The following is a 72,089-nucleotide window of genomic DNA, read 5'->3' as shown; positions in this document are numbered from 1 at the left end:
GATTACAACTAGCCAAGCAGAAGCTGCCTCAGTGGTGGAGACTCTTGGAGATGTCACAGATGTGAGTAGGAAGATACTGACGCAGGGGAGAAGATAAGAGGTATGTAAGGACAAGTAGAGGTTGAAACAATAGGTCCATCAGTTTGGAGACGTTGGGGATGGAGAGGAGTGGAGAGGAGTATGGAGTCAAAGACACGATGGCTGGAAGCTGCAGAGGGAAGTCCTACAGTAACTGTGAGTGAGATCAGTGTCTACCTGGGAGACAGTGGCCTGATGTTCACAGGTGGGGTCATGGTCTGGGACAGGGATGGTGAACCTTTTTGTGAGTGTATGCCCAATTTGGCAATAAACTTCTTAAAAAAAATTCTCGCGTGGCATGGTAATATTGAACAGAGATTATCATTGAGTAGCAAATTAGTAACAATAATATTAGAATTTTATAAGGAAAAAGAATGTGTCCTGTTGTTTATTTACATGTATTCATTATTCTACTACTGTATTTATATAAGTGTGTTGGCGCATGGCCAAGTGGTTAAGGCGTTCGACTACTGATCTGAAGGTCGCTAGCTTGACCCTTGGCTGAGGCAGCGAGTTGTGTCCTTGAGCAAGGCACTTAACTGCACATTGCTCTGCGATGACACCAGTGCCACGCTGTATGGGTCCTAATGCCCCTCTCTTGGACAACATCGGTGGCATGGAGAGGGGAGACGCAGCATGGGCAACTGCCAGTCTTCCATACAACCTTGCTCAGGCCTGCGCCCTGGAAACCTCCCAAGGCGCAAATCCATGGTCTCAGGAGACTAATGGATGCCTATATATATATATATATATTTATATAAGTATAATAGAAATAAATGAAGCATATTCGAATGCCTCATTAAAAATTATTAATATTAATCTTTTAAAAGGATAATTAAAATATCCATGGAGCACTAAACTCCATTCAGTAATTACTCGTTTTAACACTGTATATCTAGTGTTCACTCACACAATGACAGAAGTAAAAATATAAGCAGAGTGAAGCCAATGCCAACTGCATCCATTATCAAGGATCCTGCTATTTAGGCTCCGCACTCTTCTCACTACTACCATCAGGTAGGAGGTACAGAAGCCTAAAATCACACACCAACAGGTTCAAGAACAGTTATAGGCATTTAACCGTCAGGCTCCTGAACCAGTATGGGTAACTTCACTTACCTCAACACTGACCTGATTCCACGACCTATGGTCTCACTTTCAAGGGCTCTACAACTCATGTTCTCAGTATTATTTACCAATGTTTTTTCTTTTTTGTATTTGCACAGTTTGTCTCATTTTGCACATTGATTGTTTGTCAGTCTTTATGTGTAGTTTTTATTGATTCTATTGTATTTCCTTGTTTTACTATGAATGCCCACAAGAAAATGAATCGCGGGGTAGTATATAGTGGCATATACATACTTTGATAATAAATTCCTGAAATAGTGTGGATAACTTAATTAAATTTTGATAATAAATAGAATACAAAATTCTATTGTATTTCTTTTTAAGTATAAATGCCTACAAGGAAATGAATCTAAGGTAGTATCTGATAACAACCATTTACTATCCAAATACTGATATGTACATCAGCTCTGCAAGGACTTCAAAATATATCATCCAACATCACATGTTCTCACAGTCGGCTAGCTGGTGCCAAGCAGGCTTGAGACATCTCCTCAGAAAACATTTCACTGCTCTTGAGTTGTAAAAAAAATCATTCACTGCTTCATTTGGTAGTAAAGATAGTTTTTTTATTATGAGTGGGGTTGAAAGAGTCGAGAGGTGGCACTGCATGCCATATGCCTGCCAACCTTTTCACATGCTATTTTGGGCATGTGTGCCACAGGTTTGCCATCCCTGGGACAAGATGCAGGGAGATATCCAGGGAATGAGGTTCACCTTCTCAAAGTGGACACCATAACAGCACTGCCCTAATCAGCGGGCTTGATGAGTTGGTTCACAATTCGGCGGGGATTAGTTTAGATTGAGTAAGGGGAAAGGAAAAATTTGACGTGTTGACAATTAGCTGTCAATACATGCAAGGAGGGGCGAGAAGTTGGGGGGATGGGCCCAGATGGAGACTCGGGTGAAGACAGTGGCCAAATGAATGGGTTGGGGAAGAACGTATCAGAGGAAGATTTCATTAAGATGGTTTCATCAAGATGCTTGTAAAAGTACATAAATGGCATATGTTATTACCCCTCACGTGATACTTGCACATCTAGTTTAAAGTAAAAAAAAATGTTAGATTCACATTTCAGGCTCTCTTTTTCTTTACATTAGTCTTATGTTTCAGAGTTACAAAACATGACAGTGGAAGTTTTAAATGGATCCGAGATGCCTGCCTGCCTGTTGTAGCGCAACAAGATATTTGTGTAACAAAGAAGTGCAGCAAGAAATGATCAAGTAAAAAAAGACAGCACAGCACATGCTGCTTGGCAAAGGGAAAAGACATTTGAGTTTAAAAGAAGGCACAAAATGGACAAGTTCATGGGTTCATAAATAGTAAGTTCCAGGTGATATAATCATAAAAAAAAGAGCAGAAATGACTGGCCACATCGGAAAGATTGACGTGCTTGATTATGCCCCCAGCGTGTCCAATCCCTTAATAATCTTATATGTTTCAATCAGATCCCCTCTCATCCCTCTAAATTCCAGTGTATACAAGCCCAGTCGCCCCAATCTTTCAGCATATGACAGTCCCACCATCCCGGGAATTAATCTTGTGAACCTACGCTGCACTCCCTCAATAGCACTCCCACTGTAACTTGTACAACCAGCAAATAGCTCCTTTAGAGAAGCAGTTGGTCAGTGGCACACTCACTGTGCACTTGGAAGAGTTCTGAGTGGGGCAGTAGTTGAGTTCTTACCAAGAACAGGCAAGCCACAATGGAGCTAATAGCCTCTTTCAGAGGTGGCTATTGATATTCATTGTAAGACCTCATAATTCATGCTTTGCAAGCACGACCAGCAGTAGCTGTTTGTGAAATATTAAATTATCAAACTTAATATGTAAGCCTGCAATTACAAATTGCATAAATAACTTCGGGGATTAGAATCGTCTCCTTCTTGCCAGATTGTTTTTCTGTTTTGAGTCTACGGAGGCTGATGTTGTGTTGGTGGATTATCCAGCGGCAGGGTTTTCCCATTTCATGTTCATTGATGTTGCACTGTTCTGCACGGCTGTGTTTTCACACTGTACCAATAATAACACACAGCCCCGCATGGTACTAGTCAAGCAGCTGGAAAATACACCAGGGTCACTTATTTCCAACCTGGATCATTTATTCTGGCACTGAATACTTAGTTATCTTATTCACCTTCCATGCTCTCTCATTCTTTCACTCTATTTATCATTCTTTTTATCAGCCCCCACCATTCTCACTCCTTTTTTCCTCTTTTTCTCAACTTCTCTTCACTCTTTCTCTTATTCCCACCTTCTTTTATTCACGCTCTTTTTCTCTTTCATGGAGTCACAGGTCTCCTCTGATCATCAACCGGTTATTTCACTCTTGTCAATTTTCCTCCATTTGCTCCCACCTCTCTCTGGTACTCTTTTTAAAAAAAATTGCTGTCAAAGGCCCAAAATTCAAGATGGCCATTGAGGGCCATCCTCAGGAAACGTATCCTCACAGAGGATGCAGTGGGAATCTGAGAACTTTCTCCCCATTATGTTTCCAGGGGTTCCCAAGCTTTTCTATGTCATGGACCTTCACCATTAACTGAGGAGTCTGAGGACTCCAGGTTGGGAACCCCTGTAACAGACTAGGATTTAATTGACAATTTCAGATGCAGAGCAGCCCGTTACTGCCGCTCACTGGATGTTATTGGTTTTTTGCACCATTCTCTGTAAACTCTAGAGACTGTTTTGCATGAAAATCCCAGGAGTTCAGTAGTTTCTGAGATACTCAAACCACCCTACCAGGCAAGAAAATCATTCCATGGTCAAAGTCATCTCGATCACAATTCTTCCTCCTATTGAACAACAAATGAACCTCTTGACCATGTCTGCATGCTTTTATGCATTGAATTGCTGTCACATGATTGGCTGATTATATATTTACATTAATGAGTAGTGTACAAGTGTACCCAATAAAGTGGCCACTGAGTGTAAAATGCATTTCTTTCATTGTTGCTGGGTCAAAACCCTAGATCTTCCCAACAGCATTGTATTTACATCCATATCTCAAGAGGTGGGTCTTCATCACCAACTTTTCAAGAGCATCTAGGGATAAGACCATAAGACCATACGACATAGGAGCAGAATTAGGCCACTTGGCCCATTGTGTCTGCTCCATCATTTCATCATGGTTGAGCCATTTCCCTCTCAGCCCCAGTCTCCTGCCTTCTCCCCATAACCCTTCATGACCCGACTAATCAAGAATCTATCAACCTCTGCCTTAAGTATACCCATTGACTTCTCCTCCACAGCTGCCCGTGGCAATGAATTCCACAGATTTACCACTCTTTGGCTGAAGAAATTCCTTCTCATCTCCATTCTAAATGGATGTCCCTCCATTCTGAGGCTGTGCCCTCTGGTGATAGACTACCCCACCGGAGGAAACGTCCTCTCCACATTCACTCCATCGGGGCCTTTCACCATTCGATAAGTATCACTCCCCCTCATTCTTCTGAATTTCAGGGAGTACAGGAACAGAGCCTTTGATTAGTTCTCATATAGTAACCCTTTCAATCCTGGAATCATTCTCGTGAACTACCTCTGAACCCCCTCTGATGCAAGCACATCTTTTCTTATATAAAGGGCCCAAAGCTGCTCACAATACTCCAAGTGAGACCTTACCAGTGCCTCATAAAGCCTCAACATTATATCCTTGCTTTTATATTCTAGTCCTCTTGAAATGAATGCTAACATTGCATTCGCCTTCCGCACCACCGACTTAATCAGTAAATTAACCTTTACGGAATCCTGCACAAGTACTCCCAAGTCCCTTTCCACTTCAGATTTTTGAATTTTATCTCCATTTAGAAACTAGTCCATTCTTTTATTTCTTCTACCAGAGTACACAAGCAAACACTTCCCAACACTATATTCCATCTGCCACTTCTTTGCCCATTCTTCTAATCTGTCTAAGTCCTTCTGCAGCCTCCCTGCTTCCTCAACACTACCTGCCCCTTCGCCTATCTTCCTATTGTCCGCAAACTTGGCCACATCAATTCCATTTTCCAAGTCATTGACATATACTGTAAAAAGAAGCGGTCCCAATACAGACCCCTGTGGAAAACCACTAGTCACTGGCAGCCAACCAGAAAAGACTCCTTTTATTCCCACTCTTTACATCCAGCCAATCAGCCAATGTTCTATCCATGCTAGTATCTTTCCTGTAATACTATGGGCTCTTATCTTGCTAAGCAGCCTCATGTGTGGCATCTTGTCAAAGGCCTTCTGAAAATCCAAGTACACATCAATCGATTCTCCTTTGTCTATCCTGCTTGTTATTTCTTCAAAGAATTCCAACAGGTATGTGACGCAAGACTTTCCCTTAAGGAAACCATGCTGACTTTGGTCTATTTTATCGTGCGCCTCCAAGTACCCCGAAACCATATCCTTAACAATCAGTTCTAACATCTTCCCAAGTACCCCGAAACAACAAACTCTAATGTCTTCCCAACCACTGAGGTCAGACTAACTGGCCTATAGTTTCCTTTCTTCTGCCTCTCTCCCTTCTTGAAGAATGGAGTGACATTTGCAATTTCCCAGTCTTCCAGAAGCATACCAGAATATATTGGTTCTTGAAAGATCAATTCTCTTGCCTCCACAATCTTTTCAGCCAGCTCTTTCAGAATCCTGGGGTGTAGGCCATCTAGTCCAGATGACTTAACTACCTTCAGACCTTTCAATTTCCCAAACACCTTCTCCTTAGTAAGGGCAACTTCATTCATTTGTGCCCCCTGGCGCTCTCAAATTTCTAGCATACTCCTAGTGTCCTCTACAGTAAAGTCTGATGCAAAATACTTATTCAGTTTGACATTTCCTTGTTCCCCCCATTACTACATCTCCAATGGTCCGATATCTACCCTTGCCCCTCTTTTACTCTTTGTATATCTGAAGAAACTTCCTTAATGTTATTAACTAGTTTACCTTCATAATCCATTTTTTCCGCTCTTTATGACTTTTTAGTTGTCTTCTGTTGGCTAATAAAAGTTTTCCACTCCTCTAAGTTCCAACTTAACTTTGCTCTATTATATACCCTCTCTTTGACATTTTTGTTGGCTTTGTCTTCCTTTGTCAGCCACAGTTGTGACATCCTGCCTTTAGAATACTTCTTCTTCTTTGTGATGTATCTATCTTTCTGAATTGCTCCCGTAAACTCTAGCCATCGCTATTCTGCCCTCATCCCTGCTAGTGTTCCCTTCCAATCAATTTTGACCAGCTCCTTTCTCATGCTTCTTTAATTCCCTTTACTTCACTGTAATATTGATACATCTGACTTTAGCTTCTCCTTCTCAAGTTGCAGGATGAATTCTATCATATTATGTTCACTGGCTCCTAAGGGTTCCTTTACCTTAAGCTCTTTAATAATTTCCAGTTCATTGCACAAAACCCAATCCAAATAGCTCGTCCTCTAGTGGACTCAACAATGAGCTGTTTTAAGAAGCCACCTTGTAGGCATTTTACAATCTCCCCCTCTTGGGATTAAGAACCAGCCTAATTTTCCCAGTCTACCTGCATATTGAAATCCAACATGACTATTGTAACATTGCCCTTTTGACATGTCTTTTCTACTTCCCACAGCTTTGCTACAGTTCAGAAATCTGTATATAATTCCCATTAGTGTCCTTTTACCCTTTCAGTTTCTTAGTTCTACCCACAAGGATTCTACACCTTGCAATCCAATGTTACCTTTTTCTAATGATTTGATTTCACTATTTACCAACAGAGCTACCCCCTCTGCCTACCTACCTGTCCTTCCAATGCAACGTGAATCCTTGGCTGGTAAACTCCCAGCCATAATCTGCTTTCAGCAATGACTCAGTGATGCCCACAATGTCATTCCTGCCAATCTCTAATCCTATTACAAGTTCATCTACTTTATTGTATACACAGCATGCATCAAAGTATAACACCTTCAGTACTGTATTCATCACCTTTTCAATCTTGTTCCCCCTTTACATTGCAACTCATTACGTTGGCTGCAATTTTGCCCTATCATCAGTCAGTCCTTGCTAGCTGTCTCCTTACACACTGCCTCTGTTTATAAACAAACTGCCCCATCCTCAGCCCTATCAGTCTGGTTCCCACCCCACCTCACTAAATTAGATTAAACTGCCCCAAAACAGCTCTAATGAACCTGTCCATATGGATATCGGTCCCCCTCAGTTTCAAGTGTAACCCATCCCTTTTGTACAGGTCATACCTTCTGCAGTAGAAATCCCAATGATTCAGAAATCTGAACCCTTGCCCCATGTCCAGTTCCTCAGCCACGCACTCATCTGCTAAATCATTGTATTTTTACCCTCACAGGTTCATGGCACAGGCAGCAATCCATGTAGGTCCTGCTTTTCCGTTTTCTACCTAGTTCCCTAAAATCTCTCTTCAGGTCCTCCTTGCCTTTCCTCCCTATGTCATTTGGCTAATACATACGAAGACTTCTGGCTGCTCGCCCTCGTCCTTAAGTATGCCGTGGACCCATTCCAAGATATTCCTGACCATGGCACCTGGGAGGCAGCATACCATCCGGGTGTTTCTTTCACGTCCACACAACATCATCCCTATTCCTGTAGCTATGGAATCTCCTATCACTGCTGCAGGCCTCATAACCTCTCTTCTCTTCTGAGCCATAGCACCAAACTCAATGCCGGAGACGTGGTCGCTGTGGCTCCCCCTCAGTAGGCCATTGCCTTCAACAGTATCCAAAATGGTCTACTTACTACTGAGGGAATAGCCAGAGATGCACTCTGTACTGGCTGCTTATTTCCCTTCCTTCTCCTGACTGTCACTTAGTTACCTGCCTCCTGCAACCTAGGGGTGATTATATCCCTGTAGCTCCTATCTATCATTTCCTCAATCTCCTGTATGAGCCAAATATCATTGACCTACAGCTCCAGTTCCTTGACACATTCTCTGAGGAGCTACAGCTTGGATGGGCAATTGAATGCTGGCTCAATTTGAGAATGGATAGTGATAAAAAAAATAAACTGCTGGTGGTTCTACCCAGTGGAAATTCACAAATAAGTATGCAAATAAATCTTCCAGGGGTCGATGCTGTTGAGAAGATTCAGTGGGTGATCTTTCTACCCATTCTGCAGTAAAACCAGACCTGATGGAGGTATACAGGTTTATGAGTTAGGGAGCTAAGCTGCAGCTGTATTAAACTTTGGTTAGGTCACGTTTGGACTCCTGTGAGCAGTTCTGATCATCACATTACAGGAAAGATGTGCAGGTTTTGGAGACAATGCAGATGAGATTCTCCAGGATGTTTCTGGGTTGGAGAGTATTAGCTTTCTGTCACAATGGCGGGCCATTGGCAGCAAGGGTGGACCCAAATGCAAGACACATCTTGTGAGGTTACATAGATTTAGTTTATTGTTCGATACCAGGAGAGCAAGGCAGGAGCAGGAAGTAGCGAACTGGACAAGGACTCAGGACTACGACTAGGCTGGGACCAAGGGTCTGGACTTGGAATTGGAATCGGCTCTCAGAACTAGAGGAGACATGAAGAGGCTAGGGTATGGGCTCCGAGCTCGAGACTGGGCAAGGACCCAGTACCTGGGTCTTGCCTCGGACTTGGACCCCAGAACCAGGCATGGACATGACATGGGCTAGGGAGAGGAGGAACATGGGAACACAGAGCCTCGGTCTTGGGAGAGCAGGTACATAGAACCATGGACACACAGAACACAGAGTCGGGACCCCTCCTTGGGTACAGGACATAGGGCCGGGACTCATGACCCTCTGCGGGGCAACGGCAAGATGGCCTGACTTACCCCACGGAGGTGAGGACAAGACACGACAAGACATGACCCCCCGCGGGGCAACGGCAAGACGGCCTGACTTACCCCACGGAGGCAAGGACAAGACAAGACAAGACACGACTCCCCGTGGGGCAATGGCGAGACGGCCTGACTTACCCCATGGAGGCGAGGACAAGACAAGACAAGACCAACACGAATGAACACCAGACAGTACCTATCTAGCTCCGGTGATGGAACTAAACCGAAGTGCAGGTGGGGGCTGCAGACGAGGGCTAGAGGCGAGAGGGGCAGAGAAGGGATTCAGACAAAGGGGTAGGACAGGAATCACTGACCGCCAGGGCCAGGACTAGACTCAGAACTGGAAGCCGCTAGGGACAGGACTTGACATGGTACTTGAACGCCGCCAGGGCCAGGACTTGATATGGTACTTGAACGCCGCCAGGAGCCAGGACTTGACTTGGAGCCGCTGGGAAGTGGCGAGCTCTCGACTCGGCCCGGGAACAGTAGACAGCGGTTCTTGATTCCCTCCGGCGGGTTAACTGACGGACCCACCTCGGTGAGGAAACTTTGCAGGCTCGCTTTGGCGAGGTAACTTGACAGGGTTGCTCCGGTGAGGAAAGGCGAATTACTGGCACTCGCTTCGGGTGGGGACAAGGCTTGCTCTGGCCAGATGACATCGGCACACCATAACTTGGATGACTTTGCAGACGCTCCCGCACCGAACGGCTGAAAGCCGGAGACTATAAACTACTGGTTCAGCCGAATTAATTGCCTCTAATCACCAAAGTTGAGGGACACTGGAAAACAGGGAATCAATGGTCCGGATCGTAACATAAACAAGCTAAATTTAAAGGGACCCCGATCCGGACCATGTCACTTTCAGGCTTGGTTGTATAAACTCACATTGTTTTTTCTGGAGTGCCAGAGACTGACAGAAGACCTGATAGAGGTCTATAAAGTTCAGAGAGGCACAGATAGAGTCGCCTTTTCTCCTATGATGCAAATGTTAAATGTTGGAGGGCGTGGGATTAAAGTGAGAGGAGGAAAGTTAAAGGAGATTTATGAGTCAAGTGTTTTGTACAGAGAGTGGCAGGTGCCTGGAATGTTCTGTCAGGGGAAGTGGTGGAAACATATCGTAGAAACATTTAAGGAGCATTTAGAAAAGTACATGAACAAGTCAGGAATGTGGGGGGTGGGAGGATATGGATCTCACGGAGGCAGTTGGATGTGGTTTGGATAGGCATCATGGTCAGCACAAACACTTTGGACTGAAAGGCCTGTTCCTGAACTGTACTGTTCCATGTTCTATAGGCAGTGTAGATGGTAGGAAACCTTTCCCCAACACAGAGGTATCTAAAGCCAATAGTCATAGGTATTACGTGATGGACAAGAGATTTGGAGAGGATCTGAGGAGGAACTTCTTCAGCCAGAGGGTGGTTGGAATTTGGAGCACCTGCCTGAGGAGGTGTTGGAGGCAGATTCTCTCACAATATTTAAGAAGTACTTCGATGGGCATCTGAGTCGCCCTCAAGGATAGAAACCATAGAAACCATAGAAACTACAGCACAGAAACAGGCCTTTTGGCCCTTCTTGGCTGTGCTGAACCATTTTCTGCCTAGTCCCACTGACCTGCACACGGATCATATCCCTCCATACACCTCCCATCCATGTATCTGTCCAATTTATTCTTAAATGTTAAAAAAGAACCTGCATTTACCACCTCGTCTGGCAGCTCATTTCATACTCCCACCACTCTCTGTGTGAAGAAGCCCCCCCAATGTTCCCTTTAAACTTTTTCCCCCTCACCCTAAACCCATGTCCTCTGGTTTTTTTCTCCCCTTGCCTCAGTGGAAAAAGCCTGCTTGCATTCACTCTATCTATACCCATCATAATTTTATATACCTCTATCAAATCTCCCCTCATTCTTCTACGCTCCAGGGAATAAAGTCCCAACCTATTCAACCTTTCTCTGTAACTGAGTTTCTCAAGTCCCGGCAACATCCTTGTAAACCTTCTCTGCACTCTTTCAACCTTATTTATATCCTTCCTGTAATTTGGTGAACAAAACTGAACACAATACTCCAGATTCGGCCTCACCAATGCCTTATACAACCTCATCATAACATTCCAGCTCTTATACTCAATACTTTGATTAATAAAGGCCAATGTACCAAAAACTCTCTTTACGACCCTATCTACCTGTGACGCCACTTTTAGGGAATTTTGTATCTGTATTCCCAGATCCCTCTGTTCCACTGCACCCCTCAGTGCCTTACCATTAACCCTGTATGTTCTACCTTGGTTTGTCCTTCCAACGTGCAATACCTCACACTTGTCAGTATTAAGCTCCATCTGCCATTTTTTAGCCCATTTTTCCAGCTGGTCCAAGTCCCTCTGCAGGCTCTGAAAATCTTCCTCACTGTCTACTACACTTCCAATCTTTGTATCATCAGCAAACTTGCTGATCCAATTTACCACATTATCATCCAGATCATTGATATAGATGACAAATAACAATGGACCCAGCACTGATCCCTGTGGCACACCACTAGTCACAGGCCTCCATTCAGAGAAGCAATTCTTTACCACAACTCTCTGGCTTCTTCCAACGAGCCAATGTCTAATCCAATTTACCACCTCTCCATGTATACCTAGCGTTTGAATTTTCCTAACTAACCTCCCATGCGGGACCTTGTCAAAGGCCTTACTGAAGTCCATGTAGACAATATCCACTGCCTTCCCTTCATCCACTTTCCTGGTAACCTCCTCGAAGAACTCCAATAGACTGGTCAAACATGACCTACCACGCACAAAGCCATGTTGACTCTCCCTAATAAGTCCCAGTCTATCCAAATGCTTGTAGATTCTGTCTCTTAGTACTCCCTCCAATAACTTACCTACTACCGACGTTAACCTTACTGGCCTATAATTTCCCAGATTACTTTTCGATCCTTTTTTGAACAACGGAACAACATGAGCCACTCTCCAATCCTCCGGCACCTCACCTGTAGACAGTGACATTTTAAATATTTCAGCCAGGGCCCCTGCAATTTCATCACTAGTCTCCTTCAAGGTCCGAGGGAACACCCTGTCAGGTCCCGGGGATTTATCCACTTTAATTTTCCTCAAGACAGCAAGAACCTCCTCCTTTTCGATCTGTACAGTTTCCATGATCTCACTACTTGTTTCCCTTAATTCCATAGACTTCATGCCAGTTTCCTTAGTAAACCCAGACGCAAAAAACCTATTTAAGATCTCCCCCATTTCCTTTGGTTCCGCACATAGCTGACCACTCTGATCTTCAAGAGGACCAATTTTATCCTCTGATAGATGGATTCTCTGTGGTCAGCATAGATGTGCTAGGCCCTCTTAGTATACCCCTGATTCTATGAAAACGAGGGCCAGACTGCCTGACAGTGTTTGTTTTGTAAATTACTGCTGCTCCATTCCCACTTTTCCCTGGTGGTTCCAGCAGATGGTGCTCTTAGTCTGTCAGAGAATGCGCGCTTGCCGGTTCTCCAACATCCTGCATCTCCTTTCTTCCAATGAAGCATAAATTTAGTTTAAAGTAAAAGATTGTTTCATCCTTCCTATGCAGTACCATTTACATATCTAATAAGCAGCACCACCGAGCTGTACAAAGTTGTGCTTACTAAGTTTTGTGCAATCCTTTTATTTCTTAACTTCATCTTACGGTCAATTCTTGCAGTAATTGGGGCATCTTGAGGAATGAAGTTAAATGAATAATGAATAGCCAGGTGTTTACATATATTTTATTTTTCTCTGCTTCAAAGGTACAGGTGTTATTGATCATAGTTGCATGAGACACATCTGTCTGTTGGCACATGAGATAAGAGAGTAGCTTAACCTCCTACAGCACCATCTTTCACTGTATCTCTGAACTGCCATGTATAATAAATACCTAATTCCATCAATTGCCTCTGCTTCCAAACAGATGCGCAAATCCCGTGGAGAAAATTTCTGCTTATTAATTATTCGTTGAACGATGCAACAAAATATGGATGAGAAGAACTGCAGATGTTCCAATTCTGAAATAAAGAGCGAGACAGAAGATGGTTGATGCAGATGAAATATTGAGCTCTGTCGAGAGTTAAGCTGGTATCTATCAGACAGTAAGACTATGAGACATAGGAATAGAATTAGGGCATTTATCCTATCGAGTCTGCTCGGCATTTTGACCATGGCTGATATATTTTCCCTCCCAACCACATTCTCCTGCTTTCTCCCTGAATACTTTGGCCCCCTTACTCATATAGAACCTGTCAGCTTCCATTTTAAATATACCAAATGACTTGGCCTCTGCAGTCGTCTGTGACAATGAATTCCACAGGTTCACTATCCTCTAGCTAAAGAAATTCCTCCTTATATCTGTTCTAAAGGGATGTCCTTCCATTCTGAAGGGTGCCCTCTGGTCCGAGAATCTCTCACTACTAGAAGTACCCTCTCCACATCCACTCTGTCTAGCCCTTTCAGTATTTGATAGATTTCAATGAGATATCCACCGTTCAATGAGATTCCTTTAAGTTCCAGTGAATATAGACCCAGAGCCATCAAACACTCCTCATATGTTAACCCTTTTGTTTCCAGGATCATTCTCTTAACCATCCTCCGGCCCTTCTCCGATGCCAGCACATTCTTGTAAAGAGTTTCCACCGTGACCACATTGGCTTCCTCCAGGTGCTTTGGTCCAAAGATGCAGAGGTGGGTGTAACTGGGTGGTGAGGGTTCGATGGACTGGAAGAAGGGGCCTGCTGTAACTCTAAAATAAATTAAAAAATAATAAATATGGGGTTCAGATTTATTGATTACACAAGATAGCTAGTGTTGAACAGCAATCTCATTAAAATTATACACATACTGGCAACTTCTTCTCCTCTGTATGATAGTTGGGATCGGGAAGCTAAGGATCCTCACTGAAAGGTCTACAGCAGCATTGACCTGCTGTCAGAGCCACTCTGATGTCGATGCCTTGAGGAAATGACTGACTCATGAAATAAGCCAGAGGCAGCAAACTAGAAGGGGGGCTCTGTCTTCATGGGTTGGGTCTTGTTGTCAAGTATGAATTAGACTAGCGTCTCAGTAACATCTGTGGCGGGGTAAGTGAATGCATCACAAAGCTCTAGCATGGAACCAGTGTTCGATAGTTGTCTGTCCATCCTTAGACGTTCTGGAAGGAGGACATAGGCTCAAACTCTGAAAATCCTGGCGTTCTAAACCTCTTAACCTCATATTCTGTACCTATTTCCTCTGCCTCTAGGCACATCTGCCAAAGGGAAACGTTTCTTTCTATCTACGCCATCCATGCCCCACATAATTCTGTAGGGCGCTATCTAGTCCCCCTTCAGAGAAAGATAAACTGGTACTTCAGGGCAACTGCAACGTCAAGGTCAGAAATGATGGGAAGGGTACAATTGGCAAAGAGGGTGTAGGGACTGTCTGAGACTGAGAAGCTCATGGTCTGGAAGGTAATGCAATGACCAACACTCTGTTCCATGAGGGCGGTAAACAAGAGATCTCCATGGCAATACTGATCAGACAGGTTAGATTATGTGATTGGATGACACCAAAATTGGTGGAATTATAGATAGTGAGGAAAATTGTCAAAGGATACAGCAGTATGTAAATATTTTTAAAAAATGGGTGGAGAAATGGCAGATGGAGTTTACTACAGATAAGTGTGAGGTGTTGCAAATAGTGAGGTCAAATGCAAGAGGGAAGTATACAGTAAACAGCAGCACAGTCTGGAGCATTGATGTACAAAGGGATCTTGAGGTCCATGTCTGTGGCTCAACACGGGGGATAGGATGGTAAAGGATGCATTCAGCAAGCTTGCTTTTATTAGTCAGGGCATTGAATACAAGGGTCATGGTGTCATGTTGCAGCGGTATAAAACTTAGGTTTAGGCCAAATCTGGAATATTGTGTCCAGTTCTGGTTAACACACCGTGGAGAGAATATGGAGGCTTCTGAGAGGATTCAGAAGAGGGTCAGCAGGATGTTGCATGCAAGAAGAGCATCAGCTTTCAGGAGAGATCGGACAAATTGTGTTTGCTTTCTTTGGAGCGTTGCAGGCTTTTGGAAGACCTGATAGAGGTACATAATATCATGAGAGGCATAGATAGGATATAGAGCCAGAATCTTTCCCCCATGGTGGAAATTTCAAATACTAGAGGGCACAGGAATAAGGAGGGAGGGGGAAAGTTTGAAGGAAATTTATGAGGCAAGTATTTTTCTACACAGAAATTGATAGGTATCTGGAACAGTCTTCCAGGAGAAGTGGAGGGAGCAGGTATGATAGAAAGTTCAAAGTACATTTATTATTGAAGTATGTATACCATGCCAGTAAATCTTCAAGGAGTAGTCAGCTGAACACCGATTCACCCTTGCCCCTCGGACTCATCACCTCAATCTTTTTAATCTGGCTCAGTGTTTTAATTAGCTAAACATTAGCTTGCTTTTCACTCTCAGGCCCCGCAACTTCAATCCAGCCCTAAGTCTGCTGCAGCTGTACCAGAATTCTGCATATCCATTTCACCAAATCCTTCAGGACACTGCAAAAATGCCTGGTGAGACAGACAGTTCCAAAGCACAGCTCCCAAAGGGAAAATACAGTGATAGTAGTTCAGAAAAAGTATATTTATTAGAATTGTCGTCAGTTTTGTTAGCTTCCTGCGAAGCTCTCCCGTGTCTCGCCAGCGCCATCTAGGTGGCAACTTGTAAAGGGCATTTAGACAGGCCGATGAGCATTATGGATTAGAAGGATATACAGACAGATAGGATTAATTTAATTTTGCATTACGGTCAGCACATGTATAATGGGCCGTTTCCTGTGATGTATCTTCTGTGGTCTATGTTCTATTACCCGATCAATGGGTCCAAATGGTATCTGTACTGCCCTCACTACGCAGGTAGCTGTGGAAGTTGGATGACAATTCCATTCAGTCTTAATGAAGCTGGTCACAAAATCAGAGCAGCAACAGAAACACTGTGGCAAGAAGTTCAATGTCAAAGGTCTTGAGGCCCCCACAATGACATTTCTGCTCAGACCTTGCCTCACATTCATCCCAGTGACCTCCAACTGAAAGGAGGCACAGAATACCTGCAGTGTCTGGACTGCCCGCTGGTCCAACATAATTTGCACCAGCGGAAGAAGTTCTTGGCTTTTCTGCCAGAAAATCTCAGGACTGGTTTGATGAGAGTGAGCAGGAGGGCCAGGAGATAATTAATTGCCAGTGTGAGCTGCTGGAGGACTGGCTACTCCAGTGAGCCTCGGAGGTAATGGAACAACTCTGCAAGCAGCAGGGAGCTGAACTCCCACAGGATACTCGTGATCTTAGGAATGGACAGTGGGTGAAACGGACTTGGATAATCCCACAGTCAAAAGGATAGCAGCTGATGGAATCATGTGAGGGACAACAGTGCTACGTTTGTGCCTTTTTCTTGCTAAAGTTCACAAATACACAGCTTTAATTTTTCTGACTGCTTCTTTCTTTGCATATATTTTGTTTTATCATGGGTAACATCTATTTTTGAAATAAAAATGAAAGCAGGAAATCCAACAACTCACTGACAGCCGCGGGCTGTGTGGCTTCTGTAGCCACATTAAACTGATAGGGGGCTCATGCTCCCAAGGACCCCACCCTGTTGAAGGCCAGGGAAAGATCATCAAAGGAGAAAGAAGCAGCTAACGCTCACTGGAAGGTATGATTCAAACAGCTCAACTGTGACTCTCTCCTTACTATGTGTGGTCCTGACTTCACTCTGCAGTACAACCACAGTCTAGCCATTACCCTAACCCACCTACTGATTGGAAATGCTATATCTCGAAGAGTCATGGAATCATAGAGCTAGACAGCACTGAAGTAGGCCCTTCAGCCCATCAAATTCATGCTGACCTCCTTGCCCATCTACAATAACCCTATTTGCCCATCCACACTAGTTATTTGTCAACATTAGGTCCATTACCTTCTATGCCTTGCCTATCTGGGAATTGGAATTGGTTTATTACTGTCACATGTACTGAGAGAACAGTGAAGAGATTGTCATGCATTCTGTCTATACAGATCAAATCAATGAGGTAGAACAAGATAAAGCAATAACAATGCAAAATAACTTGTAACAGCTACAGGGAAAGTGCAATGCAGGTAGACAATAAGATGCAAGGTCATCATGACTCTAACTTGTTACATTGAATGTCTATCTTGTCTCTTAAACACCATATAGAGAAGAAAGAGAGACTGCAGATGCTGGAAATCTGCAGCAACACACACAAAAATGCTGGAGGGACTCGGTAGGTCAGGCAGCATCTATGGATAAACAGTCGACGTTCTGGGCCGAGACCCTTCATCAGGACTGGAAAGAGAGGGATAAGATGCCAGAATAAAAAGGTGCAGGGGAAGGGAAGGAGGATAACCAGAAGGTGATAGGTCAAGCCAGGGAAATAAACAGTCAATGCTCCAGTTCGAAACCCTTCAGCAGGACAGTCCTTCCTTATTTCATATTACCTTCCATATTTCCTGCCTGATCTGCTGCGTTCCTCCATTTACATATGCCGCTTTTAAACGTATCTGATCCCACCACCTCCTCAGGTAGCACATTCCAGATACCAACCACTCTGCGGGAGAAATAAAATTGCTCATTGCCATCCCCTTTAAATCGTAAACAATCTGCTGGAGGATCAGTCGGTCAGGCAACATTTGTGGCCGGTGGGGAGGATTGTCAATGCTTTCGATCAAAATCCTGCACCGGAGCCCTGAGTTTCCAGCATAAATCCAATTCCTTTGCCCGCCCCCGCCCCCCCCCCAGTGGATTGTTTGTTGCTCCAGATTCCAGCATCTGCAGTCCCTTGTTTCTCTCTTTAAAAACTCCCCCCTTGCACCTTAGACCTATTCTTTCCTGTTTTCATTCTCCTTCCATGGGGAAATGACTGTCTACCTGATCTACGTTTCTCATAATCGCGTATACTTTTATCAGGTGCTCTGACATTTTAACACAAGAATAAATTGAAACAGCGAACAATTTCCTTGCAATAAACTGGTCAACGCAAATGCATAAGAAGCAGTGGCTGTAGGAAACAAATTAGAGAGGCACTTTGAAGTTTTATTTTATTTCAACATAAAAATACTGAAGCAGCTAGACTGCTGCGATAAATAGCACAAGTTGTGATACTTCATCTTCCAATTTACTCTTTTGACAGTACTGTCTATCAGTAGCTTAGAGAGACTGTAACCGGAAATATAAATGAACACTGTTTTTCAGTCAGGCAGAATGGCAAGTCAGATAAATGAATGTGTTTCATTTCAACAATAATTTGAAACATTAACGATAAATCCAGATGTCAGCTGATGTCTTGTTTATCTGCATGTTGAGTTATTTGGATTCAAATGCTGCAGACACATTTTCTTCCTGAAGAAAATTTAACGCAAGGTTTTGGGTGTGGAGTTTTGACCTGGCTCTGAGTCCCAAATGTAAGGTTGGTAAATCAGCAAACTGATTTATTATTGTCACGTGTACCGAGGTACTGAGTAAAAGCTTGTTTTGCCTGACGTCCATACAGATCATTCATGTCAGCAGTGCATTGAGATATAACAATAGCAGAATGCTGAATGAAGTGTTACAGTTACAGGGAAAGTGCAGTGCAGGCAGAAAATAAGGTGCGAGGCCATAACAAAGTAGATTTTGAGGTCCAAAATCTTATTGTACTAGGGGAACATTCAATAGTCTTTTAATAGTCGGATAGAATCTGTCCCTGAGCATTGTTGTTTGTGATTTCAGGCTTTTGTCTATTTTGCCTGATTGGGCGGGGGTGGGGGGCGTACACAAAGGTAAATGCTGTGGGTTGGGCGGGGGTCGTACACAAAGGTAAATGCTGTGGGTTGGGCGGGGGTGGGGGGCGTACACAAAGGTAAATGCTGTGGGTTGGGCAGGGGTGGGGGGGCGTACACAAAGGTAAATGCTGTGGGTTGCATTCAACTTCAGAAATTTGATTTTATTAAGTCCATCCTCCTGATCTGCACAGTTTCTCCTCAATCCACCCCATCCCCCAATCATGGTGTTTTCCTTCCTCTTCTCTAACCTCTCCATCAATCCATCACCCCCACACTCCCCCCACTTCACCCTCTGCCCACCACAGCTCCATCCTTTGGTTCCATGCTCCACCTTCCTCTCCTGTCAGATTCCACCCTCACACCCTCTGTCACCATTTCCACTCCCCCCCCATCTGCCTATCACGTGACAGCTATTGCTCTACCCCTTATATATATACAGGCTATCTCCCCTCTATCTTTCGGTCCAGATGTGGGCTCTTGACCCAAAATGTCAACCATCCATTTCCTTCCACAGTTGCCGCTGAGATCTTCCAGCATCTTGTTTGTTGCTCCAGGTTCCAGCATCTGCAGTCCCTTGCATCTCCCTTCAGCTGCATGCCATTGCCCCTTGACTCATTCAGTGTCTTCATCTCCCACCTTGCGGAGATATCCTCTCTGTTATCTCCACCCTTTCCCCTTCCCTTGCAGCTCAAGCACATTTTATGCCCAACTTCTTGTTGTTCTGAATAATGGTCATCAACCTGAACTGCGCCTCCATGGATGCTGCCTAGCCTGCTGAGTACTTCCAGCGCACCCTGGGGTTATTATGTTAAGATGCCGAGTCTGTAACTGTGCTTCAAACACAGTGCCTTCAAACACATTCCCTGCATTCAGAATCAGGTTTATTATCACTGATAAAGAGATACGTATGTTGTGAAATTTGCTGTTTTGTGGCCGAGTGCAATACATTAAATTTCCTGTAAATTTTATAGTCCTCAGTCATGTGGAGAGTTGTGTCCATGATGGAGCTGTCTGTCTACAACCCTCTGCAGTCTCTTTCAATCCTGTGCATCGAAGTTTCCATGCAACCAGTCGGAATGCTCTTCACCGTACATTTAGGAGCTGTTCCTAAAGCGCCCAGCGACACACACAAGATGCTGGAGGAACTCAGCAGGTCAGGCAGGGCCTATGGAAAAGAGTAAACAGTCGATGTTTCGGGCCAAGATCCATCATCGAGTCCCGCCTGCTCAGTTCCTCCATCATTCTGTGTGTGTTGCTTTGGATTTCCAGCATCTGCAAATTTTCTTGTGTTTGTGCCTAAAACACTTAGTGTGTGTTTTCAGGCTCCTCTATGTCCTCTTTGATGGGGGTAATGAGAAGAAGGCATGTCATGGGTGGTGGGGACCTTAATGATACTGCTTTTTTGAGGCATCACCTTTTGACGATGTCCTCAGTGGTGGGGAGGGTACTGATGAAGTTAGCTTACTTTCCACCCTCTGCAAAAGATACAGCTTTCACAGATTGCACTGACGTTGAGAACATTTAACGGCTGCATCTGGTGATCCTGGGAAGGAGGCAATAATTCTGATTTGGAACCTCACAAGAACAGCTTCATCAGACGCAGAGATCTCGGCAGCTGAACAACTGAATGGCTTTCCTAGAGCATCCTGAAATATCGGAAGTGCCATGTTGATGTTAACATCTGAAAACTTATTTCATGCACGATGATTTTTCTTTATCAGATGAAAGAAAAGGACACAGTAGTGCAGCCCCAGTGTCCCGGTTTGATCCTGACCCCTGGTGCTGTGTGGTGCTTGTTCTCCCTGCGATGGTGTGAATTCCTCTTGGGTGTTCTGACTTCCACCACATCCCAAAGACATGGGTGTAGGTAGGTTAACTGGCTGCTGTAAATCGGTCCTAGCTTGCACAGGAGTCATAGATACTGCGGATAGTTGTTGCGATGTGAGAAGGATAAAAAATGGGACTTACAGAAATATAGGATTAGTGTGATTGTCAGTGCGGGAGGAGAGAGAGCAGTGCGCCGTGCGTGCGCAGCCTTCCGGTGAAAAATGATGTCGTATCCGTTAAATGGGGACTGTGGACAATTCTGATTTGATGGAGACGGACGTGAAAGCACAGAGGAACATCTGGAGAAATTTCTGAAACGCCAGTTTGCTGCTGTCGTTACTGCGTGGTCGGGAATCTTCCGGAGGGAAGGCCTCAAAAATCCCCGGCTTTGCCTGCTGTTGGCGACCGAGATTGAGGTCGAATCGTTCGGACAGAGATGGCGCTCAGTACTCGGTGTCGGAGAGCTGATTCGGAGGCTTGAAGTTTTCGGATGACTCAGAGATGAATTGTGGTCGGGCATGGCTGGGAGAGTTTTTCTTCTTTCTCTCGCCTGGGTGAGATGTGGGACATTTGAGAGACTTTGAACTTTTTACTGTGCTCATGGACTTCTTCATCAAGTTATGGTATTGTTGCACTGTTGTAGCTATATGTTATAATTATGTGGTTTTGTCAGTTTTTTCAGTCTTGGTCTGTCCTGTGTTTTGTGATATCACACCGGAGGAAATATTGTATCATTTCTTAATGCATGCATTACTAAATGACAATAAAAGAGGACTGCATGTCTTCATAATCATAATCATAATCATATTAGTGAGCTGAAGGGCTTGCTTCCATGCCGTATTTCTCTTGGACTCAATGACTTGATGCTTTAGAAGTTAGACTATGAAGAACAAATATCCGTGGGAGATAAGAAATGAAGCCCCTTCGATGCTGATGTGGGAAGAACCTCTTCAAGGAGTACGCCAGTGTAAGGTGGCACAGTGGCGCAGCTGGTGAAGCTGTTGCCACACAGCTCCAGAGACCAAGGTTCGATCCTGACCTCTGCCACTGTCTGCGTGGAGTTTCCACGCTTTCCTTGTGACCATGTAGGTTTCCTCCAGGTGCTCTGGTTTCCTCCCACATTCCAAAAAGTGAGTGCTTTGGTGGATTAATTGGCCCCTGTAAACTGTCTCTTGTGCAGAGGTGAGGGATAGGATCAGAAAGCATCAGGTGGGGAGAATAGGAGGGAATGGGATTGATGGGAATAAGCTGGCGTAGACTTCAAAAGCTGAAAGGCCTGACTGTACATTGTAATAAGAAATTACATAACAAAATAAATAGAAGTGCAAAATAGAACAAAAAATAGCGAGATGGTGATCATGGGTTTGTGGAAAGTTCAGAAATCTGATGAAGGAGAAGAAGAAGCTGTAGAATATTGAGTGTGAGTTATCAGGCTCCTGTACTTGTTTTTTTTAAATGCATGATTTCTTCAGCAGTGGCCAACCTGAGGTGTTTCCATTTGCACCCTTGTTGCAGATTAATCATTGACAGTGTGAAACAGAGGCCATTCTGTCCATTGCCCATATGCTTGTTCTTTGACAAAGCTTATGACCGTATGATGAGTTGGCCATCAGGTAGTTCTGAAAGAAAACTGTGGAAGTAGAATATAACAATTTCAATGGTGAAGAAAACGGCAGAAACTCTGCAAAGTTGTTCTTCAATCAGCATGCAGAATACTTCCAATATTCCTTGGCACGAGAATTCCACAATCTTTGGGTAAATGTTGGTGATTTGAGCTCTTTAAAGGAAGGCTGAGTAGTCTCGGGGGAGAATATGGTGATGGAGTGTTAACTGTGCATCATTCACCTGCCCATCTCACCTCTCCTCTCTCAGTCCTGATGCAGGGTTTTGACCAAAATGTTGGCAATTTCTTACCTCCCACGGATGCTGCTCGACCAGCTGAGTTCCTACAGCAGATTGTGTGTCATTCCCAATCCTGTTCCTTTGTTGTAAACTTTGTATTATTCTACTATAAAACAGAGAACAGTACAGCACAGGAAAAGGTCCTGTGGCTCAACATGATGCCAATCTATCTCATCCCATCTGCCAGCACCCGGTCCACAACACTCCTTTCCCAGTCTACTTGCATCTCTCTAAATGCCTCTTGAGTGCTGTTACTGTATCTGCTCCCACCACTTCCTTTGGCAGCACGTTCCAAGATCGAAGTAAGCTGCAGAGAGATGTAAAATTAGTAAGCTCCATCATGGGCACTAGTCTCCATAGCATCCAGGACATTCAAGATTCAAAATACTTTATTGTCATTCTAACCATACATCAGCTCTGCAGGGCAGAATGAGACAGCGTTTCCCAGGGGCAGTGCAATCATAACATAACAAACACAACACTAAATAATAAACATAACAATAAATAGTAAAACACAACAGCCACATGTCAGTTAAATCAGTTATAAGTGTCCAGTGCAAGTTAAAAATGTCCAAAGCAGAGTCAGGTGGAGCAGCTTTTTAGCAGTCTGACTGCCTGTGGGAGGAAGCTGTTTAATAGCCTTGTGGTTTTAGTTTTGATGCTCCTGTAACGTTTGCCTGATGGCAGAAGAACAAACAGTTCATGGAGAGGATGTGAGGAGTCTTTAATAATGTACCGTGTCTTCTGGAGGCATCGACTCTGAAAGAGGTCTTGGACAGAAGGTAGGGAGACCCCAATAGCCTTCTCTGCTCCCCTAACCACCCTCTGCAAGGCTTTTTTGTCGGCAGCACTGCAGCTGGAGTACCAGGTTGTGATGCAAAAGGTCAGCATACTGTCAGCCACGCCTCTGTAGAATGTAGTTAAGATGTTAGTGGAGGTGCCTCTTCAAGGAGGTGCCTCAGAAAAACAGTGTCCATCACAAAGGACCCCACCACCCAGGACATGTTGCCTTCTCATTGGTACCATCAGGAAGGAGGTGTAGAAACTTGAAGACACACACTCAGTGATTCAGGAACAGCCTGCCATCTGATTTCTGAATGGACATTAAACCCATGAACACCACCTCACAGCTTTTTTATTTCTGTTTTTTTGCACTACCTATTTAACAGTTTAATATATATGTATTTACCATAATCCACAGTTTTTTCTCTTTATTGTCATTGTACTGCTGCTGCAGAGTTAACAAATTTCACAACATATGCTGCTGATACTAAACCTGATACAGATTCTGACCCTCCCACTCTGTCGAAAAAAAACTTGCCTCACGTATCTCCTTTAAGCTTTCTCTTTCACTCCTTATACCCACTAGAATCTGACATTTTCACCCTGGGAAAAAAGCCTCTATCTATGTGTAACCCTCAGGGTTCGGCTAGCAGCTTAATCTAGGCGAAGACAGCCTCTGCCCGGCCAAACTTGAGAAATCTCATTTGGGTGGATGCTGCGTGATGTGTTCCCCTGTTACAAATCGGTACCACGAAATAACCAACAGTGCACAATATGCGATTAAAGGATTGAGCTTTATAATTCTTAATTTGACTATATGGTTAGTAAAGAAACAAAAAAAAGGAAAAGGGCCCATTCTCATGAAACAGTCTAATGTGAAACGTTAGAGCTCATGGTTCAGTCCACTGGCTTCCCGTCGACTTCCTCCAAGCATAGCTGACCTTCGGACCCTCGCTCCAAGTCCACTCTGTCCAGTGGTCCACCAACTTTCTCCACTCGCATCTTCTCTCCTCATCTCTCCCTGATGAAAGACCGCGAAATCCCTTCTTCTCAGACCCACAGGAAAAAACAACATGCCTCTCATTGGATGGTGCACATTCCAAATTCCCGTTATCTCTAGTCATAACCCAAACATTGCTGCTACAGAGAAACCATTACATTAGCAGTGAAACATTACAGAGAGGCCATTACATGTGCCTCTCATGAATTTATATACTTCTATCAGTTCACCTCTCTGTCTCAGATGCTCCACAGAAAACATAGCTGCTTTATTCTAATTATTTATACCAAGATTACTTTCACGGATAGAGGAAGTATGAAGAGTTGAGAGGGCAGATGGAGAGGATATCTTTCTGTTGGGTGTGAAATCTAGACCACAATCTATTCAGATTGGTGACAATATCTCCTCCTTGCTGTCGATCAACACTGGCGCACCTCAGGGGTGTGTCCTTAACCTAAAGCACTATTCTTTCTATACTCATGACTGTGTGGCTATGTATAGCTCAAATGCCTTCTATAAATTTGCTGATGATTTAACCATTGAATGGTAGGATCTCAGATGGGGATGAGAGGGTGTACAGGAGTGAGATATACCAGTTAGTTGAGTGGTGTCGCAGCAATGACCTTTCACTCAATGTCAGTAAGATGAAAAAGTTGATTGTGGTCTTCAGGAAGGGTAAGACGAAGGGACACAAACCAAATCTCATAGAGGGATTGGGAGTGGAGAGAGTGAGCAATTTTAAGTTCCTGGGTATCAAGATCTCTGATATCCAACCTATCATGCAGCTAAAAAGAAGGCAAGATAGCGGCTATGTTTCATTAAGAATTTGAAGAGATTTCATCTGTCACCTAAAACACTCAAAGATTTCCATAGATGTTCTGAGGAGGGGATTCTGACAGGCTACATCAGTCTGGTATGGGCGGCGGGGGGGGGGTGCTAATGCACAGGACTGAAAGAAGCTACAGAAAGTTGTAAAATTTGTTAGCTCCATCTTGGGTGCTAGCCTCCGTAGTAACTAAGACATTCAAGGAGTGGTGCCTCGGAAAGGTGACATCCGTTATTAAGGACCCTCATCACCCAGGGCATGTCCTCTTCTCACTGTTACTGTCAGGAAGGAGGTACAGAAGTCTGAAAACACAGTCAGTGACTCAGGAACAGCTTCTTCCCCTCTGCCATATAACATATCTCAGCTGTCAAGTAAGATTAGGAAACAAAACTGAAGTCATGGAGTCTCAGAGCACTGCAGCACAGAAACAAGACCATGCCAAACTGTTATTCTAAATGGACATTGAACCCATGAACACTACCTCACTTTGTAAAAAAAAATGTATTACTTCTGTTTTTGCACTAATTTTAATCTATTTTATATATATACACACACATACACTTACTGTAATTTATTTATTTTTCTTTCTACATTACCATATATTGCATTGAACTGCTGCTGCTAAGTTAACAAACTTCATGGCAAATGCCAGTGATAATAAACCTGATTCTGATTCTGGACCAGGGACTGAACCTACTTTGGAGTTAGGGGTTTAGGAGTGAAGACGGAAACTCTGAGTGGAGTTAAAGGTTTGGAGTTCCCTTCTGCAAATAGGAACTGGAACCATCTGCTAACATTGATAGACTTAATAACTATTAAGGGTATAATGTGTGTGGGGGATCAGTGGACAGATCCTAAAGCAACAGTGACCTCAGTGAATGACAGAACAAGAGGGGTGAAACAAGCTCCAGCTTCTACATTTCTAATTGTGACTGAAGCAAATTCTGCTCCTGTCGAGGTCTGAACCATGGTTGCCAATCTACCTCCAAATGTTCCACTTTGACAAAAGCCAGATTTTGTTTTGGTACCAAACTGGATGTTCCAGTTTGGAAAATAAATTACCCCTCGAGCCAACGATTAAATGACAATATCCAGAAGACCGAAGCCAATGGCCTGCGATGAAGGGACAAGGCGAGATAAATTCAAGAGTGTGTTTGAAACAAAATGCCGAGGAGCCGTGAAGGTGTCTGTACTTGAGATGTTATTTGCCACTTACCTCTCCAGCTTGGGGTTTTTAATGCTGTTATCACAGTTTGGGGACCCGAGTCACCCCAACCACAATCTGTTCCGGCTGCTATCACCCGGGAAACGGTACCGCAGCATAAAAGCCAGGACCAACAGGCTCCGGGACAGCTTCCTCCACCAGGCCATCAAACTGATTAACTCACGCTGATACAATTGTATTTCTATATTATATTGACTGTCCTGTTGTACATACTATTTATTACAAATTACTATAAATTGCACATTGCACATTTAGGCGGAGATGTAATATAAAGATTTTTACTCATGTATGTGAAGGATGTAAGTGATAAAGTCAACTTGATTCAGTTCAATTCAATCTGATTTTTTTTTGCTTTTAAGGGAATCAGGAGTTATGGTGTTGGTGTCGAGAATGGTGCTGAGACAGAGGATTACAAAGAATGCTGGAACATGAATGAAGGGCTGATTGCCAATACCTGCTTCTGTTATTTTTAATCTTCTAACATTAAACAAAAATGATTAAATTTTATATTTAACAAACAGTTGAATCAATGCTGATTCTCTTTGATTTATTTTCCTTCAATGTATAGCAGCTGATAACAAACGAGAGCCTAAAGTTTGCCTTTAATCTCCCACACACTGTACATAGAGAAATGGATTCAAACAGTCTTCATGCAAACTGAATGTCGACAAAATAATGAATAATGTCTCGGTATACTTTGGCCTGTCTAGTACTTCCAGAGGATGTTTTACATGTTCAGCTTCGTTATATCTTGTTACACACTTTGATCATTTCAACTTTCCTGCAGCAAATAAAGACACAATTTTAAAACCATATTTGAGCTAATTTCTCCTATAATTTTTTGCAATTTAGGTGGAAATCAATTGGCCTGGTTAGGTCAATTATGGTATCTGGAGATAGGTTGTTATTAATACTTTTAGAGCTGTTTCATGTTTGAATCTAAAGTCGTTTGCAATTAATGATTTCGTGCACAAAGGGTTTCAATTATAGAAACCCTTTAATTTACAGCCACACACACAAGATACTGAAGGAGCTCAGCAGATCAGGCAGCATCTGTGGAGGGGAGTCAATGTTTCTGGTAGAGAACCTTCTTCCTCTCTGTGTGTCCAGCATCTGCAGAAACTTTTGTAAATCTCAGCCTGAAACGTCAAATGCTTATTCCCCTCCATAGATGCTGCCTGACCTGCCGAGTTCCTCCAGTACTCTGTGTATGTTGTTCTGGATTTTCTGCATCTGCAGATTCTCTCATGTTCCAGTCTTGTTTTACATAAGGATGCTGTTAACAGATACTGACTGAGTCATATTTCAGCATTGTACACAAAACAGCTTCAGAAGAACCAAATGTACAAGCTACTAAACGTTTCCAAACAGCCAGGTGATTATAAAATGTATAAGCAAGCATAAGAAATGCTAAGAGTAAAAGGAACAACAAAATAAAAACAATATGGACCCTAATCCAACAAGGTTTTCTTTACATCTTCACTGAAGGATGGAGGATAGGTGTACGGGGTTGAGTGGGATCTGGTATTGGCTACGATGGAATGGTGGAGCAGACTTGATGGGCTGAATGGACTAATTCTGCTTCTATGTCTTATGGTCTTATGCTCTTAAGGATGTACTTGGAGATGGTAGGCAGGCATGAAGTGGATTATATTAATTCACTGCACTGATCTCTGTAACCTCCCACAATTGCCTATTTTCTCTGAAATCTAATTTTGGTTTCCTGGTCATCCCTGAAGTTAAACACTCAACCACTGGAGAAAAAATGACTTTAACTGCCTAAGACAAACAACAGAAAATCTGCAGACTCTGGAACTCCAAGCAGCACACACAAAATGCTGAAGGAACTCAGCAGGCCAGGCAGCATCTATGGAAAAGAGTACAGCTGATGTTTTGGGCAGGGATCCTTGATCAGGACTCTGATGAAGGGTCTCAGCCCGAAATGTCGACTGTACTCTTTTCCATAGATGCTGCCTAGCCTTCTGAGTTCCTCCAGCATTTTGTGTGTGTTACTTTAACTGCCTAAACCTCTTTGCCCTCTTCCCTTTAGTATGTTGCTTGCTTCAGTCTCCTGTCCTGATATCTTCTGATGTACCTCAGTATCATGTGTTGTTTGGTAGTCTTTCCGTGAAGTGCCTTGGGGACACCTTTCTCTGCTGAAGGTACAATAGAAATGAAATTTGTTGCTTGTTCTCTCAGCCTTGCAGGAACACAGAGATAAAATGCTGCCAATATACTTAGTTCCCATGGTGTCAAGCCAGTCCCTTTGTTCTGATGTTTTAATATTCCTGACCTCTCTGTAGAAACGTTATGAAGTCTCTCAGAAGCTCTGAGGCTGTATGAGTACCCCACAACCTCACACCAGCTCCATCCACTCTGTTGTCATCTCCAAATTTACTTACTCCTGCAGTGATATCCCAAGTTCCAAGCAGGCTTCTTCCTGTACTGGGACATCAACCAACCTCAGAGAGACGAAGTCAGGTTCTGTGCCAGTCTTCCAATTCCAGCTTTTCTCCACTTGTGAACTTCCAAGGATGTGTGCTTCGACCACTGCTCTACTCCCTTTACCCTCATGATTGTGTGGCTGGGCAGAGCTCAAATGTCATCTATAAATTTGTCGATGACACCAATGTTGTTGGCAAAATCTCAGATGGCAATGAAGAGACATAGAGAAGCGAGATGGATCAGCTGGTTGAGCAGTGTCACAAAAACACCCTTGCACTCAACATCAGTAAGACCAAGGAATTGATGGTGGACTTCAGGAAGGGGAAATCAGGAGAAAACACATTAGTGCTCATCGAGGTCAGTGGTGGGAAGGGAGAGCAGCTTCAAGTTCCTGGATGTCAACATTTCAGAGGATCTATCCTGGGCTCAATATATTGATGTAATCACAAAGTGACTCTGCTTCTTTAGGAGCATAAGGAGATTTGGTATGTCACCAAGACTCTAGCAAATTTCTACAGAAGTACTATGAAGTACTACTACAGAAGCACTCCAGCGGGTGGTAAGAGCTGCCCAGCGGATTATCGGCACCCAGTTGCCCACTACTGAGCACATTTACTATAAACGCTGCCTGGCCAGGGGGAAAAGCATTATCAAGGATGCATCTCACTCTAAGCATGAACTTTTCACTCTCCTCCCATCCGATAGGCACTACAGGAGCCTCTGCTCCCGCACCAGCAGGCACAGGAACGGTGTCTTCCCTGAGGCTGTGACCCTGCTGAACCTCACATCACAGCGCTAAGCAGTATTGCACCCATATTGTACTGTCTCGGTACTTCTATATTTGTGTGCTGTAGCACTTACTTTTTATTCGCAGTTATTTTGTAAATAACGCTATTCTTTGCATTTCTGGTCAGATGCTAATTGCATTTCATTGGCTTTGTATTTGTACTCGGCACAATGACAATAAAGTTGAATCTAATCTAATCTAATGAAGAGCATTCAAACTAGTTGCAACATCATCAGAGATACTACCTTTCCTGGACATTCTCTCTTCTCCCCTCTTCCATTGGGAGGCAAATACAAAATCCTGAAAGCATGTGCCACCAGGCTGAAGTACAGCTTCTATTCTCATGATGTAAGACTGTTGAATTGTCCCCAATTACGATGAGATGTCTCTTGACTTCACAATCTTGCTTTTTGCGACCTTGCACCCTATCGTCTACCTGCATTGTCCTTTGACTGTGACTGTAACACCTTATTCTGCACTCTGTCATTACCCTTTGACTGTGACTGTAACATGTTATTCTGCACTGTCATTGTCCTTTGTGACTGTAACACATTATTCTGCTCTCTGTCATTGCCCTTTGACTGTAACTGTAACACATTATTCTGCGCTCTGTCATTGCCCTTTGACTGTAACTGTAACACGTTATTCTGCTCTCTGTCATTATCCTTTGACTGTGACTGTAACATGTTATTCTGCACTCTGTCATTGTCCTTTGTGACTGTAACACATTATTCTGCTCTCTGTCATTGCCCTTTGACTGTAACTGTAACACATTATTCTGCACTCTGTCATTGCCCTTTGACTGTAACTGTAACACGTTATTCTGCTCTCTGTCATTATCCTTTGACTGTGACTGTAACACGTTATTCTGCACTCTGTCATTGTCCTTTGTGACTGTAACACATTATTCTGCACTGTCATTGCCCTTTGACTGTAACTGTAACACGTTATTCTGCACTCTGTCATTGTCCTTTGTGACTGTAACACTTTATCCTGCACTCTGTCATTGTCCTTTGTGATTGTAACACGTTATTCTGCACTCTGTCATTGCCATTTGACTGTGACAGTAACACGTTATTCTGCACTCTGTCATTACCCTTTGTGACTCTAACACGTTATTCTGCACTCTGTCATTGCTTCCGGAGAGATGGCAGTGTGCTCGGTTGCAGCATCTTCTACAGGCCTGTCCAAAGGTGTTATTGTCTTTTTTAAAACATATATTTTATGATCACAAGACTGCAGGCCTACCCCATCAGCGAGCCGCTCATTGGTGAGGGAGGTGGACTTGGTACGGAGGAACACACACAAAATGCTGGAGGTAATCAGCAGGCCAGGCAACATCTATGGAAAAGAGTACAGTCAACGCCTCAGGCCCAGATCCTGATCAAGGGTCTCGGCCCGAAATGACGACCTTACTTTTTTTCCATAGGTACTGCCTGGCCTGCTGAGCTCCTCCAGCGTTTTGTGGGTGTTACTTGAATTTCCAGCACCTGCAGATTTTAACTTGTGATTGGACTTGGTATGGGCTGTGTTGCAATAGAGAGATGTCAGAGTCAGTGTGCGAAGTTGATGTGCAGTCAAACAGCGAGTGATTGTCTCAGTCGCTTTTCTGGAGATCACAAGACCCTGTCGGACCTGGAGAACGTGGAATGCTGCAAGTCCTGTTCACTGGTTTATTGGTGAATACCAGGTGAACCGTGTGGCTTTGGTCGTAATGAGAGCTAGGCCTCAAGCAGTGGTGTCGCCTGTTTGTAGCCATCCAGGAGAGAAGCGTCAGGGTTGGGTCAGAGGCGGTGTGGCACAGCATCTATGGTGGCAGTGTCAGTGCTGGTGTCCAGTGTTCGCTCGGGCAAAGACAAGCTATATTGTGTTCGACTGCAGACGGTTGCAACATTCATGGGTTATTTTTTTTCTGTGCGACAGCATTTTACTGCTATCTTATATGTGCTATATGTACCTTCTGCTATGTATGACCGTTAGCATTGTGTTTTGCAACTTGGCCCTGGAGTAATACTGTTTTGTATTGTTGTATTCATGTATGGCTGAATGACAATTAAACTTAAACTTGAAACTTCTCTTTGTGCTACCTTAGTGCACTGTTGTAATGGATTGATACACAAGACAGGTTTTCCACTGTATATTGATACATGTGACAATAATAACCCAATTTACAAATAGGACAAATTTATATTTGAAAATACTCTTGGACAGGTACATGGATCAGAGGGGTTCTGCGGGATACGGAACAAACATGGGCAAATAGTTGTAGCTCAGTAGACACTATGGACGTGTTGGTCTGAAAAGCCTGTTGCTACGTTCTGTTGCTCTATGACTCTATTACTTCCATAGCTAAGTTTAAAAGAGCTCGAAAATCTCAAGTTCTCTTACTGCATGGAATACTCATCCCATTGAGTATGTCAGTTCTCAGAGGCATCCATCAATCCCATCCTCCCTCTCCCATTACCTCTCAGATGCCCATCAACCTCCTCTCCCAATTCTTCTGCCACCCACTGGGGATGGTTTGGTGACTTCGGCATGTTGGAGTTGGAAACTGGAGCACCTAGAGGAAACCGACACGGTCACAGGGTGGATGTGCAAGCCCCACACAGACTGCTCTGGAGGTCAGGATCGACAGGGGTCTCTGAGGCTATGAGGCTCCCGCACTCTTTGGTCAAGACAAGAGCAGACTCAGGAATTATGTCGTTTACATTTTAACATCAGGACTAGTCGAAGATTTAGTGCTGTGCAGAACCCCTTATTTATGCCGATCGTTGTGTCACTATAAAATAATCAAGAGCTTTTTTCAACCAGTAAGATGTTACAAAGTGACATGAGCTTCAAAATGAGATCATTTATCTTTATATTAACTGATGACTTTGACCTCGGGATTTTACACAGCGGCTTCCACAGACGTTGGGTTCTCGGTTGATTTGAGATGGAAGGAATGTTGCAATCAGAACAATTTAGCAGCAATTCGAGCATTCAGATTGTTAATGGCTCTCGCTTTTAGTTTAGCAAGATACTGGAACTGAAGAGCAGCTTCCATCACTCACACTTCCCATAATGTTAAGCCTCATCAATAACATTTCAAAGAACTGTCCGGATCTGCTGCACACAACATCTGAAGCAACTTACTGAAGTTTCTCAAACTCCTTTTGGAACAAAGGATCAACTTTACTCACCATATTCATTTACATGTATTAGGAATTTGCTGTGGTGTGTTGGTCAGGTACAACATGCAACAGAATAAAAACACCAGCATTCAACAATTATTAAGAATACAGAACATATAAAAATAATGTTGGAAGTTGAAGCATGGATGTGGAGTAAAATGCACACAGATTCACAACCATCTGTACATTGGATCCAACCTCACCTCAATTCAAAGTGTGAAGCGCATTACACACATTAATTTCCTCTCTCAGGCGGTCGTATGGAGGTGTATAAAATTACAAGGGGCGCATAGGACAAATACACATGGTCTTTTTTCCCAGGCTGGAAAATCAGGAACTAAAGAGCACAGGTTTAATGTGAAAGGTGTAAGATTTAATAATGTTCAAAATTCAAAGTAAAATTATTTGTATTTATATATCACCATATACTACCCTGAGATCCATTTTCTTGCAGGCATTCACAGTAGAACAAAGAAATACAATTGAATTATTTAAAAACTACACACAAAGACTGACAAAGAACCAATGTGCAAAAGAAGATGAACTGTGCAAATACAAAAATAGAATATAATAAAATAATAATAATTGTGCTGAACTGAGCTAAACTGAACATTACTAGACTGTTTCACTGACCGTGTGGTTTAGTGTTTAATATTCTGTGTTCTTCCTTGTTTTTCTGGCCTTTTCTTGCATGTTGGATGTTTGATGTTTGATGTTTTTCTTTGAATGGGTTCCATGGTGTTTCTTTGTTTTGTGGCTGTCTGTGGGAAGACACGTACCAGGGTTGTATACTGCATACATATTTTGATACTAAATATACTTTGAATCTTTAATAATAATACACACAAGCACAATTAAGTGGCAAACGCCAATCATTAAAATCTTGCTTTAAAATATAAAGTCATAAGAGACACCATACCTTACTATAAATACAAACCTGATCCAGCTTTAGAGTCTGACAAATTATATCATGACCAATCCATTATTACAGATAGGACAATCCATAATAACTGGTTGGATATAATATCAGAGGATAAACAAGCAAGAACAACTTACTTAACAGATATAGCCTTTCTAAACACACATAACATACAGAAATCATTCAGTAAAAACACCAGAAATATGCTAAGTTAAAGGAGGAAATTGAAAGACTATGGAACATGAATAGGGTATACATTGTCCCAATGGTAATATCTACAAATGTTACCATCCCAAAGTCACTACACCATAGCATTAAACAACTAGGCCGACACATTTATGTAAATCTCCAGAAAGCCACAATAATAAACACCACTAGGATGGTCTGAAAGTCCCTACCAATTGAGAAATGAGCATGCTTGGCTATGCTCGTACCTCAGGGTGTACCAGCCTGAGCTGAGAAAAAAAAATAGAAATAATAATAAATGAGTAGATAAATAATGCTGAGAATATGAGTTGTAGAGTCCTTGGAAGTGAGTCCATAGGATATGGAATGAGTTCAGAGCTGAGCTGAGTGGAGGTATCCCTTCTAGTTCAGGAGCCCCTGATGGGTGAAGGGTAATTATTGATCCCGAACCCCTGGTGTGTGGTCTTGAGGGGAAAGTCTTTGGTGCAAAAGGTGGTCTGCACTTGGAGCGAGCTGCCAGAAGAAAAGGTTGAGGCAGAAACAATTACAAATATAACATATAAAAGACATTTGGACAAGTAGATGAATTGGAAAGGTTTAGAGGACAACTGCTGGGAAATGGACTGGCCTAGGTGGGACACCTTGATTAGAAGAGCCAGTGAGCTGAAGGGCCTCTTTCTGTGTTGTATGACCAATTACACTGGGGAGGGTGGGTGGGGGAAGACCAGGAATTAGGAGAGTTTGATTCAATTTGAAAGAATTAAGGACAGAATCTGAGTCTATTGCTCCCAGGGCAGCCCCAAGGGAGCGCTGCATTGTCACGGGTGCTTCCTTTCAAATCCTATGCCCCTCAGGAAGATGGAAAAAAATCCATGGCATTCTCCCAGGGTTCATTGATTGGATTTTAGCAGAACCTGATGCAGCTCTTCCAAAGCTTACTTGGTATATTTGAAAACTTTTCAAAGAATCTTAGGACCTTAGGTGCAGAAAGAGGCCTTTCCAGTCCACCTCATCCATGCTATGATGTCTATATTTCATTAATCCCATCATCCCACAGTAAACCCATAACCGTCTCCTCCCTTCATATCCGCGTACCTATCCAAATGCATTTTATATATTGCAGCTGTATCTGGTTCCACCAGCTCATTCCAAAAGTTCACCACCCTGTGTGCAAAAAGCATATCCCTCTGATTGCCTTTAAAGTTCTCCCCTCTCATGTTAAACCCGTGCCCTGCAGCTTTAGACTCCACTACTCGTGGAAAAAGACTCTGTCTGCCTTACCTGTGCCTCTTACATCCCAGTGGGATTAAACTGGCCTTTACAATCCCTCCTTGTAACTACAGCCCTCTGTCCCAGGCAACTTCATGGTGGATCTTTTCTTCCTGTCTTTTGTTTTGCACCTTTCTCCTGGCTGTGAGTACACACACCTTTTGTTCCATTAAACGTTTTACTCATCGCAGAACATCGCACACTGTGACTGCCCCTCGAAGGACCCTCACCCGCCCAGCTCAACTTAAACAGATTGTTAGCGGGCAGATAGTCCTTCAATGCCAAGTACCTTTTTCGTGTATTGCTTGCTGACAACGAGGGCTTTTATCAGCAGAATCTGATGGTTTGATGAAAAATAAAATGCTTCCATTTACAATAATTTTATCCAATTAACAGGTATTCAAACTTATGCACTGCTTAACATTTGGAACGTTCGCTCATAAAAACAGCAGCTCGCACACCCCAATTTGAAATATATTAAACAAAGGACTGCACTGCTTGCTGATAACAAAGTTTGGTGCAGAAAAAATAATAAGGTTTGAAAGTGTCTGGCTTAAAGGTCACACTGTAGTTCAATTAATCAGCAAATACTGATATAATCTGCTGACAGTGGCTGGGAACCTGGGCTTTCTGAGTGGCTCAATTTTTATGAACAACAATTAGGAAAATTGACTTAAGGCTTGAAGGAGATCTTCAGACACCTGGAGGTTGTTTGACGACCTAATTCAAAGAGGATGGAAGCCATCTGGAGTACCATAAAATAATCTTGATCCCTTCTCGGTAAAAACGCCACCTTCTGATGGCTCAGCCCAGCCAGGGTTGAACTGGACCATAAAACCATAAGACATAGGAGCAGAATTAGGCCATTCAGCCCATTGAGTCTGCTCCACCATCATGGCTGATCCTAGATCCCTCTCAACCTCATACACCTACCTTCTTGCCATATCCTTTGATATGCTGACCAATCAGAAAATAAGTGACTTTCACCTTAAATATACCCATGGACTGGGCCTCCACTACAGTCTGTGGCAGAGTATTCCACAGATTTACTACTTTCTGGTGGAAAAAATTCCTCCTTACCTCTGTTCTAAAGGGTCGCCCCTCAATTTTAAGGCTGTGCCCTCTAATTCGAGATACCCCCATTATAAGAAACATTCTGTCCCTATCCACCCTTGCTAGTCCTTTCAACATTTGGTAGGTTTCAAGGAGATCGCCACACATTCTTCTAAATTCCAGTGAGTATAGGCCCAAAGCAGCCAAACACTCCTCATAGGTTAACCTTTTCATTCTCAGAATCATTCTCCTGAACCTCTCTGGACTCTCTCCAATGACAACATACCCTTTCTACGATATGGGGCCAATACTCCAAGTGCAGCCTGACTAGCGTCTTATAAAGCCTCAGCATTACCTCTTCGCTTTTATATGCTATTCCCCTTGAAACAAATGCCAGCACTGCATTTGCTTTCTTTACCACAGACTCAACCCTAAATTAATCTTCCGGGAGTCTTGCACAAGGATTCCTACGTCCCTCTGCACTTCTGATATTTGAATTTTCTCCACATTTAGATAATAGTCTGCACTATTGTTCCTTTTACCAAAATGCATTATCATATATTTTCTAACACTGTATTGCATCGGCCACTTTTTTGCCCATTCTTCCAATTTGTCTAAGTCCTGCTGCAATCACATTGTTTTCTCAGCGCTACCTACCTCTCCACCTATCTTTGTATCATCCACAAACTTTGCCACAAAGCCATCAAGTCCATTATCTAAATCATTGACAAACAATGTGAAAAGTAGCGATCCCAATACTGTATCCACGTCTGTATGTTTCCTGTAATGTCAAAGGATTTTGTCTTGTTTAGCAGCCTCATATGTGGCACCTTCTGAAAATCTAAGTAAGTGACATTGACTGCCTCTCCCTGCTTGTTACTTTCAGGCAAGATTTTCCTTACAGAAGCCATGCTGACTTTGACTTATTTTGTAATTAGTCTCCAAGTACCTCGAAACTTCATCCTTAATAATAGACTCCAACACTTTCCCAACCACTGGGTTAGATTAACTGGCCTATAATTTCCTTTGTTTTGTGTTCCTCCCTTCTTAAAGAGTGGATTGACATTTGCAATCTTCCAGTCCTCCGGGACCATGCCAGAATCAAGTGATTCTTCAAAGATCATGGCCAAAGCAAAGGTTAATGGCTTGGAACTTGTGCAGTCTGAGCTCACTGGTTCCTGCTCTGGAAGCCAACACTTAGGCTGAGTGATTCCATTTAATCCACGAAGCCCAGATCTCACTGTTTTCCAATCAAAACTCTGGTCTGAACTACAGTTCCCTGGAAGCACTTGCATTCATACTTAAATTGGGTCAGTTTAGCCAACACCATCCTCGTATCCTGATGTCAGATCCAGATGTCCACAGGGTCAGTTTTACTGACACCATCCTCACTCCCTGATGTCAGATCCAGATGTTGACAAGGTTGGTTTTACTGACACCGTCCTCACTCCCTGATGTCAGATCCAGATGTTCACAGGGTTGGTTTTACTGATACAGTACTCACACTTTGTGGGAAATCCAGATGTTGACAAGGTTGGTTTTACTGACACCGTCCTCACTCCTTGCTGTCAGATCCAGATGTCCACAGGGTTGGTTTTACTGACACCATCCTCACACACTGATGCCAGATCCAGATGTTGACAAGGTTGGTTTTACTGACACTATCCTCACTCCCTGCTGTCAGATCCAGATGTCCACAGGGTTGGTTTTGCTGTCACCATTCTCACACACTGATGCCAGATCCAGATGTTGACAGTTTCGAGTTCACTTCTCGCTATGCTCGAATTTCTCCTGAATTTCACCAGCCACACCAACAGCTGCTCTCACTTCTGAATCCCACTGTTAATGCCCTGGTGGAATTTAAACATCCCTCCAGAGTGACAGGCTGTGAAACGTACTGAATATCTGTGAACGTTTTAAAAAATATGGAAGGAATTAAGATGTTAAAAAATGGCAGGAGAAAGATCAAAAATTTAAAAAATGCAAACACTGGGGAGCAATTAAAAGCAATTAACTACATTTAGTTCAACACAATTAAATTCAAGAAAAGGGAATTATTGCATTTTCTTCATTAACATCAGCAGTCCCACTGGACTTGTTTCAGGTTAACCTGGTGCTACAGCGAGGAAACCTACTAAGTATTGTTCTCCCTCTTTGGACTCCTCAAGGAATCTAAGAGGATAGTACGGATGCCCTGGGTTTGCTGATCAACTCTGTAGAAGTCATCCACTTTCACCTAGGAATTCCAAATCCAATCTCAACACTGCCTCTTTATTTGGTGCAACATATGTCCGAGCCCATGGCATTGGCACAGAATGAATCACTGCAGGTACAATTTGCTGTTTCTCTCCCCGCTGAGTATTTCCAGCTGTTTTGCTTTTATTTCTGAATTCCAGCACCTACAGTTTTCAAGGACAGCCTTGCCAAGGAACATAGAACTGTACAGCACAGGCCAAGCCCTTTGGCCCACAGTATCTGTGCCAACCATGTCAAATTATTCAGCCAAACCCTTCTACCTGCACAGGGTCCACATCCCTCCTGTCCCTGTGTGTTGATGTGCCTGTCTAAAAGACCCTTGAATGCCATCCCACTCACCCATGATTCCCCATACCCCTCTAAACCAGAAGCTCCCAATCCAAGGTCCATGGACCCTTGGTTAATGGCAGGGGTTGAGATAGAAGCCGTCCTATCTACAATATGTGATGTTCCGTGCTTGTGGTGCTGTTGTAGGTGCCTTCATTGTACCTGTACACAATATACACATATACACATTGTACCTGTACACGATATACACATTGTGCCCGTACACACATATACACATTGTACCTGTATACACATATACACATTGTATCTGTATACACATATACACATTGTATCTGTACACACATATACAAATGTACACATTGTACCTGCACACAATATACACATATACACATTGTACCTGTATACACATATACACATTGTACCTGTATACACATATACACATTGTATCTGTACACACATATACAAATGTACACATTGTACCTGCACACAATATACACATATACACATTGTACCTGTACACACATATACACATATACACATTGTGCCCGTACACACATACACACATTGTACCTGTACACAATATACACATATACACATTGTACCTGTACACACATATACACATATACACATTGTGCCTGTACACACATATACACATATACACATTGTGCCAGTACACACATATACACATTATACCTGTACACACATATACACATTGTGCCCGTACACACATATACACATTGTACCTGTACACACATACACACATTGTACCTGTACACAATATACACATATACACATTGTACCTGTACACACATATACACATATACACATTGTGCCTGTACACACATATACACATATACACATTGTGCCAGTACACACATATACACATTATACCTGTACACACATATACACATTGTGCCCGTACACACATATACACATTGTACCTGTATACACATATACGAATATACACATTGTACCTGAACACACATATATACATTGTACCTGAACACACATATACACATTGTACCTGTACACACATATACACATTGTACCTGTATACACATATACAAATATATACATTGTACCTGAACACACATATACACATTGTACCTGTACACACATATACACATTGTACCTGTATACACATATACGAATATACACATTGTACCTGAACACACATATATACATTGTACCTGAACACACATGTACACATTGTACCTGTACACACATATACACATTGTACCTGTATACACATATACAAATATATACATTGTACCTGAACACACATATACACATTGTACCTGTACACACATATACACATTGTACCTGTATACACATATACAAATATATACATTGTACCTGAACACACATATACACATTGTACCTGTATACACATATACAAATATACACATTGTACCTGTATACACATATACACATTGTACCTGAACACACATATACACATTGTACCTGTACACACATATATACATTGTACCTGTATACACATATACAAATATACACATTGTACCTGTACACACATATACACATTGTACCTGTATACACATATACAAATATACACATTGTACCTGTACACACATATACTTGTGCAAATGACAGCAAATTCGACTTTGACTTTAACCTTTTATGTGAATAAGTTGCTTCTGAGGTCCTTCTTAATTTTTTCCCTTCTCACCACAAACCTATGCCTTCTAATTTTTGGTTTCCTTTCCCTGCTGCATTCACCATTATCTATCTACTTCATTATCTTATACATCTCTATAAGGTTAGCCCTCAGTCTCCTATTCATTAAGGAATAAAGACCTCACCTGCCCAACCTCTTCCTAATACTCAGGAACTTGAGTCCTGGCATAATTCTCGTAAGTCTTCTCTGCACTCTTTACAGCGAGTCAGGTTCATTATCACTGTCTTACAACATGTGAAATTTGTTGTTTTATGGCACTAGTACACAGCAAATCGCTGTAAATTATGTAAATAAATGAATAGCAGGAAGAAAGGAGTAATAATGAGGTAGTGTTTATGTGTTCAGAAATCTGATGGCAGCCGGGGAGAAAGCTGCTCCTGAATAATTGAGTGTGGGTATTCAGGTCCCTGTGCCTCCTCTCTGACGGTAATACTGAGGACTGGCATGTTCTGGATGGTGACAACCCTTAGCAATGGATGTTCTCTTCTAGAGGTGCCAATGCCTGGCACATGTTCTTGATGATGGGGAGAATTGTGTCTGTGATAGAATTGGCTGAGTCTGAAAAGGAGGGAAATGAAGAATGGGTGTGCATTTTGTACAAAAGGGTCCTCCAATTTTATTGTTTAATAATAAATTTATTTATTTAGTAGGCCCTTCAAGCCACGCCACCCCATCAGCCTCCAAAAAACCCGATTAACCCTGACCTAATCACGGGACAATTTACAATGGCCAATTAACCTTTGGACTGTGGGAGGAAATCGGAAGACCCGGAGAAAACACAAGCATTCTGCGGAGTGGATGTACAGAGACTCCTTATAGAATGGCGCCAGAATTGAACTCTGAACTCTGGGAAGCCCAGAGCTGTAATAGTGTCATGCTAACCGCGACCCATTGTGACCTGTTTCTCCTTTCATATCATTTTCTGCTGCTGAAATGGTCCAGATGTAAATTCTGCTCAAATTAGTTGGAAGAGTTATCACAGAACACAAATGAGCTGCTACATTATGCAATGGTGAACAATCCATAATTATTATATGTTAATAACACGGCACCTCATTTGATTAAAAAGCTTATAATTCCTGTTTACCATTTCACAGAAGTGTTTCTGATTAAATATATATTAGAAGCATAATAGGATTTTAGTTAAACATGTTAATTGTTTATGCTGATCTTATTAAAGCTTTGTAAAGTAACTATTCAAACTTTTGTCATCGTGTAAATGAAGTTAATTATGAACAATTATCTGTTTAAGATATTACAATTAACAATTTCTGTATCCACATTGTTTGCTGAACTTAAGAAAGTTGCATGTGAATAGTTGCAAGCTGAATTACTGAAATAAAGTTACAATGTTGGGATTTAGACCGATAAATTATAAAGGAACAGTAATATGTTTTGAAGTGGCGTTGATGGAGAGAAGTTTGTGTGTGGTAAACTCACCCACCCTCTGGACTTTGTTGGTTTAAATACTGATCTCCCTCCTAACAGCATCAAGGAAGTATCTTTTCAAGATGGATTTTCAATACCTGTTTCACAAGCGTAATTAAAGATGAGGAATAAATGTTGGTGTTACCTGTGACATGTGGATCCCAAGCATCGAACAAACAAAAAGTAATTACTGATTTATTATTGTGCGATATGGCAAATAAATTTAACTGGGAACTTGAGCAAAAGAACAGACTTTTGTAAACTGTTATCCTGCTTAGTCTCATTGATCCACACCTGGACCACAGCCCCTATGCCACTCTTACCCATGTACTTATCCAAACAACTCTTAAATATTGCAATCGAACCCACATCACCACTTCCACTGGCAGCTCACTCCACACTCACACCACTTTCTGAGTGGAGAAGTTCCCCTCAGGTTCCCTTAAACATTTCACCTTTCACCTTTAACCTATGATCTCTAGTTCTAGTCTCACACAACCTCAGTGGAAAAAGCCTGCCTGCATTTCCCCATCTCAACTCCATATAATTTTGTATACTTCCATCAAATCTCCCCGCATTCTCCCATGTTCCAGGGAGTAATGTCCTAACCTATTCAACCTTTCTCTATAAGTCAGGCCTTCAGGTGCTGGCAACATCATTTCAAGGAATTGAAGTGGCCTGAATTTCCAGAAGTGGTGTATGAACTCAAAACATTTGGTGGATTGTTTGTCGAGTACCTCTGCTCCATCTGCCAATAGTGGAATTTCCTGATGACCAACCATTTTATTTCCTATCCTCAGTCCTGTTCCGACATGTCAGTCCATGACCTCCTCTTCTGTCATAATGAGGCCACTCTCGGGATAGAGGAACATCACCTCATATTCTGTCTAGGTAGCCTCCAACCTGATAAAATTAACATCGATTTCTCCCGGTAATTAAAATTTTTTTTTTACTCTCCCCCTTCACTTTTCTACTATTCTTCTCTCTGCCCTCTTACTTCTTTTCCTCACCTGCCTATCACCTCCCCTGGTGTGCCTCCTTCTTCCTTTACTCCTATGGTCCACTCTCCTCTCATATCTGATTCCTCCTTCTCCAGCCCCTTACCTTTCCCACCCACCTGGTTTCACCTATCCTCCTCCCCCTCCTCGCCCCCCACCCCCACCTTTTTATTCTGGGACCTTCCCCTTTCCTTTCTTGTCCCGATGAAGGTCTTGGTCCAAAATGTCGACCATTTATGAAAGGTTGTGGGAGGAAAGTAAAATTGTCGACCAGCAGGTGGCACTAAAAGACTGTGCAACCAATGGCCAATTGGCACTGCCTTCCAAAATTAATTTGCGCAGATGCATTGAACTAAATTAGATGGAATTAAGTGAAGGGCAAAGTTAGTCCCCTCAGTAAATGTTGATGTTTCTTCTCTCTTGACACCAAAGATATTAACTGGAGAAAAGTCTCTGTGTCTGCGTTCCCTGAATGTTCTCAGTCATCTACACAGGGTGCAGGACTTTTCATTGTAATGTTGATGAAGCCCAAGTGGAGGGTGAGTGCTTTCTCTGTCCATTCTGTCTTTTGCATCAGTGGCATCCTTCCCCGCCATGGAAAATGGGCAAATGCAGCAGTGACATGGAGAGCCTATAATAGCTTGCAAATCTGATTAGTCTAGAAGGTCTGAGGTGGTCCTTGATCTTGGAAAGGGAAGACGTGACGTGGACTTGGTAGAGTCATGCGGTTTATGGAAGGTATGTCGGAAAGAGGATGCTTCGCTCTGCGAGTCAGACCAGCATCAGGCGATCGTCAGAACCAGAATCCATTTTATTATCGTTGATTGTGCTGTGATCTTTGTTGTTTTGCGGAAGCATTCATTGCAAGATATAAAAAATTAGTACAGGCTACAAAAATAAATAAATAACGGAAAAGAGGAATAACGAAGTTTATCCTTTGAAATTCTTAAAATCTGTTGGGAAGCACAGCAGAAGTTTCTGTGAGGATCACTAGCGAATCACAGTGACTTCAGCAATTCAAACAAAAATAAGATTAATTACATAAATTAACTAGAAAAACTAATAAGAGCTCAGGTAAACAATACAGAATCTCGATGAACAGAAATCACTGATGATACACAAAAGAACTTGGGCGTAGTTTCACCAGACAAGGAACCACAACAACCCCACACAGGGGGGTTGGCATGCCCCCCCAAAATACACCCTGGAGCACATAGGAATTCTGGACATTGAAATTACCTTGCTAACTAAATTATCCCAAATTGAATGCAAGTGATAAAACAAAGAGTTTAAAAATCCCCATGTCCCAAATGAGACACCTGGAAAACAAAGTGAAAAACTAGAGCTCGTGCGAAGACAAAAAATTCAACATAAAAGGAAAACAATCCAAGGACAATGCACACCAATGAGGTGAAATAGAGAAAAAACAGTCCACATACTGACAGAAAAATGGCTTTTTTTCCCCACAAATGATCCCTGATTGTGATCAAGCAACACATAAAAGTTGCTGGTGAATGCAGCAGGCCAGGCAGCATCTCTAGGAAGAGGTACAGTCAATGTTTCGGGCCGAGACCCTTCGTCAGGACTAACTGAAAAAAGAGCTAGTAAGAGATTTGAAAGTGGGAGGGTTTGACAGGTGAGAGAAGGCAGAAGCAGTGAGATGGGATGATGCAGACAACTGTCCTTTGTACTGTGGTACATAGTGAACTTTACAATGTCATGGGGAACTGCTATACTAATAAACAGCTTGACATACATTCACTGGATATCAAAATGGACCTGTCCTCTGCCTTGAATACCTCGCAATCATTCCTCAAGATTTCTGCCTATTGTTATCACATTTTTCCCAATAATTGGGAAACCAAGAATATAAATGAAATATGGTCTTTTCAAACAGTATCTCCCCCTGCACTGCAGCCTGTCCAAACCACAGCTGTAGGTCACATTGTAAGCTCCAGGAAATCAGCGATTGAAATTTCATTCATTTGATATCATGCTCTCGTTTAATACTAGGCTTCAGACTGGCTGCTAATTCTGACCTCACAAACTCTTAAAGTGACTCAGTTTCTTCAATGTCTTGACTACCCTTAATTAATCACATTGCAGAGTCCAGTTCTTCACTTTCTCTCGTTTGTCAGTTGCAATATCTGAACATAACTTGTCTGTGAATTTCATTTTTCTGTCATCTTAGTTACAAGAGGTTCCTTTTTACTAATACTTGGGACACACAACTGTCAGTTCAGTGGGATTCAAGGCATCTGCAACATCCCAACCATTCCGTTTGTGATGCCATCATCCTGGTTTAACATTAGAGTCCCTCAAGCCAAAATTATTTGGGGTTCAGCAGAATGAGGGGTGATCTTACTGAAACATATTGGATCCTGCAGGGCTGTGACAGAATTAGGAATCAGGTTTATTACCACTATCACCATTAGTGTGAAATTTATTGTTCTGTGACAACATTACAGTGCAGGACATAAAAATAGTATGTTACTATATTAAATAGATAGATAGGTAGATGGAGAGATAGATGAATAAGTGAATGAATGGTGCAAAAGAGGAATAATGAAGAAGTGTACATGGGTTCATGGGCTGTTCAGAAATCTGATGGCAGAGAGGAAGAAGCTGTTTCTAAAACATTGAATGAGGATTCTGAACCTCTGCCATGATGGTAGAGAGAAGAGCGCATGTCCTAGATGTAGACAGTAGATGTTGAGCTGTTTCCACACATGGAAAACTCTTGAGAGAGGAGGTGCAGGTGTAAGATTAGGGGTTGGTCATTTAAAAAGGTAGATGGGGACTTTGCATAGAGGGTGGAATTCCCTAGAATTCCCTAGCCCAGAGGGGTTTTGGAGGTTAGATCATAGGGATTGGGGTGTTTAAAGAGAAAATGACCAATTCTTACAAAATCAGGGCATTGACGGGACAGAGGAGACCTGGAGAAGATGATATTAAACAGCTTGTGAACAAAGTCATCAAAACAATGTATCTGGTAGATATAAAAGTCTTTACTTGGGTCTCTCTCGAGAGGGAGAAAGAGTGAAAGAAAGAGTGAGTGAAAGAGAGAGGGAGAGGAGAGAGAGAGAGTGAGTATAAGAGAGAGGGAGACAGAGACAGAGAGCGAGAGAGAGAGAGGGGGAGAGAGAGAAAGAGGGAGAGGGAGAGAGAGAGAGAAGAGAGAGAGTGAGTGTAAGAGAGAGGGAGACAGAGATAGAGAGGGAGAGAAAGAGAGGGAGAGGGAGACGGGTAAGGAGGGAGAGAGAGAAAGATGAAGAGGGAGAGAGAGGGAGAGACAGAGAGTGAGAGAGGGAGGGGGGAGAGAGAGATAGAGGGAGAGGGAATGGCAGAGGAAAGAGAATGACAGAGAGAGAGAGAGAGAGGGGAAGAGAGGGAGAGGGTCTTTCCATCATTCCTTGCAAAACAAGTGTTAATTACTGTGGTCTCTGAGTCGTATTCATGCAATGGGTGTTGATTGTATTCATGCCTATGCAGACATCGCAATCAAGTAGGCGTTTCCTGGTCTGCAATTTACTGTTCAGAGCTGCATTTTAAATTCCATCTACAATCCATATTCAAATCTGAAGGTTGGTTGCTGTTGAGGTAAATATTTGCTATATACCCTAAATCCAGAATACACCCTGACATAGTGGCTAACTCAATCTCCTATTTTCTAAGTATTGACGTAATCAAAACTTGAAAAATTAAAGTATGGTACAGCAGGGCTTGTTTGTTAGTATCCCAGTATTTGCATCAGTTGAAATGATTTCCCCTGATGGCAAGGACTGCGAACCATACAGCAAATGTTGCAAGGCACAGCAAGCTCAGATCTGCTCATAAAACCATGCCCATGTCTGAATCTTAGAAATGTTGCTGAGTCATGGACAGATGATGACTCATGCAATTAACTTTGCATTCATTTATAATTCAAGATCTTGGCATCATATCCTCCATCGCTCCTGTTGGTTTGCACCGAATGCTTTACTCCTCTGCATTTTCAGATGCTTCCTACAAGCTGAGTAGCCACAGGACACCACTGAAGTTATTCCTTTACTTTGTCTTTGCTCTCAAATTCCGTGCAAAATAGGATGTAGATCGAAAGAACCTATTCAGCTATAATGGTCAGTGAGCTGAATGCAGACAAGATCTTATTTAGATTAGATTAGAATGCACTCAGTCCTCGTTTATTATCACCTAGAAATGCATGCATTAAAAATGATACAATGACACAATTTTTTTTGTGCTTAATTCTCCAACAGCTAGTGGGGATGATCTTCCTATGATAGAAACTCTAGTGGTGAAATTAGCCCTGGTCACTCATCCTGTTATGGTCTGTTCCGATTGACATATCTTACCCAATAAGCACATAAGGTATTGGAGGAGCTCAACAGGAGGGAAATAAACAGCCGATGTTTTGGGTCGAGACCTTCGTCTGGACTGAAAGGTTAAAGGGGAGATGGATTCTATAAATAGCTTTGACAAACTTCAGTATGTTATGGTTATTATTCTATGGATTTATTGAGTAAGCCCACAAAAAATGAATCTCAGGGTTGTATATGGTGAAATTTGTATTTCGATAATAAAATTTACTTTGAACTTTGAACTTTGAACTTTGCAGTGGTAAGGGAAATAGGTGAGGCCAGCGCTGGCATGTGATAGGTGGATTTGGATGAGGGGAGAGTTGATTGGCAGACGGGAGCAGAAGGGGAAAGTCTCATACTGTTCTTACATGCCCTCCTCACCTATTTTTGTCTTTGGTTTCATGCTCCACCCTCCTCTCCTATCAGATTCTGTCATCGTCTGCCCTTTGAGCTAAGGCTTTATAAGGCATTGGTCAGAACTCACTTGGAGTATTGTGAGCAAATCTGGGCCTCTTATCAAGGAAAGAATGTGCTAGCATTTGAGAGGGTCTAGAGGAGGTTCACAGAAACGATCAGGGGAGGTGGTGTTTTAACAAGAGGGTGGTGAATTGCCACAGATAGCTCTGGATGCTAAGGTGGATGCGGATGTTGATAGGTTCTTGATTCTTGATTAGTCAGGATATCAAATGTCATGGGGAGAAAGCAGGAGAATGGGGTTGAAAAGGATAATAAATCAGTCATGATTGAATGGTGGAGAAGACTCAATGAGCTGAGTGGTCTATGTCTTATAGTCATATGGTGTTTGTCACCTCTACCTATCACATCCCAGCCTCTGTCACTATCTCTACTCTCTTCTCCACCATCTTCCTATCACCCCTCCTCAACTAAATCCACCAATCATCTGCAAGCTCTTGCTCTACCCCTTCCATTCACCTCTTTATACTGACTATCTCCCCTCCACTGTTTGAGTAAAAATGAAGGGTCCCAATCGGAAATATTGACTGTTCTTTCCACAGCCCCCCCACCCCCACCTAATGCTTGATCTGCTGAGTTCCTCCAGTAGCTTCTTCGTTACTCCAGGTTCCAATGTCTGCAGTCGTTTGTGTCTCTCAGACTTGTGACTTCACCTAAGTTGGAAGCGTGAAATCCAATTGATTGTAGAGTGTGTCCCTCACATGCACATCATTAGTTTTTGCTGTTGTCCTGTTTTGCTGTAACAAAAGATTATGTGAACTCTGAAACCTTCAGAGCAGTTAAAGCTGGATGTCACATTTACCATTCTCCTATTCACAGAGACCGTTAATATTGAAATGTGTATTCGCCATTAGACAAGTGTGGTACTATGTCGTCTCTAAAATAATCACTGTTATTTTCTCCTGTGTCCTAGGCACTGCCAGGTGGGCTGGCATTTATTGCCCATTCTTAACAGTTGTTCGATCTGGAAATGATCTTGTCCAAAATGTTCTTCAGAAGTCCAGAATGAGGTAGAAATCTTATAGCTACATAAACACACGAGATTCTGCAGAAGCTGCAAGTCCAGATAACACACACAAAGTGCTGGAGGATCTCAGAAGGTCAGACAGCATTTATGGAGAGTAATAAAGTGCTGACATTTTGGGCTGAGACCTGGAAAGGAAGGGGGAAGAAGCTGGGGGGACAAGCTGGAAGGTGGTAGGTGAAACCAGGTGAGCTGAGAGGAGATCTGACCATGGACCATGGACAATGGGAGTAAGGAGAAGAGGAACAAAGTACCAGAGGGAGGTGATGGGCAGGTTAGGAGAAGAGAAGGGGCAAGGGGTGGCGGGGGGAGAAAATACAAGATATTGAAGAAATAGATGTTCATACCGACTGGCTGGAGGCTACCCAGTCAGAATATGATGTTTTGAGAATGGCCTCATCATGGCAGTAGAGGAGGCCATGGACTGACATGTCAGATTGGGAATGGGGAGTGGAATTAAAATGGCTGGACAGCAGGAAATCCTCCCTGTTAAGGTGTTTGACAAAGTGATCCCCCAATCTTAAATATTCATTGAAGTACAATTCACAGTTGTCAACTCAAAGCAGCAAGTTACAGAAGAAAGAAGTAATGAGAAGAAAGGCAAGTTGGAAGTAATAAAAGCAAGAATGAAGTAACAAAGTACTGGAGACCCCTTGTTCTCTCTTAACACTGCACACTAGTGCGGGCTGGTTAGAGAAGGGCATCTTCTCGGAAAGCAACAGTCTGTAAACAGCAAGGGATTTGCTGCCACGACATTTCAGGTTCATGACAAAGAAACTCGAAGATCTATGAAACATTACAGAGAAATGGGTGATTATACTGTATAAACCTATAATCAGGCGTTAAAAGATGAAACTATGAGAGCAACTGCAATTTAAGTAACAGTTTTAGACCCTAATCCAACACTGCCATTGAGAAGACAGTGGTGATCTGTCTCCTGGACCCACTGCAGTGCGGGCGAAGGTGGTGTCGGGCAGGGTGTTTGGCAATGACGAAAGGCCAGTGGCAGAGCTCCAGGTCAGGATGACGTATGCTTAGAGGGGAACCTGCAAGTGGTGGTGGTCCCACTGTATCTGCTCTGTTACGATGCTCTGGCAGCTGACCTGTGGCGGTGGTGGAGAAGGTGTGGTGGGGAGTGATAGTAGTTAGTGTGTTAAGTGGTCTGCTTTGTTCTGGATGGTGTTAAGCATTGTTGGAGTTGTCAGATGTTCACTCATCTAGAGGCAAGAGAAGGATAAATCACCAGGCTCTTTACATGGCTTGTAGATGGTGAAAAGACTTAGCTGTCTCGAGGTGAAATAATCCAATTTTCGACCTGTTGTTATCACGTAGTCTGGTACAATATAGGATTTCCATCAATGGGACTTGAGAAGGGTGATGGTTGGCGACACAGAGGTGGTAGTTGTGTTGAAAGTTAAGGGAAGATGGTGACACTTACTCCTGCTGGAAATGTCATTGTTTGCCACGTTTGTAAAAGAAGTGTCCCTGATCGCTCTGAACATTGCCATATCTTGTTCCATGCAGGAGTGGGCTGCTTTGCTTTCTGCAGAGAGACAAATGCACTCAGTAATGATTTTATTCAGTCCCTCCTGTACCTAATAAAGTGGCCACTGAGCGTACGCTTGTGGTCTTCTGCTGCTGTAGCCCATCCGCTTCAAGGTTAGGCATGCTGTGCATTCAGAGATGCTCTGCTGTACACCACTGTTGTAACATGTGGTTATTTGAGTTACTGTCACCTTCCTGTCAGCTTGAACCAGTCTGGCCATTCTCCTCTGACCTCTTTCATTAACAAGATGTTTTCGCCCACAGAACTGCCACTCACTACATCTTTTGTTTTTTTTTTTGATTTTTGCACCGTTCTCTGTAGACTGTTGTGCGTGGAAATCCTGGGAGATCAGCAGTTTCTGAGATATTCAAACCAGTCCATTGGGCATGAACAATCACTCCATGGTCAAAGTCACTTAGATCACATTTCTTCCCCATTCTGAACAACAGCAGAACAGGTTGACCACGTCTGTATGCTTTTATGCCTTGAGTTGCTGCCACATTAGATGTTTGCATTAACGAGCAGGATGTATACGTGTGCCTAATAAGGTAGTCACTGAGGGCGGAACGGGACACTACAGCGTCTAACTCGAAGACGAAAATGCGGTATGGCTGGGACCTGCATAATCCTGGGTGAATCTCAAACCTTACGCTGATCGAGCCTTCTCAAGCAAATGACTTCAACTTCCCAGCTCTATCCAAAACATCATGTACTTCACTTAAAACCTTATGAGTAATGGATAGCTACTTATTAAATTTATACAACTCACCTCAATAAATTAGCCCCCAGTTAGAAGAGAAAGCAAACTGATAATGAGACTGTATATTTAAAGGGAGCATTTATTCAGACTCTGATTAATATCTCCACGCAGAATGTTTGTTAGTAGGTATGATTGGCTAATGGGAGTGATATTTTCTCTGCAGGGGATCCCTCATTAAGATGTAACACAACACTGGATGAATCATGTCCTGAACTACAAGTATAGAGATGCTATTAATTTGAAAGTGCAGCAAATGTTCTCACCATGCCCTGCATAACTACACTGTATCTTACTCATATATCCTTATGAAGGAGGCCATTTGGCCCATTGAGTCTAGGCTGGCTCTCAATGCTATCCCATCAGTCACATCCCCCTTATTCATTTCCTGTAACCCATTTGATCGGGCAGCACAGCAGCATCATGGTTAGCACAATGCTTTGCAGTGCCAGTGGCCCAGTTTCAATTCCTATGGCTGCCTGTAAGCAGCTTGTATTTCGTTTCCTCTCACAGTCCAAAGATGTACTCGTTGGTAGGTTAGTTGGTCACTGTAAATTCTCCCATGATTAGATTAAATCAGGGGTTGCTTGGTGGCATGGCTCAAAGTGCTGGAAGGGCCTATTCCATGCTGTATCTCAACAATTAAATAAGTAACTCCTACTCTCCCCACCACACGCGGGGTTATTTACAGCAGCCACTTAACCTACCTTCCAGTGTGTTGTTTGGGCATGAGGGGAAGCTGGAGCACCCCGGGAGAACCCATGCGGTCACAGGAGAGAACATGCAAACTCCACAGAGACAGCGCCTGAGGTCAGGATTGAACCTGGTTCATTGGAACGGACAGACGGGCACCTATGAGCTCTGTTCAGGGCAGTTCTTCCAGCCCCATCACTATCCCCTCCTCTAGTCAACATTGCAAAGTTTGTCCCAACCCACTGACTTAGGTGGGACCTTCCAATACACTCAGTTCCTCAGGTGTTCTGGCATTTGTTGGTTGGTTTCAAAAGCTTTCAAATGTCAAAGCAAAAACCTAATTTACTCTGAAACTGATAAGAGCACTCCAAAGGCACCACAGGCTTTTCTCTTCTCCCCTTTCCCATTGGGCAGAAAATGCACACGCCTCAAAGCCCTTACCACCAGGCTCATGGACAGCTTCTATCCCACTGCTATAAGATTATCCAATGCCTCCCCAGTACAATAAGCTGGTCTCCTGACCTCACAATAGACCTTGCTATGACCTTGTACGATACTGTTCACTTGCTCTGCACTTTCTCTGTAACCATAACACTTCATTCTGCACTCTGTTCTATTTTCTCTTGTACCACCTCAATGCACTGTTGTAATGAAGTGATTTGGATACATGGTATGCAAAGCAGTTTTTCACTGTATTGGACATGTGACAAAAATAAACCAATTTATCAATTAAAATGGCTTTTATCATTTTCCACTCATTCAGTCAGTCACAAATATTGACCATTTTCAGTTAGAGCAATATAGCACCAATAGAGGCCCTTTGGCCAGTCCAGTCCATGCTGACCATGTTTATTTTGTTGAAACGATCATGGCTGTGCTGTGACAACCTTGCCCCTCCATCAACAGGCTGCGGATTCAGTCCTACTCCAGGGTTACCCATGAATTTCAGGCTGATAGGTTCGTTCAGTACTGAGGCACTGTTGGAAGCCTGGTCGCTTGGATGAGATAAAAAACTGAAGCCCTTCAAATTTAGTGAGGGATACAGCACAAATACAGGCCCTTCGGCCCATTGAGTCAGTGTCAGCCATCAGCCTCATATTTACACTAATCCTACCATAATCCCACTCTGTATTCTCCCCACATGCTGATTGGATGGTATGAGCTATTATGGAAAGGATGGACAAATTTGGGCTGTTTTTCCTATAGTGTCACAGGCGAGAGGATACTTTGATAGAGTTTTTTAAAATTATGAGAGACACAGATAGGGTAGACAGTCAGAATCATTTCCCCAGGGTAGAAATGTCAAACCTCAAGGGATATGCTTTCAAGATTAGGGGGGTATATCTGCAGGAGTGGCCTGGAGGATGTGTCTTCGGGCTGTTGCCCTTGGTACTGTGGACGTCCTGACTCTGTGAAACATCAGCATACGCTGCTGTCGAAATAAGCAATGCTGGCGCCTGTAACATTGAAACAGCAACCTTTGCTATTGTTTGCATGGCAGATGGTGGTGGGGCTGATGCTTTTGCTCGGGCAGGTGGGAGAGGCTTGATGCTTTGTTGCTGTTTATGTGTGGGAGGGGGGACTTTGGGGTTCTAACATTTTTCTGTCAGTCATTCTTTGGGGTTTTTCTTCTGATTCATGGACATCCATGAGGAGTAAGACATTCTCTGATATCAGGTGGAACCTCTAAGCCATTCAAATGTTTAAAGGTAACATTAGGGGCAAGTTAGTTACGCAGAGTGGCAGGTCCTGGAATGGTTATAATGGGTAGTAGTTGTTAGCAGACAGTTCGGTGCAGTTTAAGAGCTTTTTAGGGAGAGACATAGATATACAGTACAGTGAAAAAGTCTTAGGCACAATATATAGGTAGGCTGCCCCAGGCTTTTGCACAGTGCTGCAGTAATATTATGTATTGCACTGTACTGCTGCCACAAAGTTAGTGATGATAAACCTGATTCTGATATGGGTCTCTGTTGTGGACTGTGAGTGGGAAGGGGGCAGGGAGAGGGGAATCATGGTTGGGAAATGGGAAGGGAGAGGGCAAGGAGCAGGAGACATTCTGTAATGATCAATAATCCACTTGTTTGGAATCAAATGACCCTGCTTGTGGATCTCAGGACTGGGTGTGTCTGCACCCGTGCAACTTGCCCTTCCCCTGGCACTCCTTCTCTGCCACCTGTCCCCCACTCCTCCTGCGGCGCTCCACCCTCACCATTCCCAATGTCCTGTGCTCCCGCCAGATTTACAAACTCGCTCTCTGCTCCACATTGGCAAATACAGTACTCTGCAAAAATCTTTGGCACCCTAGCTGTATTCATATGAGCCTTAGACCTCAATCCAGTACTGTATGGGTATTCTTGGATATGAAGGGAATAGAGGGACATATCAATGGCTGATATAAAGGAGGAGAGCATTGAGTATAAATTGGTATTAAGGTCAGCGCAACATTAGGTTGCCAAAGTAACGTAGCAGTTGTCATGACATTATTACAGATCAGGCTTTCCGGTATTCAGAGTTCAATTCCAGGCATCGTCTTTAAGGAGTTTGTACGGTCTCCCCATGAACTGCGTGAACTTCCTCTGGGAGCTCCGCTTTCCACCCACAGTCCAAACACGTACCGGTTAGTAGGTTAAGTTGCGATTATAAATTGTCTAGTGTTAAATAGGTGGGTTGCTGGGCTGTGCTGATCATTGGGTCAGTTCCACACTGTATTTCTAAAAATAAACAAATAAACAAACAAAGAAATAGACATCGATGGCTGAATGGCCTGTCCAGTGCTGTACTGTTCTATGTCCCAGATTATGGCCTGTCCAGTGCTGTCTGTTCTATGTCCTAGATTATGGCCTGTCCAGTGCTGTACTGTTCTATGTCCCAGATTATGGCCTGTCCAGTGCTGTACTGTTCTAGGTCCCAGATTATGGCCTGTCCAGTGCTGTACTGTTCTATGTCCCAGATTATGGCCTGTCCAGTGCTGTACTGTTCTATGTCCCAGATTATGGCCTGTCCAGTGCTGTATTGATCTATGTCCCAGATTATAGCCTGTCCAGTGCTGTATTGATCTATGTCCCAGATTATAGCCTGTCCAGTGCTGTACTGTTCTATGTCCCAGATTACGGCCTGTCCAGTGCTGAACTATTCTATGTCCCAGATTATGGCCTGTCCAGTGCTGAACTGTTCTATGTCCTAGATTATGGCCTGTCCAGTGCTGTACTGTTCTATGTCCCAGATTATGGCCTGTCCAGTGCTGAACTGTTCTATGTCCCAGATTATGGCCTGTCCAGTGCTGAACTATTCTATGTCTCAGATTCTACCACTTGTCTGCACACGATCTCCTAATGAACCTATCAAGCCACACATTGCTATGATGTAGGAGAAAACTGGAGCACCTGAGAATTTGTGGCCAAGTTTGCGGATGATACAAAGTTAGGTGGAGGGGGAGACTGTGTGGTGGAAACAGGAAGTCTCCAGGAGTTGGATAGGTTAGGATAATGGGCAAAGAAATAGCAGATGGAATAGAGTGTAGGGAAGTGTATGGTCATGCAGTTGATAGAAGGAATAAAAGTATGAAGTATTTCTTAAATGGGGAGCAAATTCAGAAATCAAAGGCGGAAAGGGAGTTAGGTGTCCTTGTGCAGGATTCCCCAAAGGTTAATTTGCAGGTTGTGTCAGTGGTAAAGAAGCATTCATTTCAAGAGGACTAGAATATAAGAACAAGGATGTGATGCTTTGGTCAGTCTGCACTTGGAGTATTGTGAGCAGTTTTGGGCTCCTTTTCTAAGAAAGGATGTGTTGGCATTGGAGAGGGTCCAGAGGAGGTTCATGAGATTGAACCCAAGAATGAAAGGGTTAAGGTATGAGGAAAAACATTTGAGACTCTGGACCTGTACTTGCTGGAGTTTAGAAGGGTGAGGGGAGATATCATATCAACTATATATTGAAAGGGCTAGATAAAGTGGATGTGGAGAGGATGTTTTCAATAGCAGGTAAGTCTAGGACACAGGGCACAGCTTCAGAATAAAGGGATGTCCCTTTAACAGAGATGAGGAGGAATTTCTTTAGCCGAGAGTGGTGAATCTGTGGAAGTCATTGCCACAGACAGCTGTGGGGGCCACGTTGTTGGGTATATTTAGAGTGGAGGCTGAATAGTTCATGGTCAGTAGGCTGTCAAACCATATGGGGAAAAGGCAAGAGAATGGGGCTGAGAGGGATAATAAATCAGCCATGATTGAATGGAGGAAGAGACTCCATGGGATGAATGGCCTAATTCTGCTCCCATGTCTTATGGAAACCCATGTGGTCACAGGGGAAACATACAATGTCCACACAAACAGTGCCCAGGGTCAGGATTGAACCTGGGTCTCTGGTGCTGTGTGGCAGCAGCAAGACCATATCTTGTGTCCTAGTAGATGCAACTATGGTAAACCAATTCCAGTTCCAATCACTTTATCAATGTTCTCTGGTCCAATAAATATTACTTCAAGGAAATTAAAAAGAAACATTTAAGTTCTATTGTGCTGACTCATGGAAGATTTTAAAGGCTTATTTATTCCCTGGAATTTGGACATTGCTTGTGAAGCCAATATTTGTTACCTATCTCTAATTGCCCTTGAACTCTTTGGCCACTTCAGAGAACATTCAGAGTGAATCATGCCATTTAGTTTAGATTCACATACAGGCCAACCCATGTCATGTGAAAAATTTCCTTCTCTCAAGGTCTTTAGGGAATCAGATGTGCTTTCTGACCGTTGTTAATAATGATCAGTGATTTTTTTTTAAGTAACTGAATTTAAATTCCCTGGTGGAATCTGAGTTCAGGTCCCTGGATTGTAATTCCAAGTCTTTAAATTACTGTCCCCGACACCTCAGACATCACCTTCCAAACCCACAACCTCTACCAGCAGGGAGGTCATGGGCAGCCAAACCACAAGGAACACCGCCGTCTGGATGTTGTCCAATGAGGCACACACCATTCTGACTTGGAAATCCATCACTGTTCCTTCACCACTGCTTGGTCAAATCCTGTCTCCCACTCCCTAAGAGCACTATGGGTGTACCGCACCTCAGGGACTGCTGTGCTTCAGAAAGACTGCTCACCATCATCCTCTCAAGGGACAACCTGGGATGGGCAGCTAAATGCTGGGTCAACCTGTGAAGCCCACATGGCTTGTGTGACACCCTGGGAAAGGTTTCACTGCCAACGTAATGGTCTTTCTGTAGAAGCAGTGTTTGGGTTATGGTTAGTGATAACAGGTGCTTTGCAATGTGAGCCATCTAATGAAAGGCAACACACATCAAAGTTGCTGGTGGAACACAGCAGGCCAGGCAGCATCTCTAGGAAGAGGTACAGTCGACGTTTCGGGCTGAGACACTTTGTCAGGACTCATGAAGGGAGTGTGTTTTGTGTTGTGTGCCTGACACCGGGGTGAGCTGGGTCTTTTGTTTGGTGGGAGATGAAGGGAGAAGACGCCGGAGAGGAGAGGTTGTAGGACTCAACCTGGAGCGAGGCCATGATTCGACGAAGCCCGGGGAGATTGGAGGAGGATCGGAGAAGGGCTCCAACCTGTGCACATTAGAATGGCCCCCTTTCCTTTTTTAACTTTTTCTTTACTAACCCTTTAGTGAAATTAAGAATTATAAAGCTAGGTTGTTTAGTTGTATCCGGTGTGCTGTCTGTTATCTCGTGGTACTGATTTGTAACGGTAACAATCACGCAGCATCCACACAAACAGGGGGATTCGGGGTGGGCTCGCACCTCAATCCCACCCATTTGGCGGGGCCAGAGGTTGTCTTCCCTAGACTTATGCAGCCGACGGAACCAAAGTGTTCCACTTGAAGAACCTAAAGTTCACCCTTCTCCACTGATGTACCCTGCTATCAAATTTGTACAATCTCCAGTACAGACACAAGGGACTGAATATCATGGAAACTCGAGCAACAAACGCTTTGCCGGAGAAAGTTAACGGGCCAAGCAGCATCTGCTGGGTGGAGGTAGGAGTGGGGGGTAGAATTGTGTACGTTTTATGTCCTGATGCAGAGTTTTGACCCGAAATGTTGAGAATTCCTTTTGCTCCCACAGATGTTGCTCAACCCACCAAGTTCCTCCAGCGGATTCTCTGCTGCTGCAAGTTCCAGTTTTACCAAAACAGAAACCCTACCCTAGAAGTAAGAGGGACTGTGGGTGATAATTTTCACATTAGAAGTCCCACTAAAGAGTGGGAGAACTCGCTTTATGTGGGTAGGGAGCAGGGGTAGCTTGCACACTGAAATACACCATGGAATCTGAGGCAGCAGGAGGGGCGGCACAGCTGCTAGAACCCAATGCCTCACAGCGCCAGAGACTCAGGTTCAATTCCAACCTCAGAATTAAAGAATTTTTAAAATAAGTAAAATCAGATGTTCAATCCTAAGAATGATAACTCAATTACTTTGGAATTATTTGCCTGTAATAAAGATCTGAAGTAATCTTACCCTTTCTAATATCAGTAGAAGCTCAAAAAACCTCTTGCCAATGAAGCATATTTGAAGTTCAGCCATTGTTGTGACCTAATGGAATTTCATTCAACCAGCTTCTGCAGACGTAACGGTAATAATCCCAGATCAATGTGGATCCAGGAAAGCCTGTCATACCTTTCAAATTATGGGGAGTTATTTGAATATGGAATAGTGGATGATTAGATAACCGATGAAGTATATCTTGGCTTGCCAGGTGAATTTCGATGTAAAGAAAAGGAAAGCACTTACAATGCAGACATGATAACCAGAAAAGGACTATTACTTAAATGAGAATTAGATGATGAGTATGGAAAATGACAGAGATCTTGATTCTGATTAGCAATAAATTGAATCTATTGTAACAATGCTCTGTGGTAGTGAGTGAAAAATAAGTCAGACATTGTGAACTAATATTAGGTCAATATTTTGCTGGAGTAATGTGTTAATCTTTCTAGTTAGTAAATCGCTGTTGCTACCATCTTTAGTAGATGTGCACAGTTCTGATCGACGTAGCCTGGGAAAGGTGTAGCCATTGCAAGGATTCATAGGAAAGGAACTGGGGCAACTGGAGCAGGGGGAAAGTAACTGAGCAAAGTGATTGAAGTTAGTAATTGGACTGATGGAGAAGAAAAAAAGGAGGGGTGAAGGAAAATTTGAGAGGAATGTTTTACTTTGTTTCAGGAAGGACACCGGTCCTTATGGTAACTTGCATTGCCCCAAGCAACAGAAGCAGAGGATGTGCCCTGTGCCTGTAGACTCGCAGTGAAAGGTTGTTAGATTCAGCAGTTTTCTTATGGAGTCACAGAGAGATGCAGGCCTTTTGGACCATCAAGCCCATACTGACCATCAAAAACTACCATTTAATCTAATCCTACCCCCGCCCATTGTATGCTCTCCACATTCCCATCAAATTTCCCCCCTCCTCCCCCCAGATTCATGATGGAATTTCATTCATCATCCAGGACATGCCCTCTTCTCATTACTACCACTGGGGAGAGGCTACATGACGCTGAAGACCCACACTCAACATATTAGGAACAGTTTCTTCCCCACCACCATGATCCCATGAACACTACCTTGCCGTTCCTCTTTTGCAATACTTATTTATTTGTTAGTTTACTTTTTGTAACAGAGTAAATCTTATGCCTTGCACTGTACTGCAGCCACAAAACAACAGATTTCATGACATGTGTTAGTGATAATAAACCTGATTCTGACTCTATCCTCACCAGATTTTTGGGCTGCAGGAGGGAGTGTGTGAAACCCATGCAGTAGAATGTGCGAAGTCCACATGGGCAGCGCTGGGGGCCACGACTGAACTTGAGTCACTGGTCGTGTTAAATTCAACAGTTTTCATTGCACTATTTAAAATATTCTGTAGCTTTCATACAGTGAAGCATCTGAAAGTATCCATGGAAACAGTAACATCAACCTCAGGCTTACTATGAACGCAGGTGATCAGAGAAAGCGGCTGCAGTCGTTTGGGGATATTAGATTAGACACAGAAATGAGCTCCTTGGCACATCTCAAAGCCATCTGTAGAGTCATAGACTCATCAAAGTATACAGCATGGGATCAGGCCCTTCGACCCAACTGGTCTATACTAACCAATTTGTGCACCTACTCAAGTCCCATTTCCCTGGATTTGGCTCATTTTATCTCTAAACTTTTCTTATCCGTGAACCTGTCCAAATGCCTTTAAAACATTGTAGTTGCACCCTTCCTCTGGCAGCACGTTCCATGCTACTGTCAAGTGGAAGAGGACAACTAGCAGCACTTTTTTGTCTTCTTTTTGGGCCCTTAGCTCCCAGTGGAGCATAGGCCATCGATGACCTCCCAACTCCATTGTCCAAAGTCAATGGGATGGTTGGTTGGAGTTCATCAATGTTTCTATAATCCATTGTATCCACCATACAAGGGATTGGCCTACACAGCCTCACTGGAGCCCTGTTGGCCAGCCTTGTCTGTTTCCGCCTCTCATGATGGGGGTGCAGGGTTGGACTTTGAGATGCAAGCAAGATGTTTTATCTGGAGCTTATTCTTGGGAGCAGCATTTCAGCAAGTGGGCAGCTAGTGGACTGTGCTCCTTAGGAAGGGTTAGTCTGATCCATTCAAACAGAGCTTGGTAGAAAATAGCACCTTACAATATCTTCTATGTTCAGAATTGAATGACAACTTTAGAATTTTGAATACAAATGTGATTGAGTACGCCAAGACCGGTATTTTCACCTTAATGGAATTTCTTGCATGCCTGCAGTGATCCACATTGATCTCCCTTGTTCCTGTTGCTAGCTGTTCTCTCTATACTAAGAAATGCTATTATACAGCCCATCATTCTAAAATACTGCTGCATTCAGTACCAGAGTGGGTATGGTCCCAGGCAGCAGGGAAATTGAGTGCACAGATCAGAAAAATCTATCCTTTCCTGTGGCTCTTGAAGTCCTGAAAGTAGAAACAGTTAGAGTCTTGCCAGTTGTTCAGTCCTGATGAAGGGTCCCAGCCTGAAATGTCAAAACACATTCTCATCAACAAATCAGAATCAGGTTTATTATGTCACATGAAGTTTTTTGTTTGTGAGTGCAGTGCAGTGCAAAGGCATAAAATTTCTGCAAATTGCTACAAATCATAGAGCTCTCCTCTACTATCACTCTGCGCACCGGTGCCACACAAGGCTGTGTACTCAGCCCCCTGCTGTACTCACTGTACACCCATGATTGTGTAGCCAAGTTTCCATCGAACTCAATATATAAGTTTGCTGATGACACAACAATCGTAGGCCGTATCTCGGGTAATGATGAGTTTGAGTACAGAGAGGAAATTAAGAACTTGGTGGCATGGTGCGAAGACAATAACCTATCCCTCAATGTCAACAAGACGAAGGAATTGGTTGTTGACTTCAGGAGTAGCGGACCGCATGTCCCAATTTACATTGGTGGTGCGCAAGTGGAACAGGTCAAAAGCTTTAAGTTCCTCGGGGTCAATATCACAAATGACCTGACTTGGACCAACCAAGCAGAGTCCACTGCCAAGAAGGCCCACCAGCGCCTTTACTTCCTGAGAAAACTAAAGAAATGTGGTCTGTCCCCAAAAACCGTCACTAATTTTTATAGATGCACCGTAGAAAGCATTCTTCTAGGGTGCATCACAACCTGGTATAGAAGTTGTCCTGTCCAAGACCGGAAGAAGCTGCAGAAGATCGTGAACACGGCGCAGCACATCACACAAACCAATCTTCCGTCCCTGGACTCACTTTACACCGCACAATGTCGGAGCAGTGCTGCCAGGATAATCAAGGACACAACCCACCCAGCCAACACACTTTTCTTCCCTCTTCCCTCCAGGAGAAGACTCAGGAGCTTGAAGACTCGTACGGCCAGATTTGGGAACAGCTTCTTTCCAACTGTGATAAGACTGCTGAACGGATCCTGACCTGGATCTGGGCCATACCCTCCAAATATCCAGACCTGCCTCTCGGTTTTTTTTTTTGCACTACCTTACTTTCCATTTTCTATTTTCTATTTATGATTTATAATTTAAATTTTTAATATTTACTATCGATTTGTACTCCAGGGAGCGGGAAGTGCAGAATCAAATATCGCTGTGATGATTGTACGTTCTAGTATCAATTGTTCGGCGACAATAAAGTGTAAAGTATAAATAAATAAATAGTGCAAAAACAGGAATAACCAAGTGGTGTTCATGGGTTCATGAACCGTTCAGACTCGTTGAGTGTGGGTCTTCAGGCTCCTGTGTCTCCTCCTCCTTGATGGTAGCAATGAGAAGGGCTCATGTTCCTGACGGTGAGGGTCCCGAGTGATAGATCCCGCCTTCTTGAGGAACTGCCTCTTGAAGATGTCGTCAATGGTGGGGAAGGTTCTGCCCATGCTGAGTCTATAACCCTCTGCAGTCTCTTTCAGTCCTGCGCATAGGTGCCTATAATAACCTCAACAACCTTAATCTCAACCTCAATAACCTCAATCTCAAACTTATCCTGCAAAAACATTAATTAAAATTCAAGGGATTTCTTCCTTGAATTGATATCTTGATGTCAAGATATCATTTCAGCAGAGACTTTCTCTCAAAGGCCTGGAGAGAGCAAGCATGGTTGAGTGAACAGTTCTTCTTTCCTCATGACACTGCTTGTCAGTCCTGAATCAAAATTTTAAAGGGCATTTGAGCCAAGGAAAGTCACCAATCCGTATGATAGAGTGCTTTAAAATTATTGAATTAAAATAGATCTTATTGTAGAAAATGATTCCTATTTACATTCAAGTTTACTATAAAATAATTAATATCATATTCTGGGGAAGGGTAGCAAAATTTATGCCCTTGGCTCAGCCACTATACTGAAGGATGGAACTGCGGGACACAACTCAGTAGAAGACTCTGCCCAATATATCAGAAGCACATCCCACCCCGCCATCAGTAGTATCAGCAACACTGCTTCAAGAAGGCAAAGCCTGTCATCAAGGATCTCCACCGTCCAGACTATGCCAATTTCTTACAGCTACCATCAGGCAGGAGGTACAGAAGCCTGAAGTTCCACACCACCAGGTTCAATAACAGCTATTTCCTTTCAACCACTCATTTCTTGAACCAAATAGTACAATTCTAATCACTACTTCAGTATAGCAACATTACATCCTCTTTGAACAACTTGCACTAAAATGGACTTTTCTTGTTCTGATTGTGTTCTTTCTTGTAAAAGTTTTGTTTATTCTTTCCTTCCCCTTCTTCTCTTCCCCATCTTCTTATTCTGGCTTCTGCCCCTTACTTTCCAGTTCTGTTGATTGTTTCTTTCCCCCCATTGATGCTGCCTGACCTGCTGAGTTCCTCCACCATTTTGTGTGTGTTGCTTTGGATTTATAGTGTAACATCTGGTAAAGATTTCACTGCTAATATAATAGTCTTACTGTAGCTGGCATATGTTGTGGAATTGACAGTACCATGGGAAGATGGTGTCGAAGAAGCTTATGAGAGGAAAAAGACCAAGTACTCTGAACTGGCAACTGAAGCTGCCCAGAATGGCTGGAAGACCAAGATTTTCCCTGTAGAAGTGGGATGCAGGGGATTCGTTGCTACATCTATGACCGGTCTATTGAAGAAGATGGGGGTGAGGGGTCACTTCCTCCAACAAGCAATCAAGTCCTTGTCAAATGCAGCAGAAGAAAGCAGCAATTGGATTTGGATTAAAAGGAAAGACAACAACTGGGCTGCAAGATGAAGACAGAAGGGTATGGAACTGGGGGGGGGGGATTGTATCTGGGACGCCAGGTAGCACCGTTGAGCCCTCTGGAGACATCATGGGCTTATCAACGAAACGTCAAAGAAGGAGGGTGCCCACCTGATGACCCTGATGACGTACCTACCCTCCCTCCTTGTCACCATTCCAACATCGAGAGTGCCAACTTACCATGGGGATTGAAACATCAAGTCCTAGTAGCTCTACTGTAGAAGCAATGTTTGTGTTATGGTTAGAACGGGTACTTTGGAATGTGGGCCATCCAATCAGGGGAGCAGATTTTTTTTTGTGTCCCTGACACCAGTGTGAGCTGGGGTCTTTGTTCGGTGGGAGATGAGAGAGAAGACGCTGGAGAGAACCAGTAGCAGGATTCGACCCAGTAGGGAACCATAATTCGATGGAACAAGGTGCAAAGGTCAACTGAGGATCGGTGAATATGACTTTTGGAAGAGCTAAACTCCAACTTGTGCACATTTGACTGTTTAAACATAATGGGCCCTTTTTGTTTTTTTTTCTTTCTTTTCTTTACTATCTCTTTAGTTAAGTTAAGATTCATAAATATAATTCCTTTCATCATATGTAGTGTGTTGTTTGTTATTTCTTGGTACCGAATTGTAACAGGGTAGCAAATTGCTCAGCATCTCCACAAACCAGGGTCTGGGGTGAGACAGCCATTCCAATCTCACAGATTTGGCGGGACTGGAGCGTGTATTCCCTAGAATTATGCAGCCCAAGGAAACCGGGGTTTCACAAGCTTCTGCAGAAGTTTTTGTATTTAAAAATTCTGTTGATTTTTTTTTCCTGTGAATGCTATTTACGCGATGCTGTGTGCCTGTGATTCTGCGGCAAGTAAGTTTTTCATTGCACCCGTGCTTTCATGTACTTGGGCATGAACTTTCATGTACTTATGACAATAAACTCGTCTTTGACCTTGAAATTCAATGCAGGCAGTAATGGCCCCACCCCCGATGAAAGGCCCATTGTTTCACCCTGGAGTTCTCAGCAGTGTCCACATGGGTCTGGGAAACTTCCCAAACGCTCCACAAATGGAAGATGCTCTCTATCCCAAAGGCCGATTGTGGCCCTGGGTCTCAAACACTGGAACCTATCACGTCAACCTGTCCAGGGGGATGGGCGACAGCAGGCACCTCACTTCTCCTGTCAGTGTTGTAAGGAGACATTGGCTAGATGCGCAAACCCAAGTGTCAGGCTTTTCCTTGCCATCCAACAAGAAGAGAAGAAGGGATTAGAGGAGGAAAAATCTTTAAAGGATTGGGATCTCTTTACAGGCTACATATGCCCTTTTACCTTGCAATTTATTGCTATTTGCTACACAGCTTTAGAACAAATCGTTCCCCAAAGACACAACTCATTAAATGTTACCCAGAGGAAATAATCCATTGCCCAAATCACTAAGTGGTAAATATTGAATGAATGTTTAAATTGGTTATTAAAATAAAGGTCACTTTCTGTGGTTAAAATAGTTATACATACAAATCTTATGTTTATTTCAGGAAGAAAATGAGACAGATGAACTCTTCTGCATCAGAGGAATTCATTTTTGGAATTCTAATCAAATGTACAACAGGCAGTGAGTCCGAAGTGTCAGAATCTGCTGCTCTTCCATTAATCAGACACTGTTTTAAACTTTTGATATGGCATCTAATTATGTGTGAAGCAGAATTGTAAAGGAAATTAATTAAACACAAAATCATTTAATACTTTAATACATTAACTTCATTAGATGTCAGCCACAGGGCAGCAACAGTTAAGGAGCTTATTGCTCATTCAATGCATTTGCACAAGCACACTGGTGTTCCTCCAAGATTAACAGCAAATGTCATTAGGAAAGAGCAAGAGGGTTTTTGTGGGAGCAAGGATTATTGCCGTGAATTAAAAATCCCCCACCACTTTGACCTCAAGAAGGCACACAGCGTTCTGAGATAAGGCAGATTAGCTGAGACCAAACAGCTAAAGGTATTACAGAAACTGAACACTTAATACTGTGTACACAGTGATCGAAAATCTAGCTTCCTCACTGAATAATTGAAATGTACCAGGGTTCGCAAGGAATCATTGCTGCTTTACTTTATGCAGCCCAATTTTCTCTTTCATTTTAAATTGAAACTCGCTGTTTGTTTGGTTCTTTGATTTTGTTTTCAGTGACCCTGCCCCTCCAAGGGCCAGCTCGTTTCTGTTATGATGCAGTTGGCTTTTGCGAATTTGTTAATGATCAGTATTGATATTTAAGGAGTGCTATTTCTTAGAAAAGTGTGCTGTGCCTGAATAATAGCGACACCATTTTTTTTAAAGCAACCTGGCTTGTCTAAAAGAATAAATTGTGAAACAAAAAGGATTGAGATGGAGATGCTCTGTTCCTGGAAAACTCTGGTGTTGGTTTAGATGATTCATGCCTTGCTGTTGTTCTGATGTAGGGGGGCTTGTTATCTCATACATCTTTTACTTCTAATGTCAGCTTAGGAAGAGGGCAAGATTGAGAAGCTAGGTTAATGCACGTCATTGTCCAGTCAATAAAACATAGGTTTCCCCATTAATGACACAGTCTCTTTCTCATTCTTAAATGCAGTGCCAATTATGGTCCTACAACTCACACGCCAGGGACTTTGACTGGAGATCGAACGTATATCAAACTTGAATGCTTATTTTAGTTTTAGCGGTGCTGGACCAATAAGGTCGGTATGAGAGATTGTCTGGCTGAGAGTCAGCTCTTTGACAGCACCACATAATGCGTGCATGTTGCTCCACATGATACCTTCTGATGTCTGAAACTCCAGCTCGAACATCTGCCTGGGCACCAACACTGCTTGCAGCAGCTTCTCCTGAAATTGAACCATAGTCGCACGACATGGTCCACCTGGTCCATGCTGACCCAGATTTCAACTATGATAGTCACATTTGCCCATGTCACACTAAACATTTCCGCTCCACATCCCCGTCCAAGTGCCTTTTAAACGTTGTTAATGCATCTGCCTCAACCACTTCCTCTGGCAGCTTAGTCCATATACTGACCACTCTCTGAATGATACAGATGCCCCTCATATTCCTATTAAACCTCTCCCCTCTATCTATGGCCTCTCTTCTTTAATTCCCCAACCCTGGGAAAAAGACTGAGTGCATTCACCCTTTCTAGACCCCTCATGATTTTATATATTTCTGTAAAATCATCCATCATTCTCCTACACTGCAATGAATAACAGTCCTAATCTGTGGAACCTCTCTCCATCACTCAGCCCCTTAAGTCTCAGCAGCATCCTCGTCAATCTCCTCTACACGCTGAGCTTAATGACATCTTTCCTATGACACGGTGACTGGAACTGAACAATATATTGCAATGTCTTGTACAATTGCAACATAATATCTCAAATTCTATACTCAGTGACCTGACTGATGTAGATTTTTATGTCAAAATTTTTCACCACCCTGTCTACCTGTGACTCTACTTTCAGGGAAAATCCCCTCCCCACCAACATCAGCCCACTAAGGTAGGGTGACAGCGATGTATGAAGCACATAAACCAACACCAAACCTTTCAAGGAGTTGTTCTGCCCTCTCAACTCCACCATCCTCCCTTTCCAAAGGATTATCCTTTGCAATTCCTGCCAGTTTCAATTAGATTCCATCATGAAACACGTCTTTCTCACTGCCCTTCCCCTCCTTTCAGTTTCCTTCATGACTCCTCGGTCTGTTCCTCAGCATCCACCAATCTGTGATCTAACTCCCTCTATCTGCCCTTATCCCAACTTCCTTAATATCTCTGGAGAACAAAATTAGCATTTGATTTAGGATCAGTTGCCATTGGGAGATAATTCCAAATCTCTTTTGCTCCAACTGAGGAATGGTTTTGTAAATTCACTTCTTTAACCCCGGCTCCCCTTTCAGTCTCCACCCTGCAGTTTGAGATTCCACGTGAAGGGTATTGACCCCAACGTTGACTGTTCGTTTCCCTCCATAGATGCTGCTTGACCCACAGAGTTTCTCCAACAGATTGTTCATTGCTCCAGCTTCCAGCATCGTCATCTCTTGTGCCTCCTTATTTCTATTTACTGTACGGATAACCAATTTCATCTTGAAATCGGATCACTCCATTTTCCAAGGGATATAATCTTTGTTTGTGTAATATCTCCTTGTTGTGAATCCATATTATCCTGTTTAAATCAATACTACTCTCTCTCTCAAGGTCAAAATACCAACAGTTCACATGCCTAGCATTGGTTTTATATTCATTTTGGGGATCTGTGTGCCGTCAGCAATGATCAATTGACTAGGCTGCAGAAGGTGAGGATGAGTTGTGTTCTGGAACTACTTCAGCCCTTTTGGTGAAGATTTTCCCACTGTGCTGCTGGGGAGGGAGTTCCAGGCTGTTGACTGAGTGATGACGAAAGAGCGATGATAGATTTCCAAGGCAGGGTGGTGTGTGGCTTGGAAAGGAAGCTGCTGAAGGGTGGTGTAATCATACATCTACAATTCTTGTCCTTCTTGATGGTAGGAGCAGTGGGTTTTGGAGGTGCTGTCGGAGTAGCCTGGGTAAGTAACTGCACTGCATTCTGTGGACGTGGCTTTGCACTGTGGCACGGGCAGAATCCACGCAGAGCTCTCTCTCCCTGTTCAAACCCTCAAAATAAACTTCAGGTTCTGGGGCAGTTAGTGCTGCTTCCTCACAGTGTTAGGAACTGGGTTTCAATTCTGACCAAGGGTGTTGTCTCTGCCGAGTTTGCACATTGACCAATGACCGCAGGGATTTCCCCCAGATACTCCACTTTCCTCCCACATACCAAGAATGTTTTGGTAAGTTAATTGGCTGTTGTAAATCACTCCCTAGCTTAGGTTAATATTGAAAGCAATGAGCATGTGTGAGAGAGAATAAGTTACAGGAGGAAAGGGTAATGAGGAGCAACAGAATGGAACTGAGGGGCTTACCCTTTTGGGAGCTTGCATGGATTCAATGGGCCGAATGTCTTTTTCACATTCTGTAATTCAGTAAGCAGGGGTAAGGATGTCTGGAGCAGCAAGAAACCAGAGGGAAGTGGTTCCTGGTCCCAAATGTTATTATCCTACTGTGTTTGCCTGTAATGTATGTTACATTTTATAACTAGGAAAACATTAATAGATCTTAAATGAATAGACACAGGAAACAAAATTATCCATGTCACTCTGATTTCACATTCCAGAAAGGATTTGCTTCAGCACTTGTACTGAAGGATTAGCTGAATTAGAGATTGTGCTAGTTAATGATCCCTTTGCAACTGCATTAAAACCTATATTTTAGAGCTCCTTCTCTGCCCCCTCACTGCCCACAGCAGGTCATCTCACGAGGAGGCTAGATCAATAACACCTATCAGCTAAGAACTGTCGTAATGAATCTTTTGAAAGCCTGGAAAGGTGCAAGGAAGCCCCAGGCAGCTATTTGCCGAGTGATTTTCCTGCAAAAAATGAAGTATTATAGGCAGAACAATGGTTTTATTAATCAACTCTTAGAAGGCCTGCTTCTCGGAATTCAGGGGAGTGTTTTTTGATGCCACCATTTGAGTATAAAATGAAATTGTGCAGGCACCTGTAAAGGATTCCGAACAAATGGACTATTTACAATTAACAGAATGAATTGATTCTACAAACAGAGACAAAGTGAGCAATGCTCTGTAGCGTACAGTCTATAGAATATACTTGAACAGTATACAGCAACAATCCATACAAAAACCATTTAAATATTCCACAACAGCAGATAGTCTACACAGTCCCTTTCAGAAGCTGGAATGGAGCAAACAATTTAGCGTTGCACTTCTAGTATACACGATGGGTCGTATGGTCTAATTCTGTCCCTATGTTTTGTGGTCTTATGGTCTCATGGAGATGAATTGGAATTTGGTCATGAGCTACAGCCAGTGGAACTCAGGACTGAAACTACAGCAATATCTACCAATAAAAGCAGGCTAATTTTCCCAGTATAGAGTTTATAGAGACAAACAGGGTCTTTGGTTCAACTTGTCCATGCTAGACCCATTTGCCAGCATTTGGCCTATAACCTTCTGTAGCGCTCAGCTATATTGGCTCGTATTTATCTCGGGGAAACCCCGTCCCCCACCCACCTTGTCTCCCGGTGATGTCGGTTGCTGTACAAATGGCACCGGATTCGGCTTCAAACATCAATCATCAGCCAGCACACAATGTACGTTTTACCAATTACACTTTATAGATATTACTAAGTCTATGAGATTAATAGAAGTTCAATACAAAAAAGGAATGGAAAAGGTGCCAGACTTAACAAAGTTCAATTTCTTCGTGCACATGTTGGAGCTCGGGACCTCTTCGGGACCACTCGGACCCCTTTGACTTGCAGCTCGGGATCACCCGCAGTGATTGACCTGAGCTTTCCCCGTACGTCCATTGTCCTCACGGTCTCTCCTCCAACTCCCCGTCAAAACCCCCTGGTTCCCAGCCATATGAGACAGCATATCACCCCAAGAAAGAATACCATGGACACCCATTGGTTCATTTACTCTATTGTCTATATTGTAACCCAAGCAAAGTGCTAGCTAGAGACTTTATCAGCATTTAACATAACAAAGAAGGCATTTTGATTAACATACGCAGTAACATAAAAGAAGAAATCGCTTACACTCCTAAACCTTTCTGATCCACATACATCCTTGTCCAAGTCTCTTTTTAAAAGTTGTACCTTTCTTCTGGCAGTTTTGTTCCACATACAGGCCATCCTTCGTGTGAAAATTGTTGCCACTCACACTTTTATTAAAACATTCCCCTCTCACCTTAAACCCATGCCCTCTGGCTATTGACTTTCCTACCCTGGGGAAATCACCTATCTATGTCCCTCGTGACTTTACAAATCTCTATGAGATCACCTCTCAGTCTCGCATGGTCCAAAGAATAAAGCCCTTTAAGCAATACTCAGTGTGTGGAGGATAATTCTGCTCTACCCATAATATCGTTGATACTTACAGCAATATAATCTCTAGGTGTGTTCTTCTGGAAGATTACGTAAAGAATTTTCAAATTGGCTGTGACTATTTCACAATCTGCAGCCAAAAATTAAGGGGCAGTGGGATTAAATATCAAATTGATAGTAAGACCCCTCTCACTAGGGATGGGAAAACAAAGAGCGCATATTATGCCAGGATACAGAATGTACAAGCAAATCATATTGTACTGCTCATGGACTTTGATTAAGGTAAACTGCCAATTCTGTTAATGGCAACCAGCTGTCACAAGAAAATAGTTTTGGCATAGTTTTCCTCACAACCTTAACAATTTCCTTTGGGGAGTGGGATGAGAGGGAAGATAAGTGAAAGTCAAAGTTCCCACGGCTGGGAATATCACCTGACACCTGGCTGATCTGTCTGTAACCATGGTCAGCATTCTGCTGTTTAACCCCAGTAACATTTCACACCCCTCCTTATCAGTCTATCTAACTATGCCGCAGAAATATTCAAAGACTCTGCTTCCACTGTACTTTGAGGAACAGAGTTCCAGAGATCAAGGAGAGAAGATATTGCTTCATCTCTCCCTTAAAGAGGTAGCCCCTCATTTTTAAAAAGTGGTTCCTAGTTCCAGATTCTCCCACGTCCTCCGCACACTCACCCTGCCAACGCCTCTTCAGATCTCCACATGGCGTCATAGATTCATGCAGTAATACTGCATGGAAATGGGCCCTTCAGCCCAACTCCTCCGTGCTGACCATGATGCCCACCAATCTAATCCCATGTTTGACCCATATGTACCATCCATAAATCACAAATAACTACATTTACATTGTTCTACTGTTCTCTTTATTACTTAATTAAATGTAGGCATCAGACAATTTTCCATGGAAATTATTAAGAAGACTGAGTTGCTTGTATATGCAGTATGTTGACCTTTGATGACCTCAAGAGTGGTCAAAGGACTCCCGAGCCAACATTGTATTTTAGAAGAGTGGTCATACTGTATGAGTGCATGACTTAGGGGCAAGCCACTTAATCCCTGCACCTGTTCTGTCTTTTACTAACATTTGTTTGTACACAACAAGCTCTCACCACCAGCTTCTCTCTTGATGCACAATGATGTGTTGAGAAATCAATATGGACCAGGATGTTGATTGACAACCGGATCTTCCCATCGGACCTCAGAGAGCAGGTTGATCGTTTGAACAGGGGCATTCCCAACCCTGAAGCTTGACTGTGTTGGGTCTAGAAATATGGTAATCCAGGGGTTCATTGGAAGTCAAGAATGAGGCATAAACTTGGTGGTTATGGCTGTTTACGAGGTGTTATGAGAACAAAGAATAAGCAAAGAAAATGAAAAAGAAGAAAGAAAGACAAAAAAGCCATGGTTGTCTTATACTAAAAATGAGATCAGACTTGAGAGATTACAAGACATTCCAGTGATAAGGAATAACCTATGAAATAATCACGTTCTGCGTGGGACACGGATAACAGGGAAACTTCCAGCAAAATGACTGCACAGGCACATGACATAGCGCACCAAGGTTTAAAAACAGACCACCATATACAGCGACCATCGTTGTAGCGACCATCGTCGGAGTGGACTGAGTCAGAGTGGGACGGCTTTGGCTCAACAGGCTTCGGCGAGAACAGTCAGAGGCCAGGGTAGGTTCCAGTAAGTTTT

The sequence above is a fragment of the Mobula birostris genome, chromosome 5, assembly GCF_030028105.1.
Source record: "Mobula birostris isolate sMobBir1 chromosome 5, sMobBir1.hap1, whole genome shotgun sequence".
Classification (NCBI taxonomy): domain Eukaryota; kingdom Metazoa; phylum Chordata; class Chondrichthyes; order Myliobatiformes; family Myliobatidae; genus Mobula; species Mobula birostris.
This window is presented reverse-complemented; position numbering follows the sequence as displayed.